Below are 72,089 nucleotides of genomic sequence, written 5' to 3'. Positions count from 1 at the left end.
TATGTGCCCCACGAGCGCTGTGCGGTGGCGGCGGTTTTGCCTCTAGCCACGAAGGAAGGAGCACGACGGAACGAATCTGACAGACCCATGATTAGGAGAGGGACGGCGCGTCTACCACAACAGCAGCGTTGAGCGCTCAGACGCACGTATGACGCAAGCACCCGTGCCCTTTATGTGGCGTCGCACCACGGAGGCTCTCTGAACGAAGGCGGACCAACGGCTCCCATGGAGGAGCAAGCGTTTACACTGGCATTGAAAAAATCACAGCATATCCACGGGGTGAATGACGATGAATGGGCCAAGCTCCGGAGGGTTTCATCGGTAAACCGTGAAACTCTTCCGTGAAATTCACCCAGTACATCATATAAAGAGTGTGAAACACCGTGTATATATTAAACATGAAACTATTATTGTACTGTTGGTTTACGTGGTCCCTTCATTATCACCGCTTTGTGATCGGTGAAATGCAAGGAAAGTGTGCGCTCCCGAGCGAAAGAGAAAGCGCACCCAGAGCGACCGCGTTCCCCGCTCGCCCCAGAGAACATCTACCACTTTAGAGAACGGAAACTGTACCTTTGACTGTAGTACGGAAATAAGGGTAGCGGCGGCGTACTGAACTGCAATAGAGCGAGGCGAGATGGCGCTGCAAGTTCTATCATCATCATTAGACAAACGTATTTTTGCTGCTGGTTCGCCCTGGTCGCACTACCGCGCTTTTTGTTCCCTGTAGTATTTTGTTCTTTGTCGTTGCTAAATCGCGGCTCGCGTGTGTAATAGTTATAGCCACGTGATCAAACTGGCCTCGACTGGGAAAAACAGCGTCAATCAAGTAAGGTTTCCATCGTTTATTGTGAGTCCCCAAGGTGGTACAAGCAATGTATACAATCAGGTCCAAGCAAAACAAGTTACTCATACACTTCGAAAGCTTTCAACCCGTGCGTGTGTAATGAGTCTGAAAGCTGACAAATATCTGCATATAAATGAACACTGAGATCGCTAAAAGAACGTTGCTCTCACTGTGTTGCGGCGTGCGAGTTTTAACAGCATAGCTTTAAGACAACGGTCTTATCCTGCCGTAAGTTCTGCGGCGCTTGCCAGGTTGCGTTGATCTTTAAGTGAGTGCATGGTGGTGGAGTCTCAAACAAAACATGCGCTACGCCTAGAGATAGCTAGCGCATTGAGAGTTATGTAGTTTTGATTACTCTTTTACATAAACAATCGCGGATGCGTACAGTTCTGCATCTTTCTCGCTCTGCGATGTCCCCTTGAATGCGTTACCAATAAGGAATATCGCGTTGTGCCTACAGGGCAGGCACGAATTTCTCGGTGAAATTCTCGGCCGTGAAGTCATACCATAGGTATTACGCATTCAGATTATAGGTGGAAGAAAATATTTCAGGCTCGTTTTGTTCCTCGTTATAGTTCAGTTACACAGTTTCTGCAGCTAGAATTTCTTGGCGCTAGTAGTAATCGGACTGCTGAGTATGCAGCCTAGATGAACGCTAAAGAAACAGAGACATAAGGCGAGTGCCTACAAATTCCAGAAGCACAATTAAAACAAAATAATCTCTAGGCATGCAGTGTACATCTTTGCTGGTGTTCGCACAGAGCACTAAACAACTGCTCAGCCGTAAGCACAATCTCTGTACACATAGACATGTCGATAGAACTTGAGCACTCTATTGCAAGCAAACACTCACGAAATCAAACTGTGGGGCATGATGTGAACCTGTGCCAATGCTGGATAAATAAAGGTCATATATATATATTGCATTCTTGTTATTGTGTTATTTACTTTTTCAATATATTTGTCCTTGGAAGCTCAAGTATGTATTCTCCCTGCTAGTTTTAGAAGCTCCAGCTTGAAATACTGCCACACGCGCTCCCTTCTTTCTATGATTGATGTTATTGGTCCATTGCACGTGTGGTTACTGCGTTGCGCAAACCGCGCCAGAATATCTGGGAAAATTCCAGATTATTTTAGGATCTTCTCTTAGGCTGGAGCGCGCATACGCGAACAGCTCAGTTTATTGTCGAACTAACGCAGCCACCAGCGATAAGGCTCGAATGTTCGATGCCGCAGGAATAAATGCCGATGCGTTTTGCCACGGATCAGTTTATTGACGGCCGACGCTGTTATGCCAGGGCTCCCAACCCAAACTTCCTTGCTTCGACAAGGTATTCAAGCTGGTAGAACGTCTGACGCAATCAGCGTCAACATCGATAGACTGTCTGATGCAACGAGGCGGGAGTCTTACGCAATCCCCGGCAACTCCTGCGATGCGTCTGACGCAACCAGCATCAACACCAGCTGATGCAACGAGGCGGGAGTCTTACGCAATCCCCGGCAACTCCTGCGATGCGTCTGACGCAACCAGCGTCAACACCAGCTGATGCAACGAGGCGGGAGTCTTACGCAATCCCCGGCAACTCCGGCGATGCGTCTGACGCAACAGACGGAAATTTCTCCCGCAACGTGCGGCGGGCTCTCTCATCCGCGGATCCAGTTCGAGCCAGCGACCAACGGCGGTTCCTGATTGGAGGCTTCGAACTCCTGGCTGGTGCAAGCGATCGCCCAGGGCTATAAAAGAACCAAGCGGCGCGGAGAGAGTGACAGCGAGCGAAGAAATCCCGGGTCGTTGTCGCGCCTCCGTGCGAGCCTAATAAGCTGTCGGTCCCAGCGCCGACTATGTAACGCCTCTGTTTATATGTATATAAATTTGCCTTAACTCACCGTCGCCTTGATCGCTTCGTCTATCAGCTCTGCGCAGAAGCAGTCGCAAGCTGAGACACCTGTTACCCAACAGTGGATGGCAGCTGCGGGATCGGCCGGCGTCAGCTACCTCGATGCGGTGAGTGCCTGTTGTTTTCCCTTCAGTTCAGCAGACTTCTCTAGCACAGGTTATCGTAGTTTAGAGAAGGTTGTGTGAAGCATTGGAGTGAGCTTTGATTGTTTCGAGGCAAGTCGGAGCGCTTTAAAACCAAAGTTAATTCGGAGGGTGTAAACACGGCAGGTTGAGAATTGATTGGGTGTCTTTCTAGTAGACTTATAGGGGACAGGCAAGTAGATTCTAACGAGGGCAAATAGCAAGAGGCTAGTGTGAACGATGGAGAACCTTAAAGTGAAGGAACTCATCGAAATTTGTGAAGAACTCGGCCTTACTCTGGGCCGAGTTCTTTTATCGTTTGATTGATTATTATTACCCTATTGAAAATCCCAGCATTGCCCATCATAAAATTTATGATGGAAATGGTGGAAATTCTGGTGGGTATGATGGACAACGTGGTGTACATGGTGGGAGTAATGGTGGACATCGTGGGACCCTTGGTGGGCGTGCTGGGAAAGTTGGTGGTTTGGTGGACACTCGGTGGGCATAATGGGTGGGTGGTGGAGACACAAAGTTGGTGGGTGGTGGAACAATTGGTGGGTGTGCTGGGTGGATGCAGGGATGCTTCGTGTTTGGTGGGAGACCCGGTGGGCAAAGTGGGTGGGTGGTGGTATACGTGGAGATGTGCCGGGTGGATGCTGGGTGCAATAGATGTGATAATAGAAACATGAGGAGCCTGTGTCGATGGACACGTACGTTGCTGATTATGGATGCTTCGTGATCAGCTGCATTTATGATGCATAGAAGTACTCATCCGAGAAAACAGCCGAATTGTTGTGATACAACTTTGTACTCTAGGGCATTGTGCAGCAACTGTCAACGCGCATCTATAGGTGTTTCCTTGCAGGGGCGTAGCCAAGGGGGGGGGGGGTTCAACCCCCCCCCCGCGCTAAATTTTTCAATTTTGCATGTGTATATATACACGCACACATACAAATGCACGCACGAACATATATAAAGTATGGTTGAAGCCCCCCCCCCCCCCCCGAAAAAAATTTCTGGCTACGCTCCTGTTTCCTTGCATTGAAAATGGAAGTGAGAAGAGTTCACTTCTGAACCAACGAGCGAGAGGCAAGCGCTGCATGCAGCGCTTGCCTCTCGCTCATGACAATTAACTGACGTGCACATGACAATTAACTGACGAAAGCCTTAACTAATCGGAGACAGCATAAGCGACAAAGTGCAACACTTCTAAAATTACATTTTGCGTCGCCTACATGCTTGCCCGAATTTCACATAGACACGACGTCCGTTGTCACAGATCGTTGTACGCAGCTGTTACAAGCAACTCGATCGACCGCTAGCGTATTGGTTCGTATTGTTAGCTCGGCGGTGCACTCGCACGAATACATCTTTATTACTTGCTCGGCTCCTTACCGTGTTTCAAGAACACACTTTATCCTCCCCCTTTAGACAACTTTACGAAAAGGAAGCCTCCGTAAGGTATCTTTCGAAGTACCTAGGGCTTATGCTATCCAGCATGGCGATGTGTGCGTGGCGATGTGTGCGTACATAGCGATGTGTGCGTGCAAAGCACGACATCCGCAACAATAAAAAGAAAAGAAAAGCTTCGAAGCAATGTGCGAGCAATCACACGTGTCGTATTTCATCGAGGATACATATCACGCGTGGAAAGACGATGAAGCTGGCACGATTGAGCCACAATTTGAACAAACATCAGGAGCCTCAGTATCGGCAAAATGCCGCTGTCTTCACTCCTCGAAAGTAGCAAGATGCGAAAACGGAGCTCACCTAGCTGTCGTAAACGCTTCTTCAGTGTGGTCAGCCTTCCGATTTCTTTGAAATAATCCCAACTAGTCCGCTGGTAGTCCTCGGTGCGTAAATCTAATGGCAAGAGTGCTAACACCGACCGAAGTAAATAAACACAAGTAAGGAAATGAAAAAACCTTACCCATTTATTAGAATAAAGCTGAATTAGGCAACATTCAGAAGGAGGTAATATTCACAACACAGACAAATCGTTCACGCGCATTCACTTCGGTTCGCACAGACCGTCCGTTTCTCTACCGCTGTCACCGACGGCCGCGAGAACGGCCAGAACACGGCCACACAACACGCCGCACGGGGACATTACGGGAATTCAGCAGTGAATTCAGCCTTGAGACGTCCCCCCTTGAGGACGCAAGCCGAATGGAGGGAAACAGGCGGGAGCCCGGGCTCTACGAGGGGACCGCACACAACGCCCTTCACTTTGTTATAGCTTACGAATGCAAACGTACCGTACAACCACCAGCACAAACACGCGCATTGAACGTACACAAATGAAACGACGGGATATTTAGCAAACACGTTATTGTGACGGCTCGTGTTTAGCCGAAAAGAAAGTTTAGCCAACAAGAGTCAGCGAGTCAGCAACGCTAGCAACGCGCAAAATGCTCGTCTAACACTAGTGGTATTTGCTTTCAGTAGAATAAATGCACACTTGATTTAACCTTTTGTTGTAGGATTAAGTTGTACGCGCATGAATGGATGATTTCAAGCGTAAAAATGTGCATAACTTCGCTCCCATAACAGTCACTCATACGGATAAGGGCGTCTTTCGTTAGGTGCCCTTAAAATGTCCTAAGGTGGGTCTTTGAAAGGTCGCTTTACCTTTTGTTTCACTTTACCTGAAGTTCTCCTTACGAAAGGCCGCCTTTACGCGTAAGGAAAGGGACGTTTGTGAATACGAGCGGGAGCTGCAAGTATAACCACTAGCAGCTCGCGATTGACGACTATGAAGATCTAAGCAAACACTTCGAAATAAGGCAACGATTTCGCGCAGGGCGTTCACATTATTCCAATATTAGGATTTCCCACGGCTCCGATGTCATCAAAAAATTATGTTGGGGTAACGTGTGCCCTTCGCGCGACGGGCACGTGACGGCACTGGTGAAACAGTGAGAGCGCCCAAGGCACAACGCGGAGGAGCAGACATATGCTGTTTTACCCATGCATTTACAGCGGACACAATTCTTCATAACTTCTGGTAGCTGTGTCACAATTTCCTAATGCATGTTACACGAACGGTGTGATTTCGTGCTTTAAGAAACGGCACAAAAATACATCGTACAGCACATTTGCACTGCGTACTACATGCACCCGTGGGCACCGAGATGAAAACGTTTTCGTGTATTTTGAACCACGTACACAGCACGCGAAAAACGCAATCACGGTTAGCTATCTTTTGTATTGTGTTTCCGCGTGATGGGAATGCTATGTCAACGCCCCGCTTTATCCCCGCGATGAAGCAAAACGCGTTGAGCTGTACCAAGCGAGAAGCAATGAACCACATGGTTCAGAGCTGACTCGCTTTTGTATTAATAAATGAAGTGAAGGTTGAAGGTAAACATTCATTAAGCTGCGGATGTAATTGCATGAAAAAATGTTCGTGAATGCATGATGTGCATTTTCACATCGCAGTCAAAGGCCGACCTCGCCTGAACAACTTCACTAACTATTCCGCTACATCTGCATAACTTGCTTTAAATTTCAATGACAGTTGATGACGCAAATATATAAGATAGCTCATTTCCTTTTTGCAGCGTTAGCACTCGTATTTGAGCTATTTGTAGCAACGTACACACGATTATCCTGTTCTTATGTCGATACCGAAACTGAAACTGAGGTGGTGGTGGCGCTAGTGTCGCCACCATCGGCCTGCCGCTTTTTTTTTTCTTCTTCCCAGACATGGCGGCGTCCTGCATTTCGTGTGTGCGTCGTAGTGTCGAGTTTTGTTCATGCTGTCGACCTTTACTGCGTTACCTCGCATTGTGTGTTGTGTGTTGCGGTTACTGACGTAAGCGCAAGTTCTTCACTGAGTATGATGCGCGGCAGCGTGCAAATAGTCACCAGATGCCGGCCGTGCGACTCCGTTCTCTGCGACTCCTTTGTTCGGTGTGATCGAGAGACGTGATTCGTGCTTTGGAGACCCTCTTTAGACCGTGCCCTCATCAAATGTTTCGACACATCAGTGAGTAGCGGCACCGCAATCCTTACTCGACGACACGCTCTGTGGGCCTGGAAAATGCCTTGACGTTCGAGCACTTCGGTAGCTATACCGGCGGACAGCCGGACGCGGGTAGCTTGGCCGTTCGTTGCTCTGCACGTCGCTTGAAAACCGGCGGTCATCCTGCAGCGTACGCTGCCAGCGTGCTTTCTTGCCAGAGGTAAGTGATTTTGAATGTTACGCTTCGTACGTTGTCAGTCGTTCTTATTGTAATATGCGTTGTCCCTGAAGGAAATCGCACAACTTGATGGTACGACATATCGTTGTTATGTGCATGGTGCCCGCGCACGACGTTTGTCCAAGAGCGTAATCAGTAGTTATATAAAGTTTTGGTAATTAGCTCGTGCGCACGCGCTGCTCTATGTTAATATTTGCTGAAAGGAGACATTTTTCTCAGACACACCATCGTCATGTGTTTTATGCGTGCAGTTTACACTTGTCAACTTACTTGGGGTAAAGCAATGAAATCCAAGCTTGATTTATTTTTTTCTTTTGAACGAGCTCTAAAGGAATGATATCCAGCCACCGTCTTGTGCTATGAGCCGTGAATCAGTACAGTGGGAGAAATAAAGTGTATGTAGAGATATTTTCTTTAGGCGTGCATTTTGTGCGTCCTTAAGTAACGTGACCGCCAAAAGCGTTTAGGTTAGCACTCTTGGACATTGTTTGTCGTCTTTTAAGCAATAGCTAAGGTGGATTTGCTGAAAATGCAATTGCTGCAGCCTTACACTATTTAGTTTTGTCAGTTTCACCCATTTTTATCCTTTATGCGTGTTGACCTAATTTGGCAAAGCGTACTCTCATCTGAATTTGCTATTGCTTTCGGCACTGTATGTGCGTTCGTGTATTGCAGTTACGTGTGACAGTGGTATTACGTGCAAAATTCGTGAACACGGGGTGCCAGCAACACCCCGTGTTCACGAATTTTTCATCTCTTCAAGCTCCCATCTTACCCTCGACTTCTGCTTTTATTGGATTGGTATTACTTGTTTCCTAACTTCCGCAGCTGTATAGCTTGTTTTAAGCACTCATTACTGTGTTTATGTGCTAGTGCGTTTATGTAAAACCATGGTAGACGACGAATAGAAACAGCGCTAGACACGGGACGAGAAGAGGACACAAACACGGCGCTGAACTAACAACCAATGTTTATTGCAAAAAACGAGTGCAATATATAGGACACAGGTGTCTGCGCAGAACCACGGAACATACACCAAAGTGCACATCCATGTGATAAGGCCAAACTGCAAACATTATCAAGAGCCTGTCAAATCAGTGGACCTCAGATATCTAATTTCACAGCCATGAAGCGAAATTGAGGGTACGCTAACACAAGAAACATCATGCTGTTGAATGTGAAAGGCTTCGCAAATCTCGCGTTCGCGCTGCTTGCTATAGCGCCCCATGACCACACACTTATCGAGAATCGGCCGACAACCACAATCTTTACAGTGGTCAGCCAGGTGGCTAGGAACAGAGCCTTTCAGAGCATAAGAGTGCTCCCTCAGCCGATCATTTACGCATCGGCCTGTTTGGCCGATGTAATAGCGCCCACAAGTGAATGGTATTTTATAGACAACAGCTGAAACACATTCCACATAGCGCGTAGCGTGTTTCTTAGTGCATGCTTGTTTCTTAGGTCCATCACTGTTAACCCTGCGGCACAGCCCGGCCAGCTTGCCGCGTGCGCAGAAAACAACTCTTACACCAATTTTGCCTGCAACTTTCTTTAGCCTGTGCGAAACCTCATGTACGTAGGGAATGGTGTAAGAGTTGTTTTCTGCGCACGCGGCAAGCTGGCCGGGCTGTGCCGCAGGGTTAACAGTGATGGACCTAAGAAACAAGCATGCACTAAGAAACACGCTACGCGCTATGTGGAATGTGTTTCAGCTGTTGTCTATAAAATACCATTCACTTGTGGGCGCTATTACATCGGCCAAACAGGCCGATGCGTAAATGATCGGCTGAGGGAGCACTCTTATGCTCTGAAAGGCTCTGTTCCTAGCCACCTGGCTGACCACTGTAAAGATTGTGGTTGTCGGCCGATTCTCGATAAGTGTGTGGTCATGGGGCGCTATAGCAAGCAGCGCGAACGCGAGATTTGCGAAGCCTTTCACATTCAACAGCATGATGTTTCTTGTGTTAGCGTACCCTCAATTTCGCTTCATGGCTGTGAAATTAGATATCTGAGGTCCACTGATTTGACAGGCTCTTGATAATGTTTGCAGTTTGGCCTTATCACATGGATGTGCACTTTGGTGTATGTTCCGTGGTTCTGCGCAGACACCTGTGTCCTATATATTGCACTCGTTTTTTGCAATAAACATTGGTTGTTAGTTCAGCGCCGTGTTTGTGTCCTCTTCTCGTCCCGTGTCTAGCGCTGTTTCTATTCGTCGTCTACCATGCAGAACCAACCAGCCCAATCAAGCACATTGTTAATGTAAAACCATTCATACGCTATTTGCGCTCTACTGGTGGAGCGATAGGTGGACTGCAGTTTTCCATGACTCCGGCAAGTATCATAAAGCACCACTTAAACAGCGCTGTAATCATACCCACGAGCTCGAGCTCAGGCTCTGTTACGGTACCATAAATTTTAATTTGCTAAAGTATGCTAAATTGCATAAAGTATGCTATAAATGTGTTTGCACATTGTGTATGTTGCTAAGGACGGAAACAAGCCACCCTGCATCTAAGGTAGATTATATGGCACTCACATGGCTTGTTTCGTTGAACCTGCAACGTGGCATAGACCAGGAATGGAGCGCAGTGTCATCCAATTCTTCCCTCACCTATGCTGCGCTAAACGTTCAGCTGAATATGATAACGTACCAACTAGCCCAACTTCCCCTGCTAATCCATTGATATGGCACAGTGAAACACTGGCATGCGGAGCTTTGTTGGATGTAAAAAGACATGCAGACCACAGAAATTCTGTGCAACACTGGCATGCGGAGCTTTGTTGGCTGTAAAAAAAACATGTAGACCACAGAAATTCTGCAAAAACTCGGCAATTTTCGTCATGCACAAAGTGTATTTCTCATAAATTATGTTGAAGGCAGCAAAGCACATGCTGTCGACATTCATTCTGTAGAATCCACGGGAAAGTGTATTGAGCAATAATCACATGAACGATGAGGCTTTGAAAATTTCAGATAACATATATTCACATTTTCTTAGATGGGTAATTGTCGAATGCCCATTATAGCGTGTGGCTGACAAGGAAGTGTGTTATTAGTGAAATATATTGACCTCCCTCATGTTATTTTCTGTCTAACACATAAGCTAATCAGTGCATAATGTGTTAGTTCCATGATGAACGAAGTTAAAAATGTCCCTGTATTTGTCAGTCCCATCTATTATTCGGTGTATGGTTTGCGTGAGACCATGCCTGCTTGGCATAACCTCTGAGTTGACTGGTAACAGCCTTATTACACAGCTTTCTCTCAAAGCCTGTCCTACCAGCGAAATTCTCGGCAATGCTTTAACAAAGAAATTGTTGCAGCCGCCTCCCCTGCTGGTGATGACCATATGCAGCCAATGCTGATGTGTACCTGAGTGATGAACAAATGCAGGTAGGCCACAGCTCTGTTGTAAACAATTTTGACATTATTGTTGTCACAGACCAAACTTGCGATTTATGTGTGACTACTCACATGTGGTGAGGTTCAATAAGTTGCATCTGCTACACACAAACATAGGAACATGTAGGAGTGCTAATGTGGAGTAGGAATCTTCGATAATACATAGGACATATGTGCCACACATCAACATCAAAGTTAAAATGCATTTAGATCTGAAGCTGCTCAATACTAAAGTGTGTCGTTCCAGTTCTAGGTCTCTGTTTAATCTATAACAACAACGTATAACAGGCACCAAAACAGCCGAATTTGTCAAGTCTAGAAACCAGTTACAGTGTTGTGTTGCTGTTCCGTGTATCCCTGTGTATCTATTATTATTCCTGTTTCAATTCGCATGTTTAGTAATGGCACCGCCCACAATTCCTGCATTGATTCAAGGAAATAGGGCCACATTCAGGAAATTAGGCTTTCATGTATACACCCTTGTACAGCAGAGAGATTTGTGTTATTGCTACAGTGTCATAATGAAGATAGCACAGAATACCACACACAAATACACACCATGCAGGGGCCTCGCCAGAAAATGTTTTAATGGTAGCGGTCTTGCTATACATCATGTATTTTTGTGCTGTGTTCGTATGTGTGTGTGTGTGTGTGTGTTTATATGAACATGCAGCATTTTAAATTTTTGAGGGAGCTTGAAATCCCTCCTCCAGTTATGACAATCATGACATGACTTGTGATATTTTGTGCAATATTTCATTCTTTTTTGCTGTTTTCATTTCATCATGTGTGAACGTTCTTGGAGCACCATTTTGAAGCTTTCCTACATATTCAAAGTTAGATGGTGTTCTCACGGCGCTCTTATTTTTATGCTACAGTACTTTTGGGCAATACAAGAAGCACAATTACACACTCTATCGACCCTTGTAGCATTTTTCTTCTCATTGTGAACCAAGTAGGCTTGCAGTCAATCCTTGCTTTTGTTGTTGCATTGAACGTTACACGTGGCTCTGAACATTCTTTCCTAGAGTTGAATGTTCGTGGTACTTTGGCGACACCTAATGCCAGCGCAGAGATACCCGTGGCATAAATGCATTTGCTGCAGATAGGCACACAAAAGCAATGCTTCCTGAGGCGTACAATGCCTATCCATACTTTGTACACACATCTTCAAAGCCATATGATTTTGGTCACGAATGCCAAGTGGAACACGACAAAGAGATTCCTCTCATTGCAGGCAGCCTGGTACCATTGAGTGGCGCCATGGTGAATCTGTACCATAATATCAACTTCTTTAGCGCCGAAATTGGATCAAGGATGGAGATACCCTGCTAGAATCTATACCAGCCAGGCTAAACTTTTTTTAATGCATTGAGTGACACGTGCCAAGGGATGCGGATTTGTTGAGTTTGACATCCCAGAAATTAACAGTAGCACATCTGTTCTTATAAAATGGTATTTTAGGTGGCCTCGAACCAAGCATTGGTGAGAAAACACATTCCACAAATACACACCAGCAATGCACAGCAGGGTGATTCCACGAGAGATCAAACATGCCTGTCCGGTCGATATGTTTGTTTTGCCTGGGTTTTTATGTTTTATGTGGGCACACTCAAAATGCACTGAACCGAACATTTTATTTCCAAGAAACGCTCCCGGCGTGGCAAAAAAATATTTGGAGGTGGCGGTGCGGGCCTCCTGTCTTTGCTCACTGCAATGTTTTCGGATTTCACGGCAGAATGTAATGCGAACTGTAAATGACGTGTCCAAATTTTTTTTCCTGGTTTTAAAACGCAATATTGTGAATTACATCCGAGCTTTTTTTATGCCGTTCTCAAAATGAAGATGTGAAAAAATGGCAAACACGGTAGAAATAAAAAAGTGTGCTAAGCTTGTAATAGGAAAGGCGCCTTGACGCCTTTCAAAACAGTGGCATACTTCAAAACAGTGTCAAATATAGAAAAGAACCTTTGCAACATTTGTACGGAAGGTCATTTTCCTACGGGCAACGCAAAAAAAAGAAAAAAATAGTTAAAGAAGCGAGTTTTTTTCAAAAAAGTTCATTTTCAAAAAATAAAATTAAACAATCCGGTCTCAACTTTGATGACAATTTTTAGTGAAGAGTGCTTATGTCAGTGAACACACGGTTTTAATATCATATGTCCTCATTTGCTTTGTTCACGAGATATAACGTGCCAAAATGACCCTTGCTGTGTGTACTCACTTTAGTGCGACTGATGGTTATCAGCTGGCATTGTGCGTAAATCTCAGTTTTAGTTATTCTCATGCAGCAAAACCTTGCTCTGTTGGCTGTTCGTCAAGAAAAATATGTTTTCAGATTTTATTTGTGCCTAGCGTATGCGAAAGTGGGCTGCTGCCACCCTCTAAAAGGCGAATAGGACTCTTTGTGGAAGAATTTTGAGTCAGTAACTATCATCAGTTTTTAAGTAGTGTTAAAACAATGCAAGAATTCAAGCTTTATGAGAATGCACATTCAGGCACTGCAGGAATGACCATTGTTTTAAGATATGGTGTCATTTTTATAGGCTAAGCGATGAGTCATTTACATATTGCCTTGTGCCAAATGGTGCATCACTACAATTTTCCTTCTTTTGTTCTTGTATTTTATAGAAATCTGCTAAAAGGAGACGGCAAGCAAACTTGTTACAATGAGCAACAGCTGTAACATTCTTATACACTCTTTTTATGAAACTCGCTCTGTTATTGAAATGTTGCATAAATCGAATAGCTACTCAGCCATACATGATGAATGCACATTAGCTTGTGTGCTTATTAGTGTCCGGTTTCTTCAAAATCTAAAAACAAACAAAAAAAAAACAAATATGTATATTCTATAGAAAAGGCCGTCAATAGGCGCGTCACATATCCTTCATTTTGCCCATCAAAACAACATATCTTTTGCGACTCACTTCTGCGGAATCTGTGTGGAGGAAGCGTAATAATGAAATACAGTTTTCTCGTTCAAAACAAGCTATGTTTGTCTAGGTAATTGTGCCTTACATTTTATTTTGCTGATATTTGTTAACCACATTTGCATGATTGCAATGCACAACTCAATCAGTAGGCTTGACTGGGACTGCACTGGTTGGTGCAATATAAAAGGCAATGAAACAGCATTAGACAAGAAGATGTGAAGATGACACACACGCCACTAGGAAACAAGGCAGTCAGAGCCAATGTGAACACTTTTCTAGGTCTTTGGCCTAAAATGAAGTATATGCAATAGCAACCTCCTATCTACTAATACATATAAGCCAACGCAAAGCAAACTGGTGGCGTGGCCGACGTATCATTTTATTTTTGATTCAACAAACCTGGAAATACATAATTTTGCGCTTCTCTGTTGACTATGTCATTGCAATGTCTTAAGCAGCTATCTTGGCAATGGGGTTTAATAAAACTGTTCACCGTGTATTTAGCTGACAGAGAGCGATAGCTTGAGCCATTTTCACAGCTGATTGGGGAAGTCATGTATGTACTGTTGATCATCATTCAAAGCCGCATAACCTTTCCATGTCATCGACGTTTGTAAATATTAATAGTCTCAGAGTGCCAGATGAAGTGCATCTATAAATTTTATTGCCCAGGTATTGTTATAAAAGTTGCACGCAGATAACCTAATAGGTAACAGCCAAAATGCATTCTCACACACTGACGATGCATCTTATCAAATTTACTTATGTTTGTAGCTTGTGGATGCTTCGAGAATTTTTTCTTGGAAACTTTTTAAAATATGTGAATAGCAGCTTATACGAGCTCGTGCTTTTTAACCTATATGCATTTTTATAGTAAAAACATGTATTTGTATTGTTTTGTTTAATATTTTGTATTGCGTTTTTGCTCTAGATCTGCAAAGGAGCTGTCCTGAAGCACCATGCTTACTCAAGTCATGCAGCGAGTCAGGTAAATGTTATGTTTCACATCCTGCATAGGGATGGTCGATTAAAATTTTTAATCGATTAATCGTTAATTGTTAATCGATTTAACCTTTAATCGATTAATTGCTTTCGGTGGAATCTTTTAATCGATTAATCGATTAATCGAAATTTTTAATGGGTGCTTTAAAACCGATATCTCTTCGTTTGAGAGGCATCGTTCGTGTTTGATATGGGCCCAAATCTTTTTATGAGACGCGCTGACGATCGAAAATTCCCACTTTCGAAAGTGTCGACGACGGGCCCCTAGTGTCCAGTGTGCGAAAATTCACACTTTCGCACACTGGACACAAGAGGCCCGTCGTCGTTGGTTGATGTCGCGGATTCAAGCATCTGTGGCCATCATCCCTGGACTATTCCGCAGCAGGTCATATTTTCTTGAAGCCTGCCTACTCGAGCTCATCAAAACCGGAGGCGCGTTCGGGGACCACACTGGTTGGAAAGTCGCAGCTGAAACATGCAGTGTGGCGGAGGGTGAGGAAATCCCGAGAAAGGTAAAAGATAGACGAGGAGAAATTAAATAAGACGCTCGCTGTAGTAAGCAAGGCATCTTTTCTCGGTTTGTCGGTTAGATTTTTTGGAAGCCCTACATAATACTATAATTGTGGACTGACGCGATCTTTTTCTTCAGGTCACCTATGCAGAGATTACACAGAAATATACTGGCCTCAAACAGACCATCCGTACAGGCAACTGCGGGAAATAGAAGGAAAGAAGATGACATTTAGGGGCTTGTTTTTCTTTGTTAGACACAATAATAATTAGAACTAACAGACAATATTGCCAAGAAAAAGTATAGGGGGTGTTATTTGTGATAATTGGGATATCAATGTGAAGAAAGTAAAGTGGACGGAAAGACAAATTGTCACCGGAAGGGACCGAACCTGCGACCTTCGAATAACGCGTCCGATGCTCTACCACTGAGCTACGGCGGCGGTCATCCCCCCGTCCACTTCATAGGGTATACGTGTGCATTTAAATCTAGGAGTGTTAGCGCCGATCGCAGCCATAGCGGCGAGTGTGGAATACTCTTTTTCTGCCTTTTGGCGTCACGTAGCAAGTGACCTTTTTTTACGAGCTGGCAGCTGACCAATAATCCCTCGCACACTACCTGAAGGCACTAAGTCTTCCGGAACGAGACCTTCACTATGAATGAAGGAAGGAAGTGTTAATTTTAAGTGCTCGTTTTTCTTTGTTAGACACAATATTAATTAGAACTAACAGACAATAATGCGAAGGAAAGTATAGGGGATGTTAAGGGTGCATGACAAAGAAAAACGAGCCCCTAAAAGTCATCTGATTTCCTTCATTCACAGCGAGGGTCTCGTTCTCGCAGACTTGGTGCCTTCAGGTAGTATGCGAGGGATTATTGGTCAGCTGCAAGCTCGTAAAAAAAGGTCACTTGCTACATCACGCCAAAAGGCAGAAAAATAGTGTTCCACAATCGCCGCCATGGCTGCGATCGGCGCTAACACTCTTAGGTTTAAATGCACATGTGTACCCTATGAAGTGGACGGGGGGATGACCGCCGCCGTAGCTCAATGGTAGAGCATCGGACGCGTTATTCGAATGTTAGTTCTAATTAATATTGCGGGAAATAGAGTGACATGAGTTTCTACGTCCCGGCTAGAAAAAACAGCAACTGCACCAGTATACTCCACAGGTTTCACTTGATCTTTGCCGTAACACGGCGCCACTCGCACTTTTTCAATCGTGCGTACATCCTGAACTGTGAGCGCTATCTAGTGTACCAGACATTACAACATAAAATGCGCGACTGTCCTTTCTTGTCACAGCAGAAGACTGGGGCCTCTAGCTAAAAGCTGTATTTCTCCCTAAGTATGCGACCATACAGTATTACTAAATCTTACAAGGTCACTTCTTCAATAGTAATGCACTGGATGCTAGACGTTCGGAAACCGACGTGTAAAGTTGCGGATTACATAAAGAGTCTATAAGACCCTTTTCACAATTCGCGAGTGCGCATTCCTGCGCTACATTTTCTCTCAACTAGTGGCAGCAACTTTCGTGCTTCAAGTAGAGACGAGGTCGTAGTTGCGCATGCTGGCGTTTGTCTATTATGCGTGTTCGTGTCAAGAGAGCCGAGTCTACACATTCCGTGTCCCAGCGCAAGAAAACCGCGCTCGAACACTGTTTGAAGAAGTGACTAGCTGCCATTAATTGGGCTAACTGCATCGTAGGAAAGTTAGCTCAACAATTATGAAAATGGTATATTCCCTATAAGACGGACAGTTGGGCTAGTTGGTATACAGCATAATAAAAGATGGTTGCTAGCGTCCTTCTCCTCTTTACGCTAGCAAACGTGTCTTATTATGTGTATACGGACTGCCTAGTCATCTCCCCATCATCGTACTTTATCACTCTTTTTTGCCCCGTTACGTTTTCCCCGGCGCAGAGTAGCAGGCAGGAGCGTACTAGTTCAGGCTACCCTCTGCCTTATAATATATTTTCTCTTTCTCTTTCATTGGTAAACAATATTTCATTCGCTAAAGTATAAAACAGAACGGTACTAAGAACCAGTGAAAAAATAAGCAGCGCATATTACAAAGCCGCACTTACACAAGAAACGAGTAAAATCTAAGGGTTGAATAAAATATAAAGAGAGTTGCGATTGACGCTACAGGGGACGAAAGCTATTCATTTATCAAGTGTAAGCAGACATGCGTTTATGCGGCAACACGATGAAACAGCGCGGCAAAAACCAAACACGAACAAAATAAGCTACAAGACGATACGCTGGCACGTATGAAATTTACAGAAAATAATAAGCTTATCTTTTGAAAGTTGGCGAATCGCCGTGCTGCTTACTTTCTCAACAGTCCCCTTTTGTTTTGTTTCATGGGGTTGCTGCTCCGAACCACATGCTTTTTTTCTACTGAGCGAAGAAATGTCAGTTGCCCGAGATGCTCGGGCGACAACCGACACCTCCTTTGGGGCGCCGCACATCCAGCATGCGAAAAAAGGGGCTCGGATGCTACTGACGTTGCAGGAATTTGCAAATACTCCATTGCAACGTCAAACACATCATCTAGGCCAGTTCGCATGCCGTGCCAAGTCTCAAGTGAATTCGGATTGGTGCGGCGATCGACTACAGGGTTTTTATAGTATGTATTGAACTGAGAAGGCATTTAGTTCATCGGATCGTACTCCAGTGCAACGCGATTGCGTAGAAGTGCGCGATCGAGGGCATCCCAAATAGAACCAGATAAAGTAGTCGTATTCGGCTTTGCAACTTCCTGCGTTAAGGATAGCGTTCAGGGTCTGCGTCTCAGGATAGCGCGCCTCGCAGTCATGCGCTCCGGCCAAGGGGCGAGGTTGGGGACGGGAGTGGGGGATGCCGTAATCGATTAATCGAATAGTTTTAATCGATTAATTCGATTAATCAAAATGCACAGATCGATTATGATTAATCGAATAATTGAGGACCTTTAATCGATTAATCGTTCATCGATTTTACCATCCCTAATCCTGCAGCTGTGTTCGTGGTTTCCCCGCACATTGTTATTTTTTTTTAATTTCAAAGACATTTTCTGCACCAAAGACTGAATAAAAATTAGGGCACCTTCTGTGTTGCAGGGCAGTGAAGCCAATCTTCCGCATACTTTCAAAAAATATTTTTCTTTTATCTTGCGAATAAAGTGTCTTTAAATAGTTTTTTAGTTGTTTCGGGACACGTGAAATCAAATGGGCAAATAAAAAAATGGTATTTTTATAGTTTTTTAACAAAAAACTCGGTAGGGAAAGAGTGGTTGCTTGCATATTTTAGTCAAAAATGGCTGGCATAAGAAAAAAAATCACAGCATATCCACGGGGTGAATGATGATGAGTGGGGCGAAGCTACGGAGGGAATCATCTGTAAACCGTGAAACTCTTCCGTGAAATGCGCCCAGTACATAATATAAAGAGTGTGAAACATCGTGTATATATTAAACATCAAACATTTATTGTACTGTTGGTTTACGTGGTCCCTTCATTATCACTTGTGATCGGTGAAATGCAAGGAAGAAGTCCGCTCCCGAGCGAAAGAGCGCCAAGAGCGACCGCATTCTCCGCTCGCCCTGTGCGAATTAAAGGCAAGGCTAGAGGGAAGACAGGACGCGCGTTCCACGACGCGAGGTCGGTAGCATGCCCAACGCAAGCCAACGGAACGCGATCGTGCAAGTGCTCCGGCTTCGCATCGCCTCATGGTTCCATTTAGCGTCCCAAAACCAAACATATTGCTCAAGGTGTGCCTTGCGTTTTTCGTAGAAATAATTTCTTTATCATGTACATTAAGACGAAAAGTTGAAAGCTCACTAGAGTGTATCGCCCGCAAAGTATGTCTTTTAGTGTGATTTAACTCTCGTACGGCAGGGTCCTCGCGCTGTTGCCGGTCCACCTCGCCCGTTGACGATCGGGCGAGGTGGCTAAATACAACTACTACACTTTAAGAAAAACATCTGGCGTTCTTTCGTTCTGCTTTTACAAAACATCTGGCGTCTTTCGTTGGTTTATTTCATCAATCAACGGCGTTTTGAACAAAATTTTTATTGTTTAATCACGCACAGGAGAAATCTCACCAGGCACTACCTTGGAGGTAAACAATGGCTGCTAATGGCAATGAGAGACAGAAGAAGTCGGCTTTTAGCTAACACTTACACTTCTACTTCTACTAACGTTTCCTACTGGAACATGTCAATGGCTGCTAATGGGGAATGAGAGACAGAAGAATTCGGCTTTTAGTTAACGCGCACGCTGCGAACTTTTTATTGTTCAACAACGCACAGGAGAAATCTCCCACCGGCACCACCTTGGAGGTCAAAGCGTAAGACTTGTTACTCACTACTACGACCACGACGAGGGACGAACGGGTGCCGCCTTAAGAAGCTTCGCCCCTAAAAGCGATATGGAGTCTCAAAGCACACAGCGAGGACATCCGTTGACGTACTTTGTAGCTAATTGGGTTTGCACACCAGCCTTGGCAATGAACTATGTACTAGAACGTTACGGACATGTGGACTGATACATGCTGCCTTTTATTTGACTTGATATGGTTTAAGCCTTTGGTCAAAGTTATTGCAGCTGGTTTCATTGATGTTATTGCTCCAAATTTAGCAAAAGCAGTTTATTTGTTTTTATTCAATTCTGTTCTAGCATGCCTGGAAAAGTACTTCAAAGCACACCCAATCTGGCTGACTGCACTACCTCAAGAAAACTGCCTTTCTACCATCTGCAAGTTCCTAAGAAGCTACTTTATGAAGCAAGCCAGCAGGGCGTACGTGTTAGACATGGCAGCACGGAGAACAAATAAACATGAGTATTTGGTGCAAGATGCATTCATTGATTCCGCGCTGCTTCAACATGTGGCTGTCTGCTTGGCCACGTGTAGACACAGCAAGTAAACTCGTTAACCTCGATAGTAAAAGGTTGTCTATAATCACGTTAAGAAGCACAATGCCTTATTTTTGTAAATAATTGCATAGCTCGACTTTGACTCAGGTGTCCAACACCCATCGTTATCTACCCATTATCTGCCCATCACCCAGCATACACCCAGCATGTCCATCACCCGTCGTCCACCCATCATCTGTATCCGCCCATCATCTGTCCACCATCTGTCCATCACCCAGTATCCACCCACCATCCGTCCATCACCCGCCATCTGTCCACCATCCGTCCATCACCCACCATCTGTCCACCATGCGTCCATCATTACCCAGTACCATAATCCACCAAGATGGTGGGTAGTGGGTCCCATCATGCCCACCATTGGGCAAATTTTCAATAGGATATTATTATTATTATTATTATTATTATTATTATTATTATTATTATTATTATTGTTGTTATTATTATTATTATTATTGATTTTTTTTCGTGCGCCAGCACAAAGACCTTACGATTGTTCCTGGGCACGTTAAATAAACGTTTGACTGATAAACGTTTGATTGATTATTATCAGCACAATAGTATTGCCAATTCTTGTTGTAACGTCTTAGATCTGTGTATTTCTAATAATCAATCTATCGAAGTGTCACTCTCTCACATTCTCTTTTGTTCGTCCTGACAACTTTCACCCACCACTCGAACTAACACTCTGCATTTCACCAGAAAATCCAAGCTTTCCCAGAAAAATCGACAAAACGCCCACATTTGCCTTCAAGCGAGGTGGCTACGTTGGCTTGTACCATGACTTGTCCACCACAGATTGGTCACTGGTAACTGACAAACCCAATGTTGATGATCAAGTCGATAAATTTACGGAACTTATCTTGACCAGCATGCGCAAGTTCATTCCCCAGTATACACCTAATCATTGTAAGTATCCCTCCTGGTTCTCATCAGAACTTATAAGTGCACTGAAACATAAAGATCGTGCACACAGGAAGTATAAATGTCCTCCATCAACTCATTTGAAGGAAGAATTCTGTCGTTTTCGTAGTCTATGTAAACGCCTTTATAAACGGGATCACAGTCTATATATTTCATTTTTAGAAAAAAGCGCGTCTGACAGGCCGGCTGAGTTTTGGAAGTATGTGCGCAAACGGTCGAGCAAAAGTGGCGAGTCCTTCAGGATAGTGGACCCAAATGGAGTAGAAGTTCAAGCCGTTGCTGACTGTTTTGCTATGCATTTCTCATCTGTTTATAAGTCTCCAGGCTCTGTAGCTAGTAACGGTCGACAGGTTAAGGAAGTTCGCACAGCTGATGTTGTGTCGCAAGATGAAGATTCCATTTCAGAATGCATTAAGCTCCTAAAACCATCCTTTTCAGCTGGCCCAGATGGCATCCCCTCTGCCATACTAAAAGCCTATGGCAGTGTACTTGTACCAGTATTGACTACCATATTTAATAAGTGTCTGCATGCTTCAACTTTTCCTAGCATGTGGAAAACTGCTCGTGTTTTCCCAGTATTTAAGTCTGGCTGTAAAAATGACGTCTCGAACTACCGCCCTATTTCCCTTCTTTGTGCCGCATCCAAAATCTGTGAGCTTCCTCTTCACAAAATATTGTCTTTTGATGTAAAAAATTCATTGATTGTAAATCAGCATAGGTTTCCCACTGGCCGCTCAACTGTCACTAATCTTGCCAGTTTCATAATGCAAGTCTCCACGCCTATTTCGCAGAGAGGACAGGTTGACGCTATTTACTGTGACCCCAGTAAAGCTTTCGACGTTGTCAGCCATTCGCTGCTAGTGGATAAACTTGCACACTTTGATATTGATTCTTCAATTGTGAATCTCCTCCATAGCTAACTTCTTGATAGATCATGTTATGTTGCCGTTAATGACTAAACGTCCTCTTTGTATAACGCTACTAGTGGGGTTACTCAAGGGTCTGTAGTGGGCCCACTCCTCTTTTTAATTTATGTTAATGATGTTTCTTCTGTCATTCGGAATTCTTCTTTCCTTTTGTATGCCGATGACTTAAAAATATTTCAGGAAATTCATTCAGTTATCGATTGTCGGCTGCTGCAATCTGATTTGTGTTCTTTTTCTGAATGGTGCAGGAGCAATAACCTCTCCCTAAATATTTCAAAAACCAAGGTAATGATTTTCACTCGAAAAACATCTAGTGTGCCATTTATATATTCTGTTAATTCTGTGTCGTTGTGTAAGGTATGTGAGATCAATGATCTAGGTGTTCTTTTTGATAGCACCTTACACTTTTCTGCTCACGGTAAGCGTGTTGCTTTGCGGGGTCTTCGCACCGTAGGCTGTGTTTGCAAAATCTCTAGAGAATTCCGTTCTGCTATGCCCTTCCGAAAATTGTACACTGCGCTATGTCTTCCTCAACTTGAGTATGCATCTGTGATCTGGAATGGCATTCCTAATTCCAGCAGCAACGCCATTGAGCGAGTCCAGAAAAAATTCCTAAGCATTTACAACCATCGTTTCGCGAGAAATGGCTCTAGATCTCGTTCTAACGCTGCTGGAATATTATCATTGCCATCACTTTGCTGCCGACGAAATCGTGCTGATCTGTTATTTCTTCACAAGCTTGTGCATGGTACCATATCCTGCCCTGTACTGCTCAACTGTCTTAATTTCCGAATTCCACGTAAGCTGACCAGACAGAATAGACCTTTTCATGTAATCGCCTGCCTCTGTGAACATTCGACCATTGACAGGATACAGCGTCTTTACAATGCTTACTTTTTGGAACTCGATGTTTTTCACAGCTCCCAGTCGTTGTTCTGCTCCCAGCTTTGCGCTGTACTTACATAGCCTCGTACACTGTTGTCTTCTTTTATTCGTACGCATAGTTGTATATGCGCAATTTTATAACGTTTTTTATCCCTGAAATTTATTATGAACGTTGGCCTGTGTTGTTTTTTTTTCGTGCGCCAGTACAAAGACCTTACGGTTGTTCCTGGGCACGTTTAATAAACGTTTGATTATTATTATTATTATTAGTATTATTATTATTATTATTATTATTATTATTATTTGTGTACATCAATTTCGTATTTTGTGAAACGGCCTGAGACTCAGTGTGCGTATGCGTGCATTATTCCTGAGTGGACAACAATTTCATATAACTTCATTGTGCTGCGTGTTACTTTAGAGGATCACACATGTTCGATGATCGTTTGACGTGCCGCGTTCCAGGACGAACGTCAAGAGCATTTTTTTATTCACTAGAAACGAATACAATCAAAAAGCAAACTGTGCATGCATTTCGGGCGTAATAGTTTATTCTTTTTATGCAAGAATTGAAGCTGACTGATTAAAGAATAACTAGCTATTTAATTATACGCTAATCAACATTAATTACTGAAACAGAGACAAAACAACAGATTCCTTCATTTTCTTTCTTGGAATGTACTACTGAGCGCCTTCGAATCGTGGCGCATATGCAGACAATGCGTCACCATTCGTGACTGAACGGGATACGTGCTTTTTTATTTTACGATCACGCGAGCAATTGCAAGGCCATAGGCGTGCACGGTTTCTCATGAGGGGTTGGGGGTGCCTCGGCCGCTATAAGCGCACGGTACGGCCTGCCGCGTCGGGCGGCTTTCTATGGGAGAGCGCGTGTCGGCCCTAGTTGCAGTTGCGGCCGCTGCGGCGCGACGGGGCGGGGAAGGGGAAACGGGTGCCGGCGGCTCCGTTGGGGCAGCAGCCGCAGCAAATTAGTTGGTGGTGCTCACAAGAGCGATCTCACTCAGCTGTTCCAAGCGGTTTTTCTATCTCATCTATCGCAGTCATGACATATCATGCATTCAGTTGAGTCCGTTCGTGTAATCTGGTTAAATAGCCACTTAAATTTCCGTGTACGTGCCGAGCTCCTGGCATTTTTTTTTCTAGGACTAAATTTTTGCTTTGTGTCTGAAAGAATATTCCACAATGCGCGTAGCAACATTATATGGCGCTGAATGTGTGAAAAAGTGGTTGTTATATTTATGTTCGTTAATGAATGCATCGTTTGTTATTTTAACATATTGATTTCCGTGACATTTCTTCAGCAGCTTTCTGAAAATGCTTGACAGGTATTTATTTGAAACATCTGGCAATACACGTTCATGTTCTTTATACACAGGAAGTGCATGTAAAAACATACGTTGAATCTTTTTCATGATGTCTGATACATGATACTGTGCCGAAAAGTAATTCAGCTTCAGATGCTTGATACTAGCGGATTCTACAAATATAGTAACGCACTCCTCGTAACTTTCAATGAAAAGGCTGCGGAATTATATATTCATTAGAAGTGGCTTGCAAATATTCTTGACAGTTCTTAGCAGGAAAATGTCATCCAATTGATGTATATATAAGGCCGATCACCGGAGTGACTATATATATATATATATATATATATATATATATTCATGCGTGACAATCGCTTACCCGGTTTTTTTCGAGGCGGCCGGGTCAAGTGACAACCACGTTTTTATATTTACACAAGTATACTATAGTAGCACGCAAAACCACGGCTGCTGTAGGACAGTCAAGTACGTATCTTTGTTGGGGCGAGCACGGGTGCCTTTGTAGAAGATATATAATAGAAAAAATAAACAGTAATAGATGACAGAACCACATGACGGAGACTGTCAGAAGACAATCACTTTGGTGTGCAACGAAGATTCGCTCACAAGCTGGAGGCATAACAAAACAATAACAAAAAATAAGAAGAAAACAGAAGCGAGTACAAGAAGCGTTTACCCCCACCCCCCTTCCCATTTTTTTTGTTGTTTACCGCATAGCTGTCAAAAGCGACCCACCTTAACTTTGTCCCTGTGAGTCGCTCGCAATGTGTGTGTTGGCTGCCACGTATATTTGTTTGAAATGATATCTTGTCGTCGCCCACCAGCCGCTTTTCTGCACTTTTTTTGTCTCCGCATGTTTTGCTGAGGTAAGTTTGAGTATGTGCCCCGTACCGCTAATGACCACAGACAACCCAACTCTCTGAATAAAAGGGATACACGTGCTTCTCACGGCAACCAACATCAGTACCACATGGCATTGCGGGGCAGTGCACGCCACCGCAACGCGACAGCGTTCGTATACAACCGGAACCGATGACAAAGGTGCCGCGGGCTGAAAGGTGGGAACTAAAAAAAAACCAGAGATAAGAGAAAACGGGAAGGTGGTGTCACGGCCACTGGATTTCAACAACGTTTGCAACAAGCCGACGTCTGCAGCTAGCAGGGATGAGCCCTGAATTCATAATAAATAAAATAACTTCCCACATTTTGTCCAGATTTTATGTTCACTGTTGAATTTGTTACACGATCATGAAAACGGCGTAGCGGGAGGAGACAAAAATACTGAAAAGCGCAGGAATGCAAGCAGTTGTGTTCGCGTGTTTTTCAGCCTTTTCATCACTCTTTCCGTCTGACCGTTTTCATATTAATTAATCCGTAATAGCTCGCCCAATTGTCAGTATTGAAGATGTAGTCACTGAAATTTCAATGTGACTCGAATCTTCTTCTATGAGATGGTCGCACGTATGATAAGCATTATTTCATGGCAGTTGCATGCGATACCGTATCGTATGTATACTATAAACAAGTATGGAGGAAGGAAGAAGTTTTATCTTATTTTGTGTCAAATAAACAGTGGCCGCTGCAGTTTCTGAGATCACTTTTTTGAAATGATATGATTAAATCTGAAGCAACGTACACAGAGACAAAATAAAGAATTTCGATGCATTAGGAAAGGTGCAGCGCCTCTAGGTTGGTAAGTTGTGGTCTTCTAGGATACCAGAAAAATATGCCCACGCGATTACTTCCGCAAAAAGCGATCGGTGCGCGAAGTTGCATCTTTGGCCAGGCAAGAACAAAAATTCCCAAGCGCTGCAAGAATGTACAAGAAATATCGGTAATTAACTGATGTGTACACGCTAGATAAATTTTAGAAGAAGATTTCGGGCGTCACATGAAGACGCACGCGCTCAAGCATAACTGCCGCAAGCGCGCCGCGCATGTGATCCCGCGGGCGTCCGCGAAACCCGTCTCCCAACGGTGGCGCCGCGGCGGTGGTCCGGGAAACTAGGCCCGTCACGCCGGTTTCGGAGCACTCGGCAGGCCGTACCCGTGCGCTTTTTTATCCAGCGGCCGTGGGGGTGCAATGTTCCATAGCAGCTGCTCCACTCCACACCTTCTCTGTCGGTCGACTCGCAAACACAACACGCTTACCAATGGATGGAACAAATTAAAATGAAATGATGAGGTGCTTCTCACGACCGTCTGCACTAGATCTGTAGCTTTCCGGGAGTGAAGGCAGGAAGTAAACAATTCTTGGAATTCAACATGAGGGGCCTTCCACCACTATTATCCACAAAAATGTACGTAGCCGTGACCATGCTCCTTAAGCAATGACGGGAAGGGTCCGAACCAGTAAATGCTTAGGGCACACCCTGCCGCCGACTCCCTATTTAGTTGATTGGAAGGGGAGGGGGTGTTGCTTGTGCGCACGCCTATCGTTACGGCATTCCAGAAATGGCGTACGTGTTCCTGCCAACTGTCTCATGCTGGAACTCGTCGAAACTTTCGGCAGCCCATATTACGCAGTCAAAATTTCGCCGAAGCCTTTTCTTATGCAAGCTTCTCTTTGTTTACAATTTTGGAGAGGCTGGTGGACTTCGGACCTGCCCTCAAACAAAGATCGTACGTTTCCCGACATCGCGCCCCTTGCCTTTTTTTTTTTGGAATTTCTACGCGTCTCATCTTTATTCTATCCTCAGCACTGATTAGTGTGCTCTGCAGAATGAGTGTCAGCGATGAGGTTTCGCGATAGAAAAATGTTGCTTTTACGAAGAACGTAGTCTCAGTCTCGATCGCCTGAAGGATGATCATTGAAGGCATTAGAACTTCTCAGGTGGGACATGAACATATCATCAGTACAGCCTATTGAAGAGAAAGAATGGAACTGAATTTTTTCTAGGGGAAATTATGAACAGCGTGACCAATTTCAGCGAAGGAAGCCCCTACGGAGGCCACCAGCTTGTACATTCTATAGGCCCCGCGTCTGTGTTACTTTCTCCTGTGTTATCGTTACTTTGCGCGCCACCGTTCTAAGATGGGTTACCAACTCACTCAGCAGTCCGTCCTTCCCGAGTGAAAGAAAACTTATTCAAATACGACCATCCAGTTATCACGCAAGTAAAAAACGAAACGAAGGTTCGTGCGCGCTTTCTAATACATCGTCCATGACTGCTGTCTTACTATGCTGTCGTCTCAAATGAGGGGGAAGGTGGATGCAGCATAGCCAGCGTTTTTACCTAACTCTGTTGCACATTATCCGTTACATTGTTTTAGGCGTGTGTCAGGTGCCCGACACCAAGCAGCTGTTACGGAAGGCCCTCTTTTCCCAGACATCAATTCGTATAAAGACAGATTCCTTGCATCTAGCATACCGATAAAAAGTTATTCCTAAACGTTTTGTACTTCATCGATTCATGTTTCACGCGTTATCTGTCCCGCTGGAACTTTTCGAACATCGTTTCAACATTTTTATGTATTACGTATAATTGCTACAGAAAATACATGAGTATCTTGTTTAATACCGCATATATGCATAATAATTGTATACAAAACATAGGGATTTCTTCGAATGAGACATGAAAAGTTTCAGTAAGGTATCTAATTTAAGAGGAACTCTACATAAATATGTTCAGAGTAGGAATATTCTGCTTTACCTAACGGTCTTTCCACATTGCAGGGTTAAGAACCGAAGCTGGTATGAATTCGTGCGAATGTTCCAAGGGCAAACATCCAAAAGACGCCACATCTGCCATCGCTATCAGGAAAGTGATCAGAAGTTTCAGATTTACATACCGCGCTCATGGTGCGCTAGCGGCCGTTTTAGTAGATTGATATACACCAAAATTGGTATTGCGCTATGTGACTGTATCAAGAACATGAATAACTGTTGGTAAGATGAAAACAATGACATGCATGTCATGTATGTCATGATTTACATGCCACGCTTATGATGCATTCGCGGCCGCTTCGCTAGCTTGATGTACACCAAAAGTGGTATTGCGCGAAGCGCCTGTATGACGAACGTAAATGAGACGTGTAACATGAAAATCATGACATGCATGACATGCACGACATGATTTACATGCCATGCTCGTGACGCACTCGTGGCCGTTTAGCTTGCTTGATATACACCAGAATTGGTATTGCGTGGCGCGACTGCATGACGAACGTAAATGAGAGGTGGCAACATAAAAATCATGATATGCAGGTCATGTACGACATGATTTACATGTCATGCTCATGGCGCACTGGCGGCCATTTCGCTCGTTTGATATACACCAAAATTGGTATTGCGCGATGTGACTGTATGACGAACATAAATGAGAGGTCTTAACATGCGAATCATGTTATGCATGTCTTGTACGGTATGATTTACATGCCGCTGTCATGGTGCGCTTCCGGCCATTTTGTTAACTGGATATATACCAAAATTGATATGGCATGACACGAGTGCGTGATGAAAATAAACGACAGGTCATGCATTGTATATACCAGAATACACGTTTCATTGGCATGGTGTATACTGTTGTGCCAGAGCACCTGACCGAACGTCGAAGCAGGGATCAACCCCTGCATGCTTTGTCTGCAATCCCGGGAAAACGGCGTCTTCGTCCAGCCGGCCCCGTCAACTGACGACAGTCGTGCTTCCAAGCTACCCAGCTATAGACAGGCTGCTCAACATACTAAAAGGACGTCAACACCTGCTACTTAAGGGGACGTCAACATACTAAAAGAACGTCAACACCTGCGACCGGCGGACGGTCAACAGGACAATGGACGGCTAGAGGATTTAAGGCCGGGCCGGTCCGTCGATCGGAGGGAAGGAGAACGATTCGAACGGAGTCGACCGAGTCGAACCAGCCGACGTAGTCGGGCTGGAAGTCATGTTGCTTAAGAACGAAAACATATAATTAGTCTGTACATAAAATCTTTTCCTTCTTAACCTTGCCCTTACTGACTACTCCGAGCACGATGCACACCCGTGTTCGCACTGGCCACGCAACCCGAGTCCCAACAGCGGTTCCAGAGGTGGGGCACAACGACGCGTATTCCCAGCAATGAGCCTGAGGGACGACATCGGACCATAATTGTGGCGGTAGTGATCGGCCACGCTACCTCATTCCTTACAGTGGTGGCAGCGGTGGGATGCCACGACCCCGTATTCTACGCTGCGCACCCGAGGGACCCTACTTCATTCCTAACAGTGGATGGCAGCTCGGTGGGATCGGCCAGCGTCAGCTACCCTGGTGTGGTGAGTGCCTGAAGTTTACCTCTCTTATTGCCAGACCTAGTTAGCCCAAGTCTTTGTTAGCAGGTTTTGTTGCAGACTTGTAACTTTGTTTGGTCAGCCAAGAATTGGATGGTCTGACCGCTTGGTTTCAGTGGAGAGTAAACGAGGCGGAGTGCAGTGTCGGTATGGACAAGTTCAGTGTGCAGGACCTCCTTGAAATTTGCAAGGAGTTGGGCATTTCGGTTGGCTCGGCCAAGCGGAAACGACAGATCCTCCCGATTATGGAGGCAGATAAGGTGACTGTCGAGGAGGCCCGGGAAGCTCATAAGGAGATTCGAGCTAGAAAAATCGCTGTTAAGGAAAACAGGGATAGAGAGAAAGCTGCCGAGAGGCAACATGAGTTGAACCTAAAGGAGCTGGAACTTCGTATATCCGCCGCAATATAGGTTCCCATAGTGAGGGAGGCGGTAAAGATGGAAGACCTGTTGCAGCCGTTCAAAGTTGGCGAGAACATCGAGCTCTTTCTTGTTAATTTTGAGCGAACGTGCGAGAAGGCAGGATTCTCCCTCGAAAGTTGGCCGCAAGAGTTGCTAACTCTTGTTCCGTGCGAGGCCGCCGATGTTATAGCTAGACTCAAGAGGAAGGACGCTGTATCGTATGACAAGATCAAAGAGGCGCTGTTGCGCAAATGTCGCTTGTCAGCAAAAGCATTCAGACAGCGTTTGAGTCATACGCGCAAAGCTAGGGCATCGGACGAGAGCACGTATGGGGGAAGAGGCAAGATGGCCAACCGGCACGCAGAGTGCCTCGGACGTGGCAAAGGCTCAGTTTTAGTCTTAGTGTCAGACGGCCTGCAGGAAGTAACTGAGGTTAAGGATACGTTGTTCAGCCAGTGGGGTAATGTAGGTTCGGCCGAATGCAAAGGCCCAAGAGAGAGGTCTCTTCAGGGCATTGATTAAGCCCCAGTAATGGACGAGACTCCTCAGAGCAAGCTGACTAGCTTAGAGAGCGTCGCGGCTGTCGTTCAGTCACAGGACATAACTGACGATGACCGCGAGGGTAGCTCAGTTCAGCCGTTTGGAGCTTTGAATCCACAGAGTTCCGTACATGCAAGTACGAGGGATAAGCCGCCTAGTATGGCGAGCCGATCGAGACGCTCGAGGCTAAGGCCAGCAGTGAGGCGTGTGAGGACGAAGCGCGTCGAAAAGCGCAAAACGAGGCGCGCCGCAGAGACCAAGAGGTCGAGAAGCGTCGCGAGGCACAGGAGGCTGGGGCCCGCCGCGAGGCGCTTCAGGACGCAGAGGCGCGTCACAAGGCCCTAGAAGAGGAGGCACATCAGAGAAAACGAGAGGCTGAGGCGCTTCGAAGGGCGAGAGCGGACGAGGCGCTTCGAAAAGCGAAAGAGGCGCGAGAACAAGAGGCACTTCATATAGCGCGAGAAGCTGAGGCGCGTGAGGACGAAGCGCGTCGAAAGGTGCAAGACGAGGCGCGCCGCGGAGACCAAGAGGTCGAGATACGTCGTGAAGCGCAGGACGCAGAGGTCGCCTTCGAAGGCCTGAGAAAAGGGGCTATCCACGATGGTGATAGATCACCCAAAACTAAAGAGACATCTCAGGGCGAGCTAACTGAGTTAGAGAGTGTCGAGACTGTCGCTATGTCAGAAGTACAGACACCTAGCGACGACACCGACGATAGTCTAGTTGAGCCGCCTGAGGTTTTGGCGGTGAATATCGAAGGCAGCGTACTTGCGCGCGCGTGCGTCGAAGCTGCCAGCATACCGAGCCGTTCAGTGAGGAAAAGGCGCCGGCGAAAGAAAAAGGGGAACGCATAGTAGCGGTAAGCGTGCTAAAGCGCTAGCAGAACGCGAAGACCGCATCTTTCGAGACGCCAAGTTGAAGGCTTGGCCTGAAATCCCAAAAAGGCGTGCTAGGAAACGTCCCAAGTTGAGAGTCCCGCGGGGATCTAGATTGTGCGCTAAGCGCATCGCGAGGAAGCGAATGTCGATGAGATTCAGGCGCCGATGTTTCCGTCTGTTCTCATCTTTTTCACTGCCGTGTAGAGGCAGGAGCGCAACGAGGTGTCGCGCACATAGGTATCGTGACAAATGCCCCAAAGTATGCACAAAGAGTCGTGCAAAAAGAAAGCGTCCGCAAGACAGAAATGCGGCGAAGGTCGCGACGCGTTTGAGGAAGAAGTTCGGACGTCGGCGCGAAATTGCGAGAGGGGCGCGATTGTCATTGTTGACCGGTTTCTACAGCATGCGTCTGAACCACCAAGAGAAAAGGAGGAGAGTAGCGCATGGCTCGCGGAAAGGGTCAGGGGGCAAAGGAACTTCCCGTTGTTCTTTTCGAGGAACGTTCGAGCAGCTGCGAAACCGCGTGGTCGGTGAGTTGTGCGAAGCAGCAGGAGGTGACAAATGCAAGCCCGCTTCGGGGAACGTAGTGGGGCTCGACGAGGGGGTAATTAAGTTTCATGCGTGTCGTACACCCCGCTTGTCGAGAAAGGCCTTCTGGGCGCGACCACCACGAGTGCGCCTGAAAAGTTGTTGAGGACAGCTGTTGGCTTTCCTGGAATATCGACTCCGGATTTGATGGAAGGAATTTTGACTGTTGATTTTAGTTAGTAATTAGTATTCCTTGTTATTTCCGCGAGTGTCGATGGCTTAGTTAACTGTTATTCAACTTTGTTTTCTTTAAGCGCTCTTTGGTTTTGTTTGCCGATATGCGTTGTGTAGTTAGCTATCGGAAGGTTAGTGACACGCATCAGAGCGAGTCGAGGGCTTTAAGAGATGAGCGCCTTGAATAGGGTTACGTCAGCTGACTATGAAAAGAGTTTGTGGCGTTTCCGTTGCGTATCATGCGTGGACACAAGGAATCATTGGGCAGTTTTCGGGTGGCGTGCCCTGAGTTAGCGTTGGCGTTTGAGGCCCGCTGTTGCCGTCACTTAGCGGGAGCCCGCAAGCACTTGGCGTATGACACGTGCGCAGGTGCACGAAAGGCCGGCGCAGGGCTTTGCGCGCGCCGTTCGGGAGCTCCCTAATGAGTCAGGGTGTCCCACGAGTTGTATAGCGGAACCTTAGGCGTTAAGGTTCCGCTTAAGCTGGGGGCTTGCGGGAAGGATAAGCAAGCCTAGGCTTTGTGCCAGTTTTTGCAGAGCCACGCAAAAATTATTTTTGTTTGTTTGTTGTGCTTTTCGCGTACGTTCTGTGTAGGAGCGAATGAGGAAGGGTTATAGCGAGTCGCTCGGTTGTTTGTAAAAATTGTGACCGCAAGAGTAGAGCTAGGTTAGTCGTATATCCGCTGAGTAAAAGCTCGCAGTGGCACTAGTGCGTGCAATTACGGATGTCATTTGCGAATTCAGTTCCTGGTGTGGCTGCAGCGTGACCGAGTGCTCACGGGAACATGTCTAGCTTTAGTGGTGCAATATTAAGAATAACATGCGGAAGCAGTAACCCGCATGGGAGTGAGCTGACGGCGTAAAATAATACACGTTAGCCGTGAGTAAAGATTTATGCGACCGCTAATGGTGAAAGAGTCGTAGTGTTCGTCGAGCGTAACCGAATTTATCTTGTTTGTGTTTACTGCAGAGGCAGTAATTTTGACCTATGTAGTGTCTATAATTTGGAGGGTAATCTTCTAGCGTTGTAGTTGAAAATTGTTTCAACAGAACTAGCTACAGGTTGAGTTTTGTTTTGTTTTTGTACTAGTTAGCATGAGCATTTAGGGCGAAGGGTAGTTCAACATGGTTTTATGTGAAGCGTGTAAGCTTTATTTTCAATATCAGTTCATAGTTAGTAGAACCATGTTGTGTTCTTACTGTGTTACGCTTACGCTGAGAGCGTTTAGTGAGAATTTAGCGAAGCCTTTGAGCTTCCGTTGGCTTCCTTGGTTGTTTACCTTCCATGCCTAAGCAGCTGTACTACAATTACAATTTTTGTATTACCTCGGAGTTGTTTCTTTAACAACACGTGAAATGGAGGTCTGTTGTTGAACTTGTCGCCATGTGATACGCACTTCTCCTCGTTTTATTTAAAGCGGGAACGTTAGTTGTCAGTAGGATTTGTTTCATTCATGTCTGGCAATTGGAGGGAGTGCGGAGGGCACTTGCAGCGTTGGGTGTAGTTTGACAATGGTTGCCCTGTCGAGTTCGTCTTATCCACAGGAACATCGAGTCCGTGCCAGCTGAGTGTTCGTGTGGAAGGTCACGAGAGCAGTGATCCTGGGAGCTTCGCCTCGAGCCGTGGATGAGCCTGGTGTCCGGCCGCATCAATTCAGCCGAGCTACGTGGAGCAGCTCGTCCTCATGAGGCATTGTTTTGTGGCGGGGGTGCTGTTGTGCCAGAGCACCTGACCGAACGTCGAAGCAGGGATCAACCCCTGCATGCTTTGTCTGCAATCCCGGGAAAACGGCGTCTTCGTCCAGCCGGCCCCGTCAACTGACGACAGTCGTGCTTCCAAGCTACCCAGCTATGGACAGGCTGCTCAACATACTGCCAAGTGCGTATCGTTCAGCGGGTTATCGCGCGATAAGGGCTGTCGCTTTTCCTTGCGTGTTTCATACTCGCTCAGGGTAGCTGTCCTAAATGATGACGTGCACGTCTTATCGAATTCCGCGATAGACGGTAGGTGGGCGGTGAATGGTCTCATGCCACTGCCTTAAAAACGAGCTGCGGGGAGTGAACAGGATTCATTTCTTTCTTTTCTTGTAGACGGTCGCTCGCCACAACAGGCACGCTTGCGGCGAAGCCGTTGAGCGATCTTTGTTTTTCGTTGAGGGGGGCACAAGTTCGCTCCGAAAAAAGTAGTACGTTTTCTTGTTCCTGTGTCGTCCGTCGACTTCACGTACTTGCCATACGTGACATATCTGGTGGAATGCTGGGTATGTTCCAGTCTGCGTCCTCAAGCCTTGATCAGAATTCAAGCAGCGACGAAGAAACGCCGAGAAGAAGTCGCCGAAAGAAGGGACTGCCTCCAGAGTACGGACTGCTGCCGGAGAAGACCCACGAAAAGCCGGGCACCGTAACAGCTGCAATGAATCAGCCGTCAGCACCAGCTACCTTTCTGCTGCAGCAGCCACGAGAACCTCCGACTTTCCATGGTGCGCCGTGCGACGACCCGGAGGACTAGCTTGAGAAGTTCGAGCGTGTGGCAACACACAACCAGTGGAATGAAGAATCCAAGCTGCGTCATGTATATTTCGCTCTACAGGGGTCTGCGCGCACTTGGTATGAAAACCAAGAGTCCTCATTCACGTCGTGGGACGTATTCAAGAGCAGCCTCCTGCGCACGTTCACTAGCATCGTACGGAATGAGAGAGCTGAAGTGCTACTTCAGTCGAGGGTCCAGCACCCAAACGAAAGTGTGACAATATTTGTCGAAGAGATGAAGCGTCTCTTTAACAGGGCGGATCCCGCAATGCCAGAGGAGAAAAAGCTCAGATATCTGCTCCGAGGCGTAAAAGAGGAAATTTTTTCTGGGCTGATGCGCAACCCGCCGAACAACGTTGAGGACTTTGTTACAGAGGCTGCAAACATCGAAAAGACGCTCGATGTGCGTAGAAGACAGTACGGACGCCCCGCACAAGGTTCTTCAATTTCTGCCTCAGAATGCGATGCATTAAATGCGGATAGTCTTCGAGACACCTTCCGAGCGGTTGTGCAAGAAAACCTTAGGAAGTTGTTCCCGGCATCGCAGCCACAGGTCGCAGCGCTAAGCGATGTGATTAGGCAACAAGTCCAGGAAGTCATTCTTGAAGCTGCTCCGGCCTTGCCTAAACCTGAGCTTCCTTGCAACATGACTGCGCCGCAGCTATCCTACGCGTCGGTACTGCGTAACCAGGCGCAATCATCTCGGCCGCAGTTCTCAGTGCCACTGCTTCCCCAGCCGCCCACCCACCGTGTTAGTTACCAACGGCCTCCCCCGAGAAAGCATGAAGTCTGGAGGACATCTGACAACCGTCCACTCTGTTTCCATTGTGGCGAAGCCGGCCACGTGTACCTCCGCTGCTTCTACCGTGACCTAGGCCTTCGAGGGTTTCCCATCGACGCCCCACGGCCCCAGCAAGGTCAGAGGCCTCGTGAAGTTGAAGAATACCTCTCTCGAGGTGAAGACAGGCAGAACTCGCGTTACAGGTCGCCATCACCTTCGTTTCAGCGCTCTTCTCGATCTGGCTATGTAGGAGCGGCGCGGGGTAGGTCTCCGAGCCCAAGTATGGGAAACTGAAGACATTAACTGATGGAGGTGCGGTTGCTGCCCATCGGACTGCTGAAGAGCCTCCCCTGGTACAAGAAGATCCGTTAAACGCATCTGCAACAGCCGCACAAGATACATCCGTCGGTTTGGTTGGCAATGCGCCGACGAGGCGCGTAAAGACCGATTTACGACGAAGCCGTGACCCCAGACAACGTCGCAACTGCACCGTGATGCCACATTCTTCGGATGTACAAGTGCTCGTAGACAACCTGAACGTAACTGCACTCGTTGACACTGGCGCCGATTTTTCCGTACTAAGCGCAGGATTTGCAGCGAAGCTTAAGAAGGTCCTCACAAAGTGGGATGGTCCACAAATTAGAACTGCTGGCGGCCATCTTGTGGCACCAAAAGGAAGATGCACAGCTAGAGTGACAGTTGAAGACCACGTATACCCGGTTGCCTTTGTCGTATTAGATCGGTGCTCTCGTGACGTCATTCTTGGGCTGGACTTCCTTCAAGCAAACAACGCCGTCATTGACCTAGAAGGACAAAGTGTTAGCCTCGCAACCGACAACGCCATTGACGAAGTTCCGACTGCTCCCACGTGCATCTCGCTTGCAATCCTCGATGACCAGGTCACACTACCCCCGTTTTCGGGTGTCCTAGCTCTTGTCGGTGGCACCAATTCTACAGACCTTGAAGGATTAGTCGAAGCTCACCATGGCTTGCTGCTCAGTCAGGACATTTCTGTGGCCAGAGGTGTCACCCATCTCTCTGGCGGAAAAGCCAACGTCCTGATTACAAACTTTGGGCCCGAATATCGTCATCTCAACCAAGGTACAATCGTGGCAACATTTCAGACCGTTCCAGACATCGCTGACGTCGTCACGCTCGAAGAGCAGCAGCCTCGAGCAGCAAATAATTGGTTCGATGTGAATCCTTCCCTACCGCAAGCAAAACAAGATCGTCTTCGATCCCTCCTCGTCAACTACCAGGATTGTTTCGCTTCATCGTCCAAGGTCCGTCAAACAGCGCTGGCGAAACATCGCATCATTACGGACGAAACAGCACGACCCATACGGCAGTCTCCATACCGTGTGTCTATGAAAGAACGCGATGCTATCAGCAGACAGGTAAAAGAAATGCTCACAGATGACATCATCGAGCCGTCCAAAAGTCCATGGTCTTCTGCCGTCGTGCTGGTACAGAAAAAAGATGGTAGCCTACGATTCTGCGTAGACTATCGCCGGCTCAACAAAATAACAAAGAAGGACGTCTACCCGCTTCCCCGAATAGACGACGCACTGGATCGCCTGTGCCATGCAAAGTACTTTTCATCTATGGATCTAAAAACTGGCTACTGGCAGATCGAGGTAGATGAAAGAGATCGCGAGAAGACTGCATTCATTACGCCAGACGGCCTTTACCAATTCAAGGTTATGCCATTTGGCCTTTGCTGCGCACCCGCCACTTTCCAACGTGTCATGGATACAGTGCTGGCTGGGCTAAAATGGCAAACTTGTTTGGTGTACCTGGACGACGTTGTGGTTTTCGCGCCCAACTTCGATGAACATCTTCGGCGACTAGAGGCCGTACTCGGCGCTATAAGGGCTTCTGGACTGACACTAAAGAGAGAAAAATGCCGATTCGCCTACCAAGAGCTCGCGTTCCTCGGCCATATTATCAGTGGCGCAGGCGTTCTCCCAGACCCGGACAAGACTGCTGCTATTCGCCACTTCCCGCAGCCCCGCAACAAGAAAGGCGTGCGAAGTTTCTTGGGGCTTTGTGCCTACTACAGGCGCTTTGTTAAAGGCTTCTCTGAACTCGCCGAGCCGCTCACACGCCTTACAAAAGATGATGTCCCGTTCGAATGGCAAGAATCGCAGCAAAAAGCATTTCATGAGCTTCAACGTCGCCTACAAGAACCACCTGTTCTTGCGCACTTCGATGATAACGCCGAAACCGCGATTCACACTGATGCCAGCAGTACTGGCCTGGGCGCTGTCCTTGTGCAAAAAGAGAACGGCCAAGAACGGGTGATCGCTTATGCCAGCCGTTCCTTATCGAAAGCAGAAGTAAACTATTCTACAACCGAGAGGGAATGCCTGGCAATAGTGTGGGCCACATCCAAATTTCGACCGTACATCTACGGCAGACCTTTCAGCATCGTCACGGATCACCACTCGCTTTGTTGGTTAACGAACATCAAAGACCCGGCAGGCCGTCTCGCTAGATGGAGCTTACGCCTGCAAGAGTTTGACATGACCGTCGTACACAAGAATGGTAGAAAACATTCCGATGCGGACTGTCTGTCACGTGCCCCCATAGATCAGCCTTCGTCTAGCGATGACGACTGGAATTTTCTCGGAGCAGTAACAAGTTCAAGCTTCGCAACAGAACAGCGTAATGATCAAGAATTACACGGCATCATCGAGTATCTTGAAGGATGAAGAGGAGACGTCCCGCGAATTTTCAAACGCAATGCCTCAACTTTCTGCTTGCACAGCGGTCTTCTGGTGAAGAAGAACTTCAAATCTACCAGCACAGCGTACCTACTCGTCGTGCCATCCTCCTTGAGGTCGGAAATTGTAGGGGCCTGTCATGACGAGCCTGTATCCGGGCACCTTGGCGTAACACGGACCCTGTCACGGATTCGTGAAAAATACTACTGGCCTCGCCTGGCAGCAGACGTTTCTCGCTACGTACGAAAGTGTCGGCAATGTCAACGTCGAAAAACACCCCCCACCAAACCAGCTGGATTCCTACATCCAATAGCACCTGCCACAAGGCCATTCCAACAGATCGGAATGGACTTCCTTGGACCATTCCCGACGTCATCGACAGGAAATAAGTGGATCTTAGTAGCAACAGATTATATGACGCGCTACGCAGAAACACAAGCACTTGTAAGAGCCACCGGCGAAGAAGCTGCCAGAATTTCCATTAATAACATCGTTCTGCGTCATGGTGCTCCAGAGGTGATCATTACTGACAGAGGAACCGCCTTCTGCAGTGACCTTATGCAAGCGATATTGCAGTATAGCCAGACCAGTCACCGCAGAACGACCGCATACCATCCACAGACTAACGGCCTCACCGAGCGGCTCAACAAGACAATGGCAGACATGCTGTCAATGTACGTAGACGTTGAGCACAAGACATGGGACCAAGTGCTGCCCTATGTAACGTTTGCCTACAACACGGCGTTGCAAGAGACCACACGAATGAGCCCCGTTTAGTCTTGTATATGGGCGAACACCTACAACAACACTTGATGCATGTTGCCGCACGTAAACGACAGTGACGTGAATCCTGACGTAGCTCAATATTTGTATCGTGCCGAAGAGGCTCGCCAACTCGCCCGCGTACGGCTAAAGAGGCAGCAAGAACTAGATGCCCAACACTACAACCTTCGACGACGGCAACAAGAGTACACTCCTGGTGACCTTGTGTGGCTGTGGCCGCCTATTCGCCGGCGTGGACTAAGCGAAAAGCTCTTATTACGCTACTTTGGCCCATACAAGGTCCTACGTCGTCTCAGTGAGGTGAACTATGAGATCGTTCCCGAAGGAGCGTTGCAGCGGCAGCGGCGTCGTGCGCGACCTGAGGTAGTTCACGTCGTGAGACTGAAACCTTTCTACGAGCGGTAGACAACCGATTTAATTTTGTGCCGTATTTATGGGCTGAACTTGAAGTGCGCGTACGCAAACACTAAGCTGTATTCATGTTTTGACTGCATTTTTTGCACTGTCCTTTATTTCTCTCTGTGTGCTTTCTTATTTGTTCGCATCGAGGCGATGCTGTCTTTTCAGGGGGGGCAGTGCCACGTGCGTATCGTTCAGCGGTTTATCGCGCGATAAGGGCTGTCGCTTTTCCTTGCGTGTTTCATACTCGCTCAGGGTAGCTGTCCTAAACGATGACGTGCACGTCTTATCGAATTCCGCGATAGACGGTAGGTGGGCGGTGAATGGTCTCATGCCACTGTCTTAAAAACGAGCTGCGGGGAGTGAACAGGATTCATTTCTTTCTTCTTTTCTTGTAGACGGTCGCTCGCCACAACAGGCACGCTTGCGGCGAAGCCGTTGAGCGATCTTTGTTTTTCGTTGAGGGGGGGCACAAGTTCGCTCCGAATAAAGTAGTACGTTTTCTTGTTCCTGTGTCGTCCGTCGACTTCACGTACTTGCCGTACGTACATACTTTTTTTAGTATTGTATTGTGTGTTTATTCACAACAAGGTTGCGAGGATGACCAGGCAAAAAAGCTGCATTGAGCAGCTTGAGGGGAACCTGGCCACCTCATACACTGGGCGGCTTCACAGCGGTCAAACACGCTATATACATAATCAATGGGCTAACTAAAACAGAAAAGCAATAAACATCCACGGTCGGAAATAAATAAACAAGGTATTGTGGAAACATAAGAAAACAAGGGAAAGAAATTAGGCGAAGTGTTAAAGACATATAAAAAGACAAACAAATGGACCCATGGTAGCACAAGCAATCACATAAATACATCGCGTAGCCTTTTTAACGACAGAGTTGATACACTGAGACCATTCTCTTTGTATAATTGATTTAGAGCTGTAGGTAAACAAAACTGTAGCATTTGGTCACCGTATTTAGTTCTGTTTTTGTTAACGATCCAAGGTTCTAAATAACGAAATTTATAAAAAGAATTATGTTGCTGTAAGGATGCCAATTTTGTTAAAGCGTTGTCATTCTTACTTCTTTCCATTCTATACATGCGGCAAAGCCTATATGTGTACAAAGATTCAATTTTTATAGTTCTAAGCTTTGTAAACAAAGGAGCAGTATGCCAAAGATATGGCACCCTGGAGACAAGGCGTATTGCTCTTTTTTGTAATACCGTCAGCTTGTGAATGTTATCAGCTGAAGTCGTCCCCCAGACTAGAATTCCGTATTGAACTAGGGAAAGAAACATTGAATTATATAACATCATATTAATGGATGTAGGAAGATAGTTACAATGGCGACGCATAGTACCTATTGCTCTAGATAATTTACTAACTAAGTGATTCACTTGGCAATCCCACGACATAGTTTCAGAGAAATATACGCCAAGCGATTTGAAAGACGATAGTATTTCTATTTCAGTATTATTTAATTTAATGGGGGTTAGTTGAAATTGTTTGTTACGTGGATGAAACATCACCGCCTTTGTTTTTTCTACATTAATCTTAAGACAATTACTTGTCGCCCACTTTTGTATACTTGCAAGCGTCTTATTGGCTCGATTTGACATTTCAGAACCTGAGTCACCATCAAAAAACAGACTTGTATCGTCTGCGTAAATTACGCACTTAGCAGATGGATCAACATTGACTATGTCATTGATGTACAATATGAAGAGATACGGACCCAATATGCTCCCCTGTGGGACGCCTGTTCTTACAGATTTCAACTCCGATTGGTCCCTGGCTATAGCTACGAACTGTGATCTGTGCTGAAGGTAGGACGTAATAAGAGAATGAGCTACGCCGCGAATACCGTAGCGATCAAGTTTTTTAAGCAAAACATCATGACTGATAAGGTCAAAGGCCTTAGAAAAGTCGAGAAAAATTCCAAGCACCATTTTCTTTTCCTCAAATTTTTGCAATATAAACTCCTTTTGGGTCATTAGGGCTAATTCAGTTGACCTGTTCTTACGAAAACCGAACTGTGCAGGACTTATGATACCAAAGTGGTCAGTAAACGAACAAAACCGCGCTAAAATCACCTTCTCTAAACCTTTCGAAAAAACAGGCAACACTGATACAGGGCGGTAATTTGAAAGATTATTCTTGTCGCCTTTTTTAAATATTACTGTCACCTTTGCCGTCTGCATGCTACGAGGAAAAACGCCTGTTGAGAAACACAGATTAAAAATGTGCTCTAGGCAAGATGCAATTATGTCTATGGCGAATTTTATCGGCGCTGTTTAAATACCAAATGCATCAGTGGCTCTGCTGTTACGTAGTGACAAGAATGAAGAAATAACTTCTTGCGTTGTAACACCCCTTAGGAATAATGAATGCTTATTAGGTGTATTCATGTACGAAAGGTCGATACTATCACATGCCTGACCGATGGACAAAAAAAATCGTTAAAAGCATTAGCAAGATCAACCCCTTTTAGTTCATTGCCGTCTTTTATGACTGTGGTAGTTTTTTCAAGCGCAGTCCCAGTTATTGAAGCAAGTGTCCTCCAAATTTTATCAGGGCGTCCTGCAGGTGAGTTGAAGATATTAAAGTAATAGTGCTTCTTAGCAACCCTTAATTGTTTTGTGACGTAGTTCCTATATTCTTTAAATGCTTTTAATGCTTCCGGTGATTTAGTTTCTATAAATGAGCCGTACAACCTGTCTCTCTTATTTATAAGCTTAAGCAGGTGCTTATCTATCCACGGTTTGCGACATTTCTTTGTCTGCTTTAAAGTTTTTACCGGGAAACATGCGTAGTATATTTCCGTAAAAACTTGCATAAACTTATCATAAGCCGCATCTGCCTCTTTTAGTATGTCACGCTACCTCTTTTAGTATGTCACGTACTTGCCGTACGTGACATACTAAAAGGACGTCAACACCTGCTACTTAAGGGGACGTCAACATACTAAAAGGACGTCAACACCTGCTGCTTAAGGGGACGTCAACGTACTAAAAGGAGCGTCAACACCTGCTACCTAAAGGGACGTCAACATACTAAAAGAACGTCAACACCTGCGACCGGCGGACGGTCAACAGGACAATGGACGGCTAGAGGATTTAAGGCCGTGCCGGTCCGTCGATAGGAGGGAAGGAGAACGACTCGAACGGAGTCGACCGAGTCGAACCAGCCGACGTGGTCGGGCTGGAAGTCATGTTGCTTAAGAAAGAAAACATGTAATTAGTCTGTACATATAATTTTTTCCTTCTTCGCCTTGCCCTTACTGACCACTGCGAGCACGATGCACACCCATGTTCGCACCGGCCACGCAACGCGAGTCCCAACAGCGGTTCCAGAGGTGGGGTACAACGACGCGTATTCCCAGCAACGAGCCTGAGGGACGACATCGGAACATAATTGTGGCGGTAGCGATGGGCCACGCTACCTCATTCCTAACAGTGGTGGCAGCGGTGGGATGTCACGACCTCGTATTCTACGCTGCGCACCCGAGGGGCCCTACTTCATTTCTAACAATACTAAATAGTGCATGCATGACAAATATGGGATACATGGTGGACTACATGCCATGGCAAGAATGATTTCATTTGGCTCAAAGACAAACAAGGCGATGTATGCAGCTCTTTGCTGGCTGCTTCGCATTACGTCGATTCCCACAGTGCTTGGGACATTGCCGGATTTTTTCTTCTTATTTCTCGCGATAGCCGTTACAGACACCGGTGGCGGCGGCAGCCAACTAGAGCGCCCAAAACGGCCGTTGTTGTGATCCCATAACAGCTTTCGCTGTAAAAGAAAGCAGAAAAGTCATTTGGTATGAGCTTTCTTCGCCGACTTCTATTCTAAAGCCACGAAAGCCCGCATCTCTTCTGTGCAATCTCGGGTGTTGTGGTAAGCTGCAATTACGATCAACAGAAAAAAAGAAAGGATCAAGACGATGATGTTTATAATCGTCTACTTGGCGATTGCGGTGTCATGTTTTTCTTTCGTGTGCAAAGAAAATCTAAAGAGAACGTTGGGTGGTGGTCTCGTGGTTGTGGCGCACGAGTGCCCAACCGAAGTTCGTGGGTTGAAATCGTGGCACCAGGTTATGTGCAGAAAGCTTGTAATGCCTCCGATCCTGGAGCCTGTGCAAAACCAAGTTAAGAGTAGAAAGCTTACGGAGGCGGCCGGTGGAGGTTTGATAGATCCACCGAGAAGAAAAATAATATCGCTTGCGCCTTCGGGTCGTGTAAGGCGAATGCATAAGGAACCATGCGAGTTTTTCAGTTCAATGCAGTTATAGACCGATGATCAACGGCGGCACTGTGACGCATTTCAGAGCGACACAGCCGCCGAGCTTCGCCGCTAGACCAAGAGAGGGTGCCGTCATCTCATCATCGGAATGTTTTGAGAGTTTCGCACCTAGTGGCGCTCCCACGCAGAGCGAATAGGAAAGTGCCAGCTGGTGTAGGCCCGCCGAGAACGACAGTGCGCGCTCGACCGAGACCGACAGTGCCGTCGAAGGGCGGATCCTGCCGTCAGGCCTAAGTGAGCAAAGGAAGAAAGAATACGTCGATTGCTCCACCCTACTTCAGGAATACGGGACACAGCCAACAAAAGGAAACAACGTAAAGAAAATCCTAAGGTGGCTGACAGAGAAACAAGCGAAACGTCGGTATCGAGTCGATATCGAGCCCGAGATGCGGGCGCGCAATATTGCTGCGAAAAAACATAGGGCGAGGGGGCGCTCTCACGTCCCCAGGACCCGCTTAGAATGCAGTTGGCCACAATTTTTGCTTTGTATTTTGATTATGATTGTTCTTGTCAGGGAGCAAAGGGGGTAAGTAGCTGGCAAAAATTAAGAGGGAGGGGGCTGCCGCTCCTTCAAATCAAACTTCTTCACCCCCCCCTGGCGCCAACCCTCATAAACACCCTCATAGGCCCTCATAAGCACCCTCATAAACAATGTCGTCACTCATATTTATTTATTTATTTATTTAACATACCTTACAGGCTCTCGTTAGAGCATTGGGTAAGGGGGGCTTACAGAAAAAAAGAAAGAAAAATGAGAACGTATACAGTTCAAATATACAAATAAATGCAACATAACAGCGACACTAATAACAGTAATAGAACATTGACTACAAGGAAAATACAGTCACCAAGTATATGCACATCCATACAAATGTCTATGAAATGATGCTAGCTGTAGTGAGAGAGTAGTTTCTCGCGGAACGCGTTGTTGTTAGTGACTGAAGCTATCACGTCGGGAAGATCATTCCACAGTGAGATTGCCTGTGGCAAAGCAGATAAGTTGAACGCGCGTGTTCTGTCAAAAATACGCCTAAAGCAGCGCTGATTTCGCATGCGTGCAGACATGCGATCCGGTGTGTGTAGAGGGAAAGCGCATGGATTTCTGCTATTAATGTACCTGTGAAACAACACAAGGAGGGCTATCTTGCGGCGGATATCCAATGGTTGTAAAACCGATCTCGCGTTTAATTTGTGATACACTACTGTGACATTCGTAGTTCTGAGTGATGAAGCGGGCTGCTCTGTTTTGAATGGCTTCGATCATCTGTATTAAATAGTGTTGATAAGGTGACCAAACTGGTGAGGCATATTCTAACTGTGGACGTACGAATGTTAAATAGGCTATTTTGCGGACGCTCGATGTGGGAGTAATGGAGTAATGGAGTAATCCCTTCACATGCGCAGTCAGAACCTACTGCTTCTTTGTTTTGCATTATCGTATTCAGTACTCCATGCTTTTGAACGTTTGTAGGGTGATTGATTCAGTCGCGTGATTTCTAATCATCTTTCGTATATGCGACGCAAACGAAGAAAAAACTGACAGTGCCTTTAGCTAACACTACGTAGAGCGAAGGCGAAAGTTTATGCTCTCGCGTTTTGTGAGTTGATAGTTTACATTTGATTCACCTTGAATTTCACTTTTCAATCACATTAAATTCACTAAATTGAATTTATTGTACGCTGATTCACTCCTGGTTCACTTTAATGAACGTGGAGTCCCGTTACGTTAACTTTAATTTCTTTTTCAAATCACACGACGTCAGGACGTGGTGGCCAGCTTGCGACGTGGTGGTCAGCGTTGCATCATTCGCAGTAGATATACAGAGGTCCTTTCTTCACTGGTTAAGAACCATGTTGTGTACTTTCGATCAGCTTGCCATATGACCAAATATTTTGTCAATATTTGAGTTCCTATGAAAATGGCACGCCGGAGAGACGTTATCATAAATCGAACAAGTAGCAATTCGCCCAATTTCCAGTCTTACTTTCACTCCTTTTTTTCTCAGTATCCTGATCGAGACGTTATTAGACATGGAGACTGCACGGCGAAGGCACGTGACGAGCATGATCTTGGCACGTTTTCATGCTCACTACAAGAGAAAATTTCCCTTTGTTTCACAAAGCAACAATCACATCAGCACGCTCATGATACGTGCGCGCATGCTTAACACACTTACAAGAAAATAGTTTCATTTCCCATTAGTATTCACCATACTGTCACGTGGCTACAGAGGCCCAGGCAGGGTTTATTCAACGCAGAGCAACATGGCTCGTACCAAACGCGTCGGTTGGGCTTGCTCTCAAAGGGATGAGCGCTCGCACTTCTTTCTTTCTTGCGTGGCCTGTGCATCTGCCTTTGCATATCACCCTCTACTACAGGTGGCATCTCGCGTTACAGAATTGCGATGACCTTTACTCAGCCCAAAAGAACACCAAAGCCCTGTTACACGAAAAACAGCAAATAGCGCATATTGTTTTTATAGTCTTTATACTTGAGAAAGCGTGATTTCTCATTAGTACTTTTAATTAGGGGGCTTTATGGAACATTTCTAGAGCCTTACAAATATCCCTAGATTCAATAAAACACGCTAAGTCGCTGAGAGATATAGACAAATTCCTAGATCTAGGGATATATATCTAGGGTTGGCAGTACTGATGCCAACCATGGTCGACGTTTTATCCCTAGATTGACCCCCGAAAATAACCTAGATTGGATGAAAAATCCCTAGACTGAGTTTCTATGTCTTGATTTAAGCTAATTCACCTTTCGAGAAGTATAAAGATAGCTCGCCTTTGGCCCAATTCATCTGCAGCCTATTGAAGTATAAACATCATATGAACAGCCACGGAAGGCCTTCTTTCTGCGTTTTCTCTAGAGCAGCGTGTTATATTAAGCGCTCTTCCAACGTCAGCCGACTTGGGACGGGCCACTGCGAGCAACGCAGTGGCCTGTTTGGTCTGTGGACGCGGCCTATACTCAGCATTCCATGCTTTTTTGATGTCATCAGGCCAGTTATTTCAATAGCATAATTTCTATACTCCGTCTAAGAAGAACCTTGGAGCACTATAGAAGCTGCAGGGCTTGTTACCCAATAGGAAAGGCGAAAGAACCCGAAGACGTGTCCGTACGCGTCGCGTCGTCTTCTCGGTGTCTCTTTGCCGTCGGTTGCCATGCTTTCTCGGCGTACACGCAAAACCTTCTTCGGGAACACCATCTCGCCCGGTTTATTTGATGTTCATGAACTCTTATGTGCGGGCAGCGTTCGCTGGCGTTTGCCAAGATCGCGGTCCTTTTTATAACGACGTTCATACTGGCGCTTTCATCGAGTTCTTTCTTGACTGCACCAAAATACAAACCTTGATTCCACCATAAAATATTGAATCTTTGACCGATAGCGCTCCGAAGATTCAGTCGACGCACTTTCAGCGGCCATCACGTACTGTTATTTAACGGAACAGCAAATCATTGGCGCAGCAAACAATTATAGGCATTGAGAGCGTTTTGAATCGTGAACGGCTCACCGGCGCTAATGCTGTAACGCCATCTGCATGTCAGTTGAATTGAGACCACTTTTACGGCGCGGCACCGCTTTGGTATTCCTAGCTACATTTAAACAAACAATTGGCCTACATAATAGCGACAGCAGATACATGGTACTTTGCATTTCGCGTTAGATGAGACTAAGCGATGATATATTATACCACTTATTTCTTGCTGTCCAGGTAGATAGCCAGTAAAATGCATGACTTCGAATGGAAGCGGACGGTCTGGGCTGTATGGGGGATAACATGTTTCTGTACGTTGTAGCAGTTACACTCTAGGCCGAAATTGGGCAAAGTTGGACTAACTGCAGTCGTTAAAGAAACGGATAAACGGTTCGTCTCACAGGGCATAAATGCGAGACAGTGCGTGTCGTGCGCAAACGCCCGGGAAGAAAGGGACCAACGGGGGAAATAACTGTGCGCCGATCGCCTGCTGCCGCGCTGCACTTCTCGGCCCTGTCGGCTAGCACGATTACGAGTTATATGCGTTGTACGCCATAGTGAAAGCGAATCACTATTACAACAAATAGAAGCTGTTATGAGAGTCAAGTTCAACTCGCGCCGGCTCACATACTGCAGCGAGTGAGCGAGCGCGCTCACCCACGTGTCTTCCCTATCGCGCTGCCGGACCCAAACAAGTGCAAGCCTTCGAGCCCAGACACCGCAGATAAGATGCTTCAGTGGGCCGAATTAGGAAGAAGTACGATCATGATGATCAAAAGTTTATTTCTTGCAAAAGAGGGGACCGACCCAGACATCGGTTACGCTGCTTAGAGGAGGTCAGCGGGAATGCCTTGGGATGCCGCGGCCTCCAATGCGCGTGAGATTACCCGGCGTTGCTGTGCCGAGTCGGTGGTACGCAGAAGGGACTCCCACGTATCTTCTGTGTGTGAAGCGTCAGCGTACTGTGAGCACGTCCACGCCATGTGTATGAGGGTGGCTGACTGTGAGCAGTATCTGCAGTGTGGTGTCACGAGGTGTGGGTATACCTTGCTATAAAGCCAGGGGTTGGGAAAGACACCCGTCTGAAGCTTGCGCCACAGGACGGCATCACGTCGGGGGAGGTCTTTATGAGCTGGAGGGTAGTGGAGACGGCCTAGTCTGTAGTGCTGTAAAATGTCTGTGTAAATAACCAAAGGAGATTGTTTTTCGCAGGCGTGGGAGGGCGAAGAATGGGAAGTGTGAGGCGTGAGGAACTCCGCCCGGCAGTTGAGATCTCGGGCGAGAGTGTGTGCCTGCACATTTCCACTAAGAGATTCATGGGCCGGGGCCCAGATAAGAAGGCAAGGTGAGGTAGGCGGGGTGTGATCCTTTATGATTGAGTATGCCTGTGTAGAGATACGGCCCGCGTCGAAATTTCGGATGGCGAGTTGGGAATCGCTTACGATCACCTTGGTTGTACGGTCGGTCATTGCCAAATGAATGGCAACCTCTTCAGCAACTGTTATATCGGTGGAGTGAATTACGCTGCATGGCGTGCTCCAACCGCGGTGTGGGGCCAGGGCGACAGCCACCTTTGTTGAACGATGTGGGTGCCGAGAGGCGTCTGTGTAGGTGACATCGGAGCGACTTGGGAAACGTTTCTGTAGTTGGCGCGCACGGTCGGCCCTGCGATCCGCGTGATGTTCGGGGTGCATGTGTTTGGGGAGTGGAGGATTACAGAGGCTGACTCGTTCAGCTGTCGGTATGTCTTGGTAAGTGGTGGCCGCCCGCGTGGAGATGAGTCCAATTTGGTGCAATACAGCGCGTCCCCCATGCGTGAGTGAGAGTCGCTGGTACTGGGACGTGGGGGTAGCTTCGATAAGCTCGTTGACCATGTTCGACACCCCAAGGGCCATAAGTATGGAGGTAGAAGTGGACATTGGGAGTCCTAAGGCGGTCTTGTATGCCTTCCGAAGCGAAGCATCGAGGCGATCGAGATCAGCGCGCGTAAGGCGGAGGTAGGGGGCCACGTAGGTGATGCGTGTGCAGACGAATGCCTGAACGAGCCGAAGAAGGTTGGATTCGCGCATGCCTGCGTACTTGTTGGCAACCCGCTTGAGAAGGCGACCAATTTGGATGGCAGATTGGTCGATTCGCTGAAGAGCGGCGGAGTTGCCACCATTGGCCTGTAGGTGCAGTCCTAGGATGCGGATGTGATCTGTTTGAGGGATTGGCATCCCCTGTACTTGTAGATGGAAAGAGACCTGCTTAGGTTTGCGTCCCTGTGGTGGAATAACAATGTACTCGGATGTGCTTGCCGAGCAGGACAGGCCAACCGTAGTGAGATAGCTGCCCAAGCGGTCGATGGCTGTTTGTAGGGTTTCTTCGATTTCGCCATCGCTACCTCGTGTAACCCACATGGTGAGGTCATCTGCATAGAGCGTGTGATGCAGATTTGGGATGGCAGCCAGAAGTTCGGGAAGTCCGAACAGTGCAACATTGAAGAGGAGTGGGGGTAGCACGGAGCCTTGAGGTGTTCCACGGCTGCCGGGGGTGATGGTGGAAAGCTCTCCTTCGCCGGTGTCAAGTTGCACTTGGCGATTGGTAAGGAAATCCCTCACATATGTATACGTCCTGTTCCCCACTACCAAAGCCTGTAAATTCTGCAGGATGGCGGTGTGCTGTACATTATCAAATGCTTTAGAAACATCAAGACCAACAACGACTTCCGGTGCCGCCAGGTTACCCACACAGGACGTGATTGAGATGGGACGCAAATTGGCTAGCGTGGGGCTCTTTCCCGGTTTGGGAATCAGAATGAGGTTGGCAAGTTTCCAGCCCTGGGGAATGGAGCCTTGCTCCCAACATTGCTGTATATAGTCCGTGAGGGCTTGGATAGAAAAATCGTCCTGGTTTCGGAGCATGCGATTGGTGACTCGATTGGGACCAGCTGCAGAATTTGTCTTAAGGCGATTTCGTTCCGCCCGCACCTCTGCTCTGGTTATGGGGGCATCAAGGAGCGGGTTACCTACCCCCTGATATGCTGGAAGAGGGATAACGGGTCCAGGGCGGATGTAGGTGTTGATGAGCTCTTGACGCAGGGAAGCGGACGAGCCGGAAAATTCACGAAAGATACGTTCGAGTTGATATTTAGCTTGCAGCTTGCCACTATCAGGATCCAGCAAGTGACGGATCAGTTGCCATGTGTTCTTAGAGTTAGGAGCCTTATTCATTTGGGAACAAATATTCCAGTTCTGACGGATGATGTCCATGGCATAGTTTTCAATGTTTGTGTGCACTCGAGCCAACCGGCGGCGGATGTCTTTATCCCATTTTCGGCTCTGCAAAAGGGTCTCAAGCTTGCGTTTCCTCGCCCAAAGCTTGGCGTAGTGTCGGTCACAGCTAGGCACCGACTTCTCGACATCGATGTCCGTTGTGGCGTCCGCGACGTGCTGGAGGAGGGTAGCGGACCAGGTGGAAATATCAGTAATACGCTGAGGGGTTCCCGATGCTTGTCGTTTGGTACGAAAGCGGTCCCAGTCGGTAAGTCTAGCTGAAAGAAGACGCTCACGCGTGGGCTCCTGGATGACTATTCTCAGAACATAATGGTCACTGCCGAAAGTTTCTAGTGTATTGCACTAAGTGGCATTTACTCCAGGCCCCACGAAGGTGAGATCCGGTGTGGTGTCACGGGCCACTCCCACCCCCCTACGCGTGGTATGTGCTGGGTCGGTAAGAAGATTTAGGTGCAGTGAGTTCCACTCGTTCCATAGAGAACGGCCTTTGGGAGAGTCGTAGTGGTAACCCCACGATGGGTGGGGAGCATTAAATCCCCCGCTATGATATGTGGCTGGTGCTGGGCTAGTTGTTGAACACGGAGAAATAGGGGGCCGAATTCGACCCGGCGGTCCCGGGGAGGGCTATATACGTTGAGCACAAAAAGACAGTGACCAGGTTTACGAGAAGGGCGGGGCAGAATTTCTAAAAGTACGTGATCGGGTAAATTAGAGCCAATGTCATGGGAGATGACATTCATGTTGCGTTTCACTAGAGTTGCCACCTGAGAGTTGGCGCGCCCCGACGTGTATGTCTTGTATCCGGCTAACTAAGCGTGCTTGCCACCCTCTTGAAGCGCTATGATTTCTGGCCGATCGCGGGAGGCAAGAAACTGCTGGAGAACAGGACGCTTACGTGCGAAGCCCCGACAGTTCCACTGTCAGGTGGTGGTATTACGCGAGCGGCCCGCCATCATTAGGATGGGAGTTTGTGCCGCCTGTCACCGAGGACGAAGCGGGGCCAAGTGCAGCGTCGTAAGATTTGCACCGAGCGTCTAGTGCTTTACTCAACGAGTCAAGTTGCTGAGTGAACTGCGCTGTGAGTGATTCGAAATATTTCTCCATAGTGGCTTCCAGAGCCGCGAAGCGTTGGTCTGTGCGTGTTTCACTCATAATCAGAGCTGACGTAAGGCGCTCAATTTGGGCCTGAGTGTCACCCGGTTGTGAACCGCCCACCTCGTAGGCCTTTCTTTTTGCAGCTGTGCCTGCCAACGAGTCAGTGTCCATGGGGGTGGATGCGGATCTTTTTGTCGTGGAAGGTGGATGTGAAAAAGCACTGGACCCTATGCGCTGTTCTATTGTTGTAACCCTGTGCACTAGCTCTGGACTACCGCAGTGAGGTGAGTAATGGCTTTCTCAAGTGTAGTGTTGGTAGTCCCTCCCTGCGTACTCACCGACGCCGCCGCAGAAGGAGTTCCGGAAACTGTGGATCCATGTGGCTTCCCCGCTGGTAGACCTGGCGGAGTAGTAGCAGAGGTAGGCGCCCTCGAGCTGGACGATGGCCGTGATGAGTTGTGGGAAGAGTCGGCCCCAAGTGGTGGGAACGAGGCAGAACGTGCCCTGTGCTTGCGCGGGGTACTACCAGACCGTTGACGGTCCCAGCTACTGGAGCGTTTAAGGGTGACCGCCGTTGGGTCGCTTGATCTTGTTGCTTGGAGTCTTCCTCCTGCTGGAGGGCCTCCCATTGGCGCCGCTTTATGATATACGGGGTCCTGTAGATTTCCTTACAACGGCTTTCGCCTGTGATATGCTGTTTTCCGCAAAGGCGGCACGTCGAGACGCACACGTGATCACTGGGTGGGTCGGGGATGGCGAAGCTTCTACACTTGATCACTGTACTGGCACACACGTCAGCTCTGTGGCCAAGTTCACTGCACCCGTAACACACTTCGAACTTCTTCTTGTATAGGTTGCAACGGTGACGGGCATTGCAGAGGTGGATCCACATGGGAACACGAGGTTCCTTGAAGGTCAACAGCCCGGCGGTGGGGTTCCCCAGACGGCGAAAGTCAACGATGGGAGGGTTACGGGGATCTTCTAATTCTTCATGGATACCTTGGCGGTCTAGGCGGAGGTCAACGCTCCGGATCACACCGCGTCCTTGACTTTCATCGGGTGCGCAGTACACCGAAATTTTGTACGTGTGGGCGTCAATCACCAATTCCTTAAGGCGCAGCACCCGTTCGGCTCGTTCTACTGCCGGGGTGCAATGGGCGAACGTGTTCTGCTTGAGGTTTACTTGAAAGAGGTCTTCGCCGCGAATTGAGGCCTTGGGGAAGTTTGCTGCAGTGCAAACCGCTTCGAATAGTTGAAAGTTGTTAATCTTGGAGAGTAGGAGTCCTCCCCTGGGGCGGACGATGAGCTTGACGGCATCGCTAGGCAGTCGAGGCTGCTTTGAAGCCACCGAGTTGACAGCTGTTCGCCGCCCACGTTGGCGTGGTCTGAGCGAACGATCGGTCGCTGCGGTATCATCATTTGAGGTCTTATGGGACGATGATCGTCCGTCCTTGGTATCGGAAGCCGGGGGGACGGTGGTCCCTTTCGATGTGCGGGCTTCACGGCTCTTATTGACTCGCGTGAGCCATTCGCTGGCTTCAAATTCTTCTGGGATAATTTCCTTGCCCGCGACGATCTCCTTCGTGGCACACCAGCAGCGCGCGAGCGCGCTCGACGCCCAGCGAAGCGGGCGGCGAGGCCGCGTCGAGAGATTACGAGCGTGACACGGCGCATTAGGCTTAACTGGCCGGGGGCATGGCGGGACGAAAAACGCCGTAAAAGACTTGAAATCAGTCGACTTACGTCGAGGAAGGTGTCCCGAGATGCCCGGAGACGCCAGGCATCCGCTGGTATTGGTGCAAATTCGCTAGGATGAGAATTTCCTGGGATGCCCATGAAAACGTACGGAGCCCACGTAGAGCATGACCTACTCGGCTGCCGAGACAGTAGCGCCCCCCAAGAGCTACGAACTACACGGCCAGCGCTAACAAAAGGAAGCTGTTCGTCAGCGGTTGTTTTCCCGCAGAGTCACCGGCTACAACTACGAAGCGATACGAAGCAGGCTTGGCTACGTCGTCAACACCAAGCCGGCCGGCGGCCTTTGCAAGTGCGTTGCCGGCGCAGGTGAAAGAAGCGTTGCGTAGAACTTGTTGCACGGAGAATGAGGTCTTCTGGAATAAAGTACAGGACAAACTGTGTCTTTCTCTCAATGCGACAACTGTTGTCAAACATCTAGCGTGAAGGGGAGCGCCGATACGAATCAACGTGTGGCTGGCGGTGTACAGCGAGCGACTAACGAGCACGATGAAAGAACTGTGCCTGCGCGACGTCTCGACGTTGTAGGTATACATATATCTACATCACTCCGTAAGAAGCCGCGGACATCTATTTTTCATTTGTGTGTAAAAAAATTACACAATTTCCTGCTAAAGGGGACCATGAGGCGATCCGAAGCCGGAGTACTTGCACGACCGCGTTCCTTTGGCGTTCGTTGGGCATGCTACCGACCTCGCGTCGCGGAACGCGAAGAGGAACGCTACGCGTGTCTTGTCTGCCTTCTAGCCTGTCCGTTAATTTTCACAGGGCGAGGGGGGAACGCGGTCGGCAGGCGTGCGAGAGGGGGGCAGCGTAGGAGAGGAGAGAGAGGGGGAGGGGATGCGCTGGTGCTCATCGCGGCGTTGCGCAGGAGAGAATTTTAGTCCCTCTGGAGCATCCTATGAGGACCAACATTTAAACTAACTGGAGTATGTGCTAGATAGTAAAAGTTGAACCCCTGTTGTTACACCCGTAGTTGGTCCAAAAATGGTTCAAAATCTGTGGCAACCAATTTTCTCCCCCGAAGTACCAATGCCATACCCCATTTTAGTCCTTTTCGGCTTAGAGTGTAGGATGGATATTACGGTTACCAGAGGGAAATCCCTACAATAATTCAGAGTAGGTGAAGTGCTTGCGCGGAGGGCCTAACGTACTGCGTATAGCTGTAACGCGTCATACTCGAGGCCGAGCTAAAACCCTTGTATCTCGTTAACTATGAAGCACTTACGCCCGGAACTATGTTGTATGCTGCGCAAGGATACTGCCTCTGTTACTTCGGCAGTGCTGCAGAGTAGTGAGATGTAGTACAATCATCTATTGTGTATGGGACCCAAGCGAAGATTAAAACAGACAGTCCATTCAGCTAAAACTAAGGAGAGTGCCTGCGAAAGCCTTTGCTCTCGCGTTTTGTGAATTGATAGTTCATTCATTTGATTCACGTTTAATTTACTTTTCAATAACATTACACTTACTAAAATCAACTTGCCTTACGTCGCTTCCCTCTTGCTTCTTTTTAATGTACGTCAATTGCTTTCAATTTATGTTCACTTCAGTTTGGTCTTTTAGTCACACGGCGGCAGTACATGTCTAGTAGACGTCCCGAGAAGCTTGGTATCATTCGTGCTAAAGAAACATCCCGACCGATGTGTTATGCAACGCTTTCGCCTGATTCATAGGTGCAGTACGGAGTGTGATTAGAATAACACGACAACGATTTATAGTACTACGTACTTTACTAGAGAAAAGCTGCTGTTTCAACAGAATGTCGACTGGGCAAAAAAATCACAGCATATCCACGGAGTGAATGATGATGAGTGGGAGAAGCTGCGGAGGTTCATCGGTAAACCGTGAATCTTCCGTGAATTCCGCCCAGTACATCATCACCGACGTGAGATCGGGCGCGTTTTATACTAAAGGTTCGATGAGTTATGACGACTAGCAGCTCACTTTAATTTTACATGTACGCTGTGAATTTTCATTGTTTAGAAAACCATTGCTTTAGAAAACATCTGGCGTCTTTCCTTAAGCAGCTGGCGTCTTTTCGTTTTGCTTTAGAAACACCTGGCGCTCTTTTGTTTTGCTTTCAGAAAACATCTGGCGTCTTTCGTTGGTTTATTTCATCAATCAACGGCGTTTTGAACAAAATTTTTATTGTTTAATCACGCACAGGAGAAATCTCACCAGGCACTACCTTGGAGGTAAACAATGGCTGCTAATGGGAATGAGAGACAGAAGAAGTTGGCTTTTAGCTAACACTTACACTTCTACTTCTACTAACGTTTCCTACTGGAACATGCCAATGGCTGCTAATGGGGAATGAGAGACAGAAGAATTCGGCTTTTAGTTAACGCGCACGCTGCGAATTTTTGTTGTTCAACAACGCACAGGAAAAATCTCCCACCGGCACCACCTTGGAGGTCAAGATCTGGTACTAGCGTTACGACTGGTTACGCACTACTACGACTACGAGGGACGAACGGGTGCCGCCTTAAGGAGCTTCGCCCCTAAAAGAGACATCCCGACCGATGTGTTATGCAACGCTTTCGCCTTATTCATGGGTACAGTACAGAGTGTGATTAGAATAACACGTGAACGATTTAGAGTACTACGTACTTCACTAGTCAAAAGCTGATGTTGCAACAGAATGCCCACTGGTTCAACACGACCTTCCACCACTGCTACTGGAGCCAAAGTCTATACGCAATAGCTGTCACTTCCTACTAGTTATAGCCACCCTTGTGTCTACGTCGATGCTGTGCCTGTGTTCAAAGTATAGGACTTCGAAAGCTCCAAAGAAGTGAACTGTTAAGGCCGCTCTCTAATATTTCAGTCGCGGCACGTGTCTTTTTATATGAAAAAAAGAGTGAAATTTAGGCTCCACTTTCTTCGTTAAAGGCCGATGAGAAAGCCATCATCGTCCTCAGGTATTGATGGCGCGCTCGACCACCATATGTGAAGGATCTTGGAGATATCTTGTACTGAGGATTTTATTACAGTGGTTAAAGGAAGGCAAAAGAAAGAAAAGCCTTTTTATCATTATTGGAAGATTGGCACAAATTCGAAATGCGCACACTAGCTGCGAAAAGCCGAAATGCATGTGGCTGCGCCACCTTGAAATTCTCGCATCAAGCGCCGTGACATCCAGATATACACGTTGTCTAGTAGGACCAACGTAGTTGATAATCCACAAGAAATGAAGTGCATTGTCCTCTAAAGGGGCCAGAGACTTCACATACCAAGTTTCATGAAATCTCGTTCAACCAATTGTCGCTAAAATACGAAAAATACACTTTGACTTACGTGACGTCAGGCGCTCATCTTCTGGCGCGAAAATTTAAAATGAAACTATATTTTCCTGAATTTTGTCGTCTATTACTTAACGTATGATGGTGAAAATGATGAGATTAGAGTTCGCAGAGCATAATTTATCAATATAAACCGATTCAATATTTCACATTAGTTTCCTTTTATCCAGAGCGTCGTGAAACCAAGGATATTTCGCCGTCGTGCGACACTGCTTTGACTATTAAAGGAGTACTGACACAATTTTGAGACATCACAAAAGGGACATTTTTCTTTTCCTTGGTATGCAGTGTTAACGGTGTCCACACACTGTAGTCGGAGAACACGTATAAAATATTTTAATTTTACTTTGAATTTTTCGTCGCTTAGCATCTGGAAGCCAGCACCACTGCAATGGACATTTTCCCGACGAATCAAGGCAGTTCCCCCGAGTTTGCGGGTTCTGCGTCCCGCATGCAGCTTAGATCGTAGAAATCACTGTCAGGGTCACTGGACGACAATTCACCCATTGTTGGTTATGTGCACTACGAGCGGATGACGGATTTTCCGCTAGTACATCACGAGTTTCTGTATCCTTGTGACGTCACACGGCTATGAAACGTCACTGAGAAGCCCGAAGCCGAAACCGAAAGTCTATTTTTAAGGTTGCAGTAATTAAATTATATGTCATGCACTCCCAGGCGCCACAATACTTTTTTTAGGCTTCTGGACACCAGTATTTTTATCTAGAGCAACGATCCGAAAATATTTAAAATTCGTGTCAGTACTCCTTTAAGGCGAATGTGTTAGCTGCCTCACCCAAAGCGAGAAGTCACCGTTAGCGGTGATGTCCACATGAGTGATGTCACGTAGTCAGGAGTTACAGCTAGATCACGCCAACATGTTACGTCAAGATAGCGTGACAGGTAACAAAAATTTGTGACGACATTTTGACGTTATCACGATGACGCCAAATAATGTGACGACACATGATGAGGTAATCGCATCGAACCATCGCATGGTCAAATATAGTCTAGTTTCACACGATGTGGCTTATGTGCATGAAAAAAATATAACGAATTTGCACTATGTGCATGAAACAAGCAACACGCTCACGTAGCGGTACTGTCGAAACGAAACCACAGCCACCTACCAGTGCAACTGGCGAGCCCGAAGGAGAGAGAAATTGCTAGCATAGAGAGGGAATGTTTATTCGGTCATCGTATAGGCATTTTCATCGGAGTGGTCTCTCCATTACAGGAAATAGGATTTCGCCTCTTCGGCGGCCCTGGCTACCAGCTGACGCTCGTATTCGAGAATGGCGCTGGCTAGGGCTGTTTATTGTGGAGGCTTCGAATGATGTTATTTATTCGCACCGCTCCTTCACTGTATACAATAAAAAAACCCGCCTAAGAAACCGCCAAGAATATACTCAAACGCTTGTACGCAACAGATTTTCGCAAAGTAGGGAGAATGGTACGTAAGTGAGTCTCACGCCCTTCTACTCGAATACCCACTGAACACCAAGTGTGTAGCATTTTCAAAGGGGATTCACGAGCACTCAGAGACATACAGGTGCAGAGCGATTGCTGGCCTAGACTGCCGAGATAATATCGCTTGTACGTTAAACCTGAACCAACCAAGTCACTTAATCACTAACCGATTGACATCATCGTGGCCCACCAGATATCTGACTGAACGGCCTTTTGACCCTACGCACATACATCCATTTCTATCTACATACGTGGTTACATACATACATACATACATCTATACATACACACATAGATACATACATGTACAGGTGTTCAGAAAGCAATTTGGGTCGCCGAACGCTGTTCCCAAGTAGAGGTGTGCACGGGCTCCGGGTAGCCCGAAAGCCCGAGCCCGACCCGGCCCGCGGGCCGGGCTCGGGCGGGCCGACGTGTTTTCACCTCGTGCCCGGGCCGGGCTCGGGCTACTTGGAGTTTTATCGGGCCAGGCTCGGGCCCGGCGCAAAGCCCGACTCAAGCCCGAAATATAGAGAATGAGCGGGAATTGTTTTCCAGCACGCATACAGCGCCTTTTCCGCGGCCGCCCTTTACCGCTTTTCATTTCCATTCGCTACTTTAAACAAAAGGGGAGCAGGTAAAGCACTGCCTCTGTTGCACTCCGACAAACAGAGAAGTAACACCACCTGAGCTGGTGATGGCGCCACGCGACTGTTCGCGTTAGATTTAAGGCCAAATCCCATATGAGTGAAAATGCACGCGACAGCGACGAGCGATCCGACGTAGATCGCCTTCGTGCAAGCTGACGCTTGCATGGGCATACCCCATACACGTGACGGCTTTGGCGAGCGAACTCCATTGTTGCTGGCATGAGGCCGTCTACTTGTATTTTGTAATCTGTGTAATAGAGACTGTTCGTCGTGTGTCGTTTCATCATATCTGATAGGCTCAATAAAATGCCAAATTACCGGAAAACGATGTTTTGTGTTCGCAACGAACCTTCAAAAAGCCGGGCCGGGCCGGGCCGGGCCCGGGATTGTGTTTTCTTACGTCGGGCCGGGCCGGGCGGGCTCGCAGCCCTTTGCCGTCGGGCTCGGGCGGGCCTTCGACAAAGTCAGCGGGCCCGGGCCGGGCTCGGGCTCGGAAATACGGCCCGTGCACAGCTCTATTCCCAAGTGCACCGAGTACAACAAGTCCTGATGCAAATGAGACGACGAAAACAACAAAAAAGAAAAAAAATAGTTTCGTGCGGAGGAGCCGAAATCTGGTTAATGTCTGCGACCACTCTCAGCTAATAAGAAGGGGAGATGAACGGTCCGTGACAACTAGCGAATGCACAAGTTCCATATCGGAGAGAGAAAAGAGAGAGAAGGCGACACGTCTAGAGGAGAGAAACGTGCAGTACATGGAGAGTGAAAAAGAAACACTTACATCGAAGTCGATACGTCACTCGGACTTATACCTGGCTGATTCGGCGAACGGTGCAGAAAATAGAAAATAGACCTCCGTGGAATAGTCGAACGAGTTCTGGTCATAAAAGCGACGAGAACTACCTCTCTATGCGCAATTTTAGATGCGAAGCAGCTTTTGCTCGGGGAGCCTTAGAACCATGTGTGCTGGCACGCGCTAGCGCGTTCGGGTCTGTGCAAGAGGCTGGGTAAGACGCTGTGGCCTCTCCCCCTTACACTCTCTGAGCAACCATGTGATGGCGTCGGGGAACGAGATTCTGCAGACGCGCGATGAACCAACGCATTGTATCCTGGTCAGAAGTTGCTGGCACGCGCTAGCGCGTTCGGGCCTGTGTAAGGGGCTGGGTAAGACGCTGTAGCCTCTCTACCTTACAGTCTCTCAGCTATCACGGAACTTAAGGTCGACCCATACGCTGCTTCGCATCCCCACATGGTTCCCTTTAGTGGGAGATGTTGTAATTTTTGAAAGTATAAAGACGGTGAAAAAAAGAAAGAGTATAAGTATCACAAACCCCAGCCGGAAATGCGGATTGAACGAAAACGGAATGTGCGCGCGAACATTTTTAGAGAATTGGTACGGTAGTGCCTTGCTAAAGCAGCCATTCTGTGTGCTCAAATAAGAGTTAATTGAAATAATAAGCGCTTTGTTCTTTGGTTAAGTAAGTGTTTATCCCTAAGCACAATGTGGCATTCTCCTTTTTCTCTCTTATGCCATTTCCATTCCACAATTACAGGGTATCCAACTGGAGATACCTTCTGCCCAACTTCCCTGTATTAAATGCGAAGCATTTCTTAGCGAACTTCTGCGAGTTTGAGCGTATCTATCTATCTATCTATCTATCTATCTATCTATCTATCTATCTATCTATCTATCTATCTATCTATCTATCTATCTATCTATCTATCTATCTATCTATCTATCTATCTATCTATCTATCTATCTATCTATCTATCTAGCCGCCTACGACTTTGTGCTCTCCTGGCCGTTTCGGTAATCGAATGTATACCAAAATTGGTATGGAATAACATGACCGTATTACGAACATAAGTGACAGGTCATAACATGAAAATCATGACATGCATGTCATGAACAGCATGATTTACATGCCACGGCCTTGGCGCTCTTGCGGCTATTCCGTTAATTTCGTATGTACCAAAACTGGAATGACGTGACAAGAGTTCATGGCGAACATAATGACAGGTCCTAACGTGCAAATCATGACACGCATGTCATGTGCGGCATGATTTAATGACATGGTCTCGGAGCGCTCGCGGGCGTTTAAATAAATGGATATATACGAAAACTGGTATGACGAGACATTTCGACATGACGAACATAACTGACACGTGGTGACATGAAAATCATGACACGCGTGTCATGCACGTCATGATTTACATGCCACGCTCCTGACACACTCGCGGCCGTTTCGCTAGGTTGACAGTTGAAACCCGCAATAACGAAATCGGCGGGGAAAGCACAAAATTTCGCTCTTGCGGGAAGTTCGTTGGCGCGAGAATGCGGCAGAAAAGACATGGAATTTACAAAAAACACATTTTGGTTCCAAAAGTCAGTAAGTTTGTTTTGGGCTTTGCCATGCAGCAATTTTATGCCTCTCGATCGGGAATCTCGTTTGCCACGGCACAAAGTTCGCACCATGCACTGGTCAGTGACGGCGGCACTGCGCTGTCACCAGTACCATCATCAAGTGCGCCTACAGGCGAACCTTCTTCCGGCTCCGCTGGATCAGCGCGGATCAGCGCAGAATCGTGGACATCGAGCTGCCCACAACGCCAAATTCTTCGGCGATGTCCATTTTTTCCTGCCCTTTTCCACCTCACCGATGATTGCAGCCTTATCTTCCAGCGTGATGAACTTCCGCTTTTTCGTTGGAGGCGGCATCTTCGCAGTCAGCGAAATCGGACGAAGCAATCGCAACACACAGTTCACGTTGCACCAAGCGACCAAGCAAACGCTGCACAAATGGCTCCACACACGCGACCATATGCGCGCAAAGCCGACAAAGCCAAGCACAGAGCCAAGCCAACGAACGAAACTCCATGAGGAATGTGGATTGTGCTACGTAGTTCGCGATAACGAGCAGGTGTTTCGGTAAGCCATCACCATCATCATTGTCGCCAGCTTTATGTTTTTTTGTAAACAATGATGGCGGCTGCTTCTCAAGTGCGCTTTAGCGATAGTTTTGCACAATTTAAGTGTAGCATGAACGCATTTCAGCAGTTTTCGAATGAGTTAATGTTGCGAGAGTAGATTATTTGCGCACTCGTGTTTCAAAAATTTCGTTAATGAGGGACTGCGGTATGAATATCTTTCGTAGTCGCGAGTTACGAAATGCACTGACTCCTATGGGCGTTCGCCGGTGCTCCGAGAATATTTCATTGCGGTGAGAATTTCGTTCGCTCGGGATTTCGTTATCGCGGGTTTCGACTGTACACCAAAATTGGTATTGTGCAATGTGACTGTATGAAGAACATTAATAACAGGTGGTAACATGAAAACCATGACATCCATGTCATGTATGGCATGATTTACATGCCACGCTCATGGTGCATTCGCGGCCGTTTCGCGGGCTCGATATACACGAAAATTGGTATTGCACGACGCGACTGTATGACGAACGTAGATTAGAGGTGGTAACATGAAATCATGACATGCCTGTCATGTACGACGTGATTTACATGGCACGCTCATGGTGCGCTCGCGGCCGTTTCGCTAGATTGATATGCACCAAAATTGGTATTGCGCAATGTGACTGCATCAAGAGCATGACTAACAGGTGGTAACATGAAAACCATGACATGCATATCATGATTTACATGCCACGCTCATGGTGCATTCGCGGACGTTTCACTAGCTTGATATGCACCAAAATTGGCATTGCGTGACGCGAATGTATGCCGAACGTAAATGACAGGTGGTAACATGAAAACCATGACATGCATGTCATGTATGGCATGATTTACATGCCACGCTCATGGTGGACTCGCGGCCATTTCGCTCGTTTGATATACACCAAAACTGGTATTGTGCGATGTGACTGTATGACGAACATAAATGACAGGTCCTAAAATGCGAATTTTGTTATGCATGTCATGTACGGTATGATTTGCATGACACTGTTATGGTGCGCTTCCGGCCGTTTAGATAACTGGATATATACCAAAATTGCTATTGCATGACAGGAGTGCGTGATGAACATAAATCACCGGTCATGCAGTGTATATACCAGAGTATACGTTTCATTGGCATGGTATATACCATATTGTGCATGCACGCGTGCATGGTAAACATGCGATATGTGGTGAACTAGATGCCATGGCATGAATGATTTCATTCCGCTCAAAAATAAACAAAGCGATGTATGCAGCTCTTTGCTGGCTGCTTCGGATTACATCGATTCCCACAGTGCGTGGGATCTGCCCTAATTTTTTTCCTTTACCTTTTTGCTCTCTTTCTCTTTCCCTTGCTGGAGTCTATGGCTTGGATTGTCATTTACAAACACATTACGGTTGCTTCAGTGGTATGGCTGAGAGTGCGGCCTGCGAATATTGCAGCGGCGTAGGAACCCTTCAGCACATTCTCTGTCCTGGTCCTCGCTAGAACTCTCAGGAACAGCTCCCTGAGATTTTCGTCCAGTGTCATTAGTCTGACTCTGTGCTCTTTCTCTTCTGCACTTACCAGGGTATTGATATAAACGTGGGGAAAGAGAGCACCGTGAAGTCGTGATTGGGCGGCTTTTAGAAGCGAAGCTGTTCTTAGTCGACACTTCCCCGGCGATGTCGTAACGCTTAGCGCGTTGGAGGCGGACAGGTCATGGAAAGCAGCATCACTAGCAGCGCTGCATTACTGCAACGCTGATTGCCTTCCAGCGCGCAGTCGTGACAGTAATGCGAGTTTTGTGCGAGCGGACTGGTACGAAGGGCCACGTTGGCACTGGAGCGCTACCGTAGCGGTACAGCGCGGCCGTTAATGAGCATTTCGCCGCGCGGAATCCAGATAGCTCAACCTGAAGAATAAAAAAACAACAACAAACAAATCCTTGGGGAAACCTGGTCAGAACGCAGCTATCTGAAAGAGTGAGAAGGCGTAAACCATAGCTTAATGTCAAATAAAGAGCAACCACAAAACACAGAAGTACATCAAAAAGACTTCCAAAATTGCTAGAAAGTGTTGCAAAATAGGACTCGGTATAACACGAAAGTGAAACGCGTCGACACCGAAGTAGTTGATTGCTTTAGTGCATTGGTATATCAGAGCTTGTATAATGTATTGTTGTTAGGCGGATGTAGCACCGCCTGATGTGGACGCACTCACCTTAACGTGGCACATCTTCATGCCGACGACTAACGCCCGTGATCATGATTTAGCTCTTGCGGTAGCTGAAAGACTTAACATATACGTGGGCACCGCATATGGCGAATACCACGCAAATATGGCATCAACAAGCACATAATAAACACTGATACTCGATAGGCACTCCTCCAAAGCGTCGACAAAACGAAGAAAACGCTACGCGCGTTTTGTCTTCCCTCTAGCCTGGCAGTTAATTCTCACAGGGCGAGCGGGGAACGCGGTGCGACCGCCAGGCGAGCGTCAGAGAGCTATTTTTCGATATGGATGGATGCTATGAGCGAGGCTTGGGCAAACTCAGCACCTCGCGATATGTCAAACGAAATTACACTTCTATTGGAAATGCACCGATTGGGACGGTCGCAGCGACGGAGCGTTCTTGTTTTTTCGAGCCTGGTGGCACACATGTCCCCACCCCGTTATAAAGGGGACGCTCATAGCATCCATCCATCCATCCATGCAAGAGCACTGTGAGAGCAAAGTGTGAAAGATAAAATGCGCGTTTATGTAGCGTCCGTTATGTATTTCGCGGTAGCTCAGTGGGCTAAACGCCTGCCAGCCAGCGTCGCGGACCAAGAGGTAATGGTTTCGACTCCTGTCAACGGAACTTTTACTGCAATAATAATCATATGGACACTCTCGGCTGATTTTTGCCGTCGCCGTCTGTCGACGCCGTCATGTTCTGGATATGTGTATGTACGTATATATAAAAAAAGGCACAAAGAAAAATAAAGTAAAAGAAAAAAATTCTGAAGTACCCGACCGTGGATTCGAACCAGCAGCCCTTCGCTTTCATTTTGAACACGCCGCCTGCCTGCTTCGTCAGCGTCACGACCACGTGACAATATCAACGTTTGTTGACTCATTCGCGGACGTTTGAATGTATGCTGAACAGAATTAGTGCTATCATACTAACGTAGATATATACAAAGCTTTCACATCAAAAGTCGCAGTAAGATGTATTTGTTAATCATTCTCTATAGTCGACTCCTGATAGGGAGTGATGCGGTCACTGCGCTAAAAGACCCGCAGTGTCCCTTATGCTTTTTCCTAAGATGACTCGAAGGCGATATCCATCTGCTTTTTGTTCCGTCCATGTATTATTTTTTTCCTTTTGCCCTTCCGAATGCTCTTCGCACGCAATGTGGTTTTGCACAGCCTCCCGGATCGGAGGCATTCCATGCTACACATCACCTGATTTTGCATTGCCTCCATGATCGACCCACCGATCATGGAGGCAATGGAAACCGACGATGTCATCTGATTACGTCATCATGTGACGTGATGTTATAACGTAACAAAATTGCGGGTATGTGATGTCATGAACGTTATAAGGTGACGTCATCGTGTGATGATTATTTGCATCACTCGAGTTGACGCTGCTGACTCGGGACGCCGACGATCAATTTTCTCGTTTGATTAGGAATCCAAAGCTTTCACCTTAAAATATTCAACCTTATTACAGCGCGGTAAAGAATAGCAATAAACAGCCAAAGGGGCCAAATGAATGGTGGGAAAAAGCTCTCTTTCTCCTCTTCGTGAACATATCGCCGATTTTTCCTACTGTTTACCAAGCTGTACTATCGGTGACGAAAGGAACACGAACAGCGGAGCGCGTCCCCCAAGCATTAGGAACTGTATAATGCGCGACGTCCTGTCATTGCCATAGACAGGCACGCACGCCTGATTAAGCAGCACTGCGCAATCGAAAGCATGAACGTGGCTCAAAGCGGCGAACCGAAAGCGTGTGTCTATCTCTTATCATATATGCGAACTGTACCACGCGCCCCATTGCTGGCCTTTCATTCGGAGCCGATAGCACGGGTAACAAGTTTTAATGTGCATTCAATTTGTCCAATGTACGCTAGTTGTCCACAATAACCTGCTGGTCGATGAAGTTATCAATTTTAATTTAGCAGCAAACGTTTTGTGTACACGGGTCTACATGACTACAATTCGGAGTGGAGTGTGAACATTCGTTCAAGTCTGTTTACATGACGCTAACTTTTGCGAATAAGCCGTAAGATTGATTGCGTTTTGCATTAAATTAGCGTAGACTCTCTTTAACTCGCTTGGCGGGACGTTCGCGCTTTCACGTAAGCTTATTGAACGCCATCCATCTCAGTGAGTGACGCTACGAACTCGGTGGCATGAACCTGACCGGGATGGCTCTGTGTATATAGAATATACGTTAAATGTTAACGTTTTCTAACCTCACGTAATGCTAGCAGTTATCTAATCAACTATCATTACAAGCAAATATAAATAGTAGCCGGGGAGCGCCGTGCGACGGGAGCCAACGATAATGAAAATGCTGCTGTTCTATCCAGAGCCTAGGAGACGACAAATGCCGAATCCCCACCTTTTCTTCACCGGAGCGCCGTTCGCAGCGCCGCCATCGGTGGCGCACGAGGCGAATTGCTGCCCAATAACAATAGACGTGCTACAAGTGGGGCTATTTTGTACGCGTTCTGTCACAGAACGGAGGCGGGACCGAACGGAAGAACGAGAGGGAGCAAGCAGCCAATAGCTAGCTAAGGAATTTGGGAATGTTTTAAGCGCACGAAAAATTATGAAATCCTTATAGCTGAACATCAATATTGTCTTACATTGTTTTTCAAAGCTTTAAACTGAAGAATGCGAATACCTTAACAATTTATTTATGTTAGCATCTTGACATAGCGCTAGGTGGTGTCACAGTTTCGAGAGACTGTCGATAGTGGCGCTGGCTACCACGCTGTTTTAACCAATACTTCTAGTATTTGTCCACTTGTAGTAATATTTGAACAGCGCACTTATTCGAACCCAGGATTCGAATCGTTATTCAGAAGAAAGTGCCGCCGGAACTCCTCTTCAGTCATCATCTCAAACGCATCTTTTACCTCGGGGTTTCGTTTCTGCGTGACTGCAGCAGCCGCACAAGCGACACGAAATGGCATGAACGAGAACGGAGACGTCATTTTCGCTAACTGTCGCAAAAGGGAGATGGCTGAATACCAGCCAGCGCGTGAAGCCGCTCCTCCTCTCCCCAACCCACGCGCATACGTTTGGATCTAATCCAAGTCGTCCGGAGACCGTTTTGTATCTATTTTTGTCGATAGAACGGGGAGAGGAGGCCGACGGAACGAGGTCTGCGGCCGTTCTGTGGCTGTCACGTGACCGTTCTATGGCTTTTGCAGGCTATTCTCACGTCTTGGACCGTTAAACAATGCATATTGAATTTGAATTTGAATCGAGCCTCCACCAATCCCGTGCAGCTCACAGAACGCTCCGCCTCCGTTCTGTGACAGAACGCGTACAAAATAGCCCCCAAGCTCGCACATATCACTACACAAAATTTACTAATTCTGTGAACACACGTTTCACTTTCGTGTACCACCAATTCCTATGACGGAGAGAGGAACCATATTTTTTAACACGAAAGTGTTTTATGCCGGGGTCCACCAAGATTTCAGTGACGTATTTCCGTCATTGAAATGACGTCGAAAAAATTTACACAATCAGATGGTAAAGAAAAAAAAAGTTCCATCAACGGGCATCGAACCCATGACCGCTCGGTCCGCACCTACAGATGCCGGGCACGCTATCGACTGCGTCACGGTAACAGACTGTAGAGGCTTTACAAACGCGCCTTTTATATCTACCACTCTCCCGGTCGGCGGGGTGGTGTTGCCTTCTGGGAGCGGTAAATTAAAGCAATTATTCATTGCCGTGGCATCCACGATTAGCACCTGCAACGCGTTACACGTCCGTCCCGTTCGGCGCGTTTTCAATCGAAGTTCAATTTTGTCAAGGCCTAGCACACCGCGAGGTGGCGATCTTAGCGCAAGCGTCGTAAAAGCGTCGGCCTCGCTCATAGCATCACGCTAATCCAAACCAAAAATAGCTTTCTGACGCGCGCCTGCGTTCCCAGCTCACGCGCCCGCCCCGAGAAAAATTGCGGCCGGGCTACCGGGGCAGCACGACGCGCTTTGCGTTTCCCTCTAGTTCGGCCTTTGTGTTCAATCACATTTTAACATGCCGCGGGATGGTGACCAAGTTCTGCGTCCAATATGTGACGTTCTTCTGGCTATCACTCCTCGTTCCCTGATTGCGCGTTCACCGTTAACTACTACAGCTACCACAAGGGTTTGTTTAATCATTTAACATGGACGTTAGTAGTCAGGATGGAGATGCACCACCAATCTCAAAGTGGGTGCATCCACGTGAAGCGGTGCTATAGCTGCCAGATATCAATTTACCATTGTACAAACTCTCTTATATCAATGTACAGTGAACATTCAGTTACTTCTGTAAGGGCATACTTTACTTTCGTGTTATTCCGATTCCTATGAAGGAGGGATCAACCATTTTTTTTTTCACTCTTCTGCACAACGCTGTATTTGCGTTCGAATGTCTGAAATAAAGACTCGGGATCAGAAAGCCCCTTTCGGCAGCGTTTGCACGCCTTGACAACCAGTGTTAGGTATCGGGCTAATGAGCCTCTCACTGCTGCCACCAGTTTCTTATGACCAGGGGTTAGCGGCTTCCTACCGGTGTCACCAGTTTGTTACGACTCGGGTCCGCCGGGTCCCGTCAATGGTAGCTGGCCCCCGGCAGAGTGCCCGTTAGCCCATCTTTTCCAGAAAGGAAGACGGTTAGTACTAAACAGTGGTTTATTTACATAGAGGCATGATGAGATATACCAAGAGAGAGAGAGGGAGAGAGCTTTTTACAACAAACCTCCGGCCTATGAAGCCCCAAGTAAGACAACCCTGAGGCACTCAAAACCGCTGTCTACAGCTCCCGCCAATCCGGTAACTTACCATACCGGCGTCCGGCCTCCAGAAAGGAGGCAATGAGTCGTTCAATACAGTTTTAGGTCGATCAGTTCAATTGGGGTACATCAGTGCAACACATAATTCACGTGCCACGCCCCGACGATTCAAAACGGGTATGTCGGCGAGAAGGTTGAGTCCGAAGGAAGAGAGATGAGGTGTCATTGACCTTAGGGGAAGATGGACGGCTCTGTGGAACTCGCACAAACTTTCACGTCTGCGTTCGGAATAAGGAATACAGAGGTTTGGTGGGAAACTCGAGGTAGGCGCTGTCCCATGCCGACTGCACGCGGTAGAAATAGTTGTACGAGGCCTGCCCTTTGTTCTATTCGAACCCGCACGCGGCTGCATCCTATGCTTGCCTGCCCCAGCGGGTATAAGCTCCCGAAAAATGCCGCGCTTGTGCCCTCCTCCAAGCGCCGGCCCAGGGGAAACTTTAGGAGTGACAAGCGTGGCTGACAGCAGCGCGCATCATGGCGCCGGCCACGTCGCATTCCAAAGCCGATCGTAACACCAGTCGCTTTCCGAGCAATGAATATTTAAATGCTGCACCGTTAGAACTTCAGGTCAGAATGCTTTAAAAGCACTGCTTAGGTTTCCATAAATAACCAGCCTCGTTCAGCGACTGTCACATTACCGCGCTTTAGTGGCAAGAGCAACGGTGTCTCTTCGGAGCACTTCCACCAGAGCACTTACTTCCGGTTTTCCCAATATTCAGGAAAAGCCTTCTAAAGATAGAAATGGTACGGAATCGATGGTTGTGGTTGAAGTTCACGGCCACATTGCATACGTATCATATCGGACAATCGGAGTTTAGTGAAGGTGCTATTGCCTGTAAGGGTGAATTATGAAAATTAGTTGAATGGCTTCACTGAAAGAGTAAACCCTTTTCTTTTGAGCAGCTGGGATTGTCGCGGCACCTGGTGGAGCAGACCTCAACCACGCGTTTCTTTCTACGTGGATTCTGTCATCCGCTAAGGCAGCGCGACGAAACTCTATGTTAATCCAAGGAACACACGGGCCACACGAATTCAGAGGTAGGAGTGCCATTACCTTACACGTTACTCAAAGACTAGAATCGCTTAGAAAGTTTTAAATGATTGCTTAAAGCAATGCATCGTCTAAATAGAAGAGAAGCTGTGCAGAATTACCTCAAATAGCCTCGATATAGGGTGAGCGCGCGCCTTTAGTTCTTGATGTCGAGAACGGATTTCTCATCAGGCTTTAAGGAAGGGAGATGTTTCAAGCTTAAGTTTTATTATTTTTTAAAATAAAAGACGCGTGAGTCGACAGAAATTTAAAGAGCGGTTTTTGTGGTTCATTTCTTTGGACCGTTTCCAACTTCAGTACCTCGAAAAGATTCATAGGATTGGCGGAGTCGCAAACGGGGCTCTGATGAACCGCAAGTCAGAGCCATCATGTATTCGATTTGGCTCCATTGGCAGTACTGTGCCTCCATGCTTGAAGATATAATGATTTCTGTACTCCGAATAGTACATATTAATAAGGTGAAGCGTTACATAACACAACTGCCAAAACTCTCTTAAACACGAAGGGAACCAATCTTCTCGTGACTTCTTATGCATGAGTAACGCCACCGTATAAATATATGAACAAATTATGGTCCTCGGTGTACCTTGGGAACGTGAAGGCGACAGAATTGTCCTCATGGTGCGCGAAGCGTCGGACTTCGCTGCGAACAAGCCTTCGACCAAGCGCATTGTGCTCCAGACATTAGCAAGTGTGTACGATCCGTTGGGGTATCTAGCTCCATTTTCGCTCAGGGCAAAGCTGCTGTTTCAAGACTTGTGGAAGAAGAAATGCGCATGGGATGATGCCCTCCCGCCTGAAGAACAAGCAAGCTGGAACAGTTGGCGCACTGAATTGGCCAGCATGAATCCATATTCCGCCGATCGTTACGTATTCCTGCAATCAGCTGATGCAACGATTTCAATCGAACTACACGTGTACTGCGACGCAAGTCCCAGAGCATATGGTACCTGCATCTACGCACGGGCGCTCTCACCAAACGGCGCCTGCAACTCACAGCTCCTCATAAGCAAGAGCCGTGTGGCACCACTTAAACATATTTCGCTGCCACGTCTAGAGCTCTTAGCATGCGTCGTCGGCGCAAGGTTGTGCGCATACGTGAAAACAGTACCTGTGCTAAGCTCCGTTCCTGTACACTTCTGGACCGACTCACTCGTGGCATTGCATTGGATTCGGAAAACGCCTGCCAAAATAGAGCTGTTTGTACGTCATCGAGTCTCCGAGATTCATAGCCTGACATCGCCGACCCAGTGGCATCACTGTTCCGGAAAAGACAACCCCGCGGACTTGGTCACACGAGGGGTTTCATCACCTCATCTTCTTGTTTCAACAATGTGGTGGCATGGTCCAACCTGGCTTCATGATCCCGAAGAACCAATGCCTACTGAGCGCGCTGAATTCCCAGAAGAATTTGCAGTCTTCGAACAGAGTCCAGAAGGAACGTCGGTGTGTCCCACGGGCTTTGGTTCGAACGCTACATTATCTGTAAGCAAGTACAGCAACCTGAACAGACTGCTAAGAGTCACCGGGTGGGTGTACCGCTTCGCTGCAAACACGTCAAAGAAACAGTGTTCCACAGCCGGACCGTTAACAGCAGCAGAGCTCCACAAGGCAGAACACTACTGGTTGCAAAGTGTCCAAGAAGAAATGTTCTCCGAAGAAGTGCAGGCCCTCCGCGCAGAGAAAGAACTACCGTCCACGAGCCCAGTTCTTCGATTACATCCTTTCCTGGACGAAGGTGGTCTGCTTCGCGTTGGAGGTCGTCTGCAGGGGCTAGCAGCCTCTTTTGACGTCAAGCACCCACTCCTGTTGCCAGCAAGGCACACCTTCACCCATCTTGTGGTTTCAGCCGCGCATGAACGCGTCCTTCACAGCGGAGTAGAGGCCACGCTTTGCGAGCTTCGAGAGAAGTTTTGGGTTGTGAAAGGACGACAGACCGTCAAAAGGGTGCTGAGGAGTTGTTTGCCTTGCAAACGCTACAAGCCTGTCGCTGAGACCTCACCCTTTGCTCGACTGCCACGAGACCGAATAACGGAAGACAGTCCTTTTTTGTCGTTGGGTTGGGTTTCTGCGGGCCCCTCTACACACGTGACACGGCTGCTACTAGCAGAAAGGCCTACATACTCATGGTCTCCTGTGCTGTCACTCGAGCTATCCATTTGGAGTTGACAACCGACATGACAACGACAACAACGCTTCTCGCCTTCCGCCGTTTTATTTCGCGGCGTGGAATCCCCGACACCGTTTACTCGGATAACGCACTGTCCTTTCACGGCTCAGCGCGAGTGCTCAAGGCCATTCTGCCAGCTCTGCGAGAATATGCGGCCAACACCAAGATCAAATAGAAGTTCATCGCTGAGAGAGCTCCGTGGTGGGAAGGCTGGTGGGAGCGCCTCATCAGATCGACAAAAAACGCGTTGAAACGGTCGCTTGGGCGCAACAGTCTCGACGCTGAGGCCCTCGCTACGGTGTTATGCGAAGTGGAAGCAGTCATAAACAGCAGACCTCTTACTTATTTTGATAGCAGCCCTGATGAACTGCAACCGCTGCCTCCGTCACACTTCTTGCTTGGGAGACGCCTCATCTGCCTCCCGCAAGAAGTCAGCAATTCGTATGACATGTCATCGACGAGAGAGGACCTGATTTGTCGCGCGCGCTATCGTGAGCGTCTTACAGCGGAGCTATGGAGCCGATGGAAGCGGTGCT

The 72,089-nt window shown here is 47.2% G+C and overlaps 1 protein-coding gene across 1 annotated transcript; it reads right to left on the bottom strand.

The window, feature by feature from the left end:
- Positions 1 to 47,608: 47,608 nt before the first annotated feature.
- LOC119398681 (uncharacterized) lies at positions 47,609 to 51,780 on the bottom strand. Its single transcript, XM_037665512.1, has 2 exons — positions 51,490 to 51,780; positions 47,609 to 50,212 (listed from the first exon to the last, which is right to left on the bottom strand). Exons 1-2 carry the CDS (start codon positions 51,778 to 51,780, stop codon positions 47,609 to 47,611), a joined length of 2,895 nt encoding a protein of 964 aa, XP_037521440.1.
- Between the last annotated feature and the right edge of the window lie 20,309 nt (positions 51,781 to 72,089).

This window comes from Rhipicephalus sanguineus, chromosome 7 (assembly GCF_013339695.2).
Source record: "Rhipicephalus sanguineus isolate Rsan-2018 chromosome 7, BIME_Rsan_1.4, whole genome shotgun sequence".
NCBI lineage: Eukaryota > Metazoa > Arthropoda > Arachnida > Ixodida > Ixodidae > Rhipicephalus > Rhipicephalus sanguineus.
This window is presented reverse-complemented; position numbering and strand designations above follow the sequence as displayed.

Coding starts and splice junctions, on each gene's coding strand:
- LOC119398681 (XM_037665512.1), bottom strand. CDS start 51,780: ATGGGAGGCCCTCCAGCAGGAGGAAGACTCCAAGCAACAAGATCAAGC. Junction 50,213..51,489: donor CTCCTTCTGCGGCGGCGTCG/GTGAGTACGCAG, acceptor ACCCTCCTCCAG/CACGTCGCGGACGCCACAAC.